Below are 61,770 nucleotides of genomic sequence, written 5' to 3' on the forward strand. Positions count from 1 at the left end.
CTGTATGCGGTAAACACACTCGGAAATTTGCTCAACAATTGCATAGGGTCCTGACCATCCAGAGGACAATTTTCTCTTTCTAGGAGGATAGAAATACCAACAATAGTCACCCACGGCAAAAGCCAGCGGTCTCACCGCACTATCAAAATCACGTTTCTGCCTCACTGCAGACTTGGATAGACGTTCCCGAGCAAAAGTAAAAGCATCTGAACAAGCATCACGAAACCAATTGACATAATCCACATAGCATTTAGCACTGTCATTACTGGGGGGCCGACCATACATGATATCAGTAGGAAGTGATATTTCACGACCCAGAAACAGGCGATTTGGGGTATAACCAGTCGAATGATGAACTGTTGAGCGATAAGCCATCAAAATATAGGGCAAATGGTCAGCCCAATCAGACCGAGAATCATCAACAAAACTAGTGAGCATTTGCTGCAGCGTTCTGTTCATACGCTCACAGAGTCCATCCGAACGGGGATGATAGGGGGTGGTACGAGTCTTCCTAATATCAAAGAGCAAACACATGTGCTGAAAAAGTTCCCCTTCGAATTGTCCCCCCTGGTCAGTATGAATTATTCGTGGGCACCCATATTTTGTGAAAAATTGGGACACCAGAATTTCTGCAGTATTTTGAGCAGATTTAACACGCATCGGATACACTTCAACCCATTTCGAAAAGTAATCAGTAAGCACCAACATGTGCAAATACCCCTCATCAGTCTCAGGCAATGGCCCAACAAAATCAAGCGACACTCTATCTAAAGGTTCAGCACAAAGCATCTTGCACAAAGCAGCTTGGTGAATACCATGAGGTGACTTTGTAGCCGTACAAGTCTTGCAAAATTTTACCCAGTGCTCAACCATGCGTTTCATACCGGGCCAGTAGCAGCGTTCTCTCATCTTCCAGTAAGTCTTGTCACGTCCAAGGTGACCTGCAGTCCGAAGAGTATGAAGGTGATTGAAGAGTTCCCTGCGCCATGATCTTGGCACTACCAGTTGACACGTTACGGGACATCCAGGCTTTGCCTTCGAATACTTTCTATACAGCACTCCATTACACAGCGACAAAACAGACCACTGCATACACAGCTGACGCACTACATGCGGCTGAAACAACAATTCTTCAGATGTGGGACGGTCCGTACGATTCTCTTTATACTGTATGACCACATTAAGTTCCGGGTCTTCTGCTTGCCCTTGACGGATGTCAGATAAGGTATAAGATCCCAACCAATTACTAGTCCTATCGTCAGAAATACCGGCAACAATCGCAGATACAATTTTACCACCTTCGGAAGGCAAATACGGGGCACATGAGCCACACTCTTCACGATTGCAACGTCGCCGAGGTCTGCGACTTAAGCCATCAGCATTACCATGAAGTTTCCCAGGCCTATGTTCGACCGTGAAATCATACGTATTCAAGTAAGATATCCAACGGGCTACCAGGCCTTCCGGTTCGCGAAAATTCATCAGCCATTTAAGTGCTGCATGATCAACCCTCAGAATGAATTTTCGACCCCAAAGATAAGTCTTGAAATGTTCAACTGCCCATCTACAAGCATACAGCTCTCGGAAAGTAGCGCACCAATTACATTGTTCCTTTGAAAGAGATTTACTTGCATATGCAATCACCTTTTCTTCGCCATCTTGAAGCTGTGACAACACTGCTCCTGCACCAAAACCAGAACAATCAGAATCCAATATAAAAGCACCGCCATTCTCCAAAGGAAACGCCAATATAGGAGCCGAGGTCAGTTTCGTTTTCAATTGATCAAATGCCATCTGACACTGTTCATCCCATTTGAAGTTGACACCTTTCTTAGTGAGCCGCAGCAAAGGTTTGGCCACCGATGCAAAGAATGGCACAAACTGTCGGTAATAATTTGCAGTGCCCAAGAATGCCTGCAAATCCTTCAATTTACAAGGCACAGGCCACTCCTTGATCGCATTCACTTTCTCTTCACAGCACAAAACACCGTTTGATGTGATAACATGACCCAAATACTCCACCGACTTTCTGAACAATTTGCACTTGGACGGTTTAAATTTCAGTCCTGCAGAACGAATCCTGAGGAAAACATCCCTCAAATTTGCAATTTCCTCTTCGAAACTCCCGGCATATACCATGACATCATCAATGAATACCAGAGCTTTCTTGTATAAAATACCAGCAAGAACTTTTTCCATCAATCTTTGAAACAGAGGTGGCGAGTTGGCCAATCCAAAAGCCATAACCTTGAACTGGTAATGGTCTCTCCCAGGAAGGCTGAAAGCAGTTTTGTGGCGATCCTTCTCATCAATCTCCACCTGCCAGAAACCACTGGCTAAATCAAAAACAGAAAACCAAGTGGAATTACCGAGCGAGTCTAAAATGTCATCAATCCTTGGCAGACTATAGGCGTCTTTCACTGTAACTTCGTTCAGTTTTCGAAAATCCAAAACAACACGAGATGACCCATCTTTCTTAGGCACCAACAACAATGGTGTATTATACGGGGAGTCCGATTGCTCAATAACATCTTGATCTAGCATCTTATCAATCTCAACGTCCAATATCTTTCGCTTGGCCCAGCCCAATCGTCGCGGAGGCACTTTGATTGGTTTAGACGAGGAAGTTACAATTTTGTGCTTGATCACAGAAGTACGACCCAAGCGACCATCTGGGCCACAGAAAACATCCTGAAATTCAATCAGGAGGTTCCGCAATGATTCGAGGTGGAAATCAGAGAGACCTTCCACACCGTCTACCAGACACTCCAGATGCTCAGGTAGAGATCCAGGATGATGAGGGACATCCTGAACAAGCGTGGGACAGCAAAATTCCACAGGCTGACACTCTTGCGGACACAATACTCCCAGTAACAAGGCAGCTGGCAAAATAATGTCCTCACCGCCAGAATTAACCAACAGCAAGGGTATCCTATCCAATTCTGGGTCTACCAATCCAGGGACAAAATACAGACCACTCGACTCATATTCACTCACGAAATTGCCTGAAGGTTCGAAAATAACCGCAATTCCATCCAACTGGGGCCAAGTCTCATTAAGTTTACCAAATATTATCGTCTCACTGTACCCAGATATAGCTACATCACTATCCAAAAAGATTCTACAGCAGGGCACTGATGGAGCGGACGGTTTAAGATTGACCCTCTGGCCCAACACTTCCATGCATTCGTCTTTTGCATACAACACACAATCATACTCTTTAAAATAATCATAACCCAAAATCCCAACAGCGGCGCCGAGCTCCGCAACAACCACTTCCTTGACAACACACACAGACTCAATGCACATTTGCACCTTACTCCTACCTAACACGTTCAGCCATCCACCATTGGCAACTTTATACGGCTTCTCATACGGAAACAGCTCACCTTTGTTAGGCATATCCTCCCACACAGAAATATCGATAACTGTAATCGCACTGCCCGTGTCAATAAGAAACTTGATCGAAAAACCATTCACACTCACCATCGCAAACCAATTAGTTGATAAAGCTAACGAAAAAACCAAAGAATCGTGTTGTAACCTCCTATCCAAAGATTTGTCCATAGCACTGGTCTTATTCGCGGTATCACTGGACCAATGATCCGCTACTAATGGTTTAAAGCTTGATGGGTCGGTTGAGCAGGCACATTTTGATTAAACACAGGGCCATACATCTGGTTCGGAGCAGGGTACTGGAATTGACATTGCTCGGCCACGTGACCAGCTCCACGGCACCTCGCGCAAACAGGAACCGGGCAATTACGTATCAAATGGGACGGATCACCGCACCGGTAGCATTTCGGCATTACACGACGTTCTGGTTTTGAATACCTAACAGGGGCAGATTCCATCGATTTCACCAGTTTCCTAACCTCCAAAGACAAAGTTTCCAAGTCTTTGCGAAGATCAGAAACACCAGAACACACTCCTCTACTAGACGTACAATTTCCATCAGAGTCATAACCATCACCAGTTTTAATCAAAGATTTGGCCACCTTACCCTGGTCTACTTTACTAGAAAAAGCGCCTTCATAAACCTCTGCGACTTTGATCAGGTCGTCCAAATTGCTTGAATCCTGCAAGCTAAGTAAAGCACACACATGGGGGTCTGAGAAACCATGGCAAAACTGCTGAATTACCATCTGCTCACAAACTTGGTCAGACATTTGAGGATATGCCTTATGGGCTAAACTTCGCAAGGCCGCAGCAAAAGCTGTGGGTGACTCCCCTGGCAAGTTCTTTCTAGTGGTGAAGGAATTACGATAAACCAGTGAGCCATGAGAACTAGTTTTACACCTTTTTCTCAAATGTTCAACGAGGCGCACATACTGCACACGAACCTCAGCTGACAACTCACACGCAACAGACAAAGCTCGGCCACGCAAACTAGCACCCAAATAGCAACCTTTACGTTCATTGTTCCACTCATTACACAAAGCAGTAAATTCAAAATGACAGAGGTATTCCTCCAGAGAAGGACCACTAGCACCATCAAATGTGTCGGGGGCCATTTTAACATAATCAGACGCACCATAATGGAACGGTCCCACATTCATCATTTTAGGACTACTTTGAGCACCATTACAAGGAGGGACAAATGCTGTCTCATCTCCACAAGAATCTATCACAAATCCAACCTTGGGCCTACTTACAGGATCACAACCTAATTCCCCATTGCTGTCGGCATCAACCTTAGGCGAGTTCACCACAGAAGCCAACATACCTTTTATGTCACCCATGCCACTGCTCATCAACTGGAACTTTTCTTCAAATCCGCTGTTCATAAGCTGCAACTTTTCTTCAAATCCCCGAACTTGCGAGTGGAGAGCAGCTACATCCCCATTGACCGAATTCATCAATTCCGCAGCCTGACGCTTCGCTTCGTATGCCATATTCCGCGGAATACCTTCCATAATTTTGTCCAATCTCGCCAAGCTTTCTTTGACTTTTGCATCCACACCGGTACTGGTATCAGCAGAGTCATCATCCGAATCCGAAATCGTGTCAAGCACTAGGAATCTGTTGCGTGCCTCCAGATAACTCTCCTTTGACGAGGAAATAGTATCGACTTTGTTTTTTGGCGTGCTCGCCATTGTGGAAGACCTCCTGATATAGTCGATGTAAAGAGATTCACAATAGTTTTTAGACAGCTTTATTTCCGCGTCCTCACGGCAGCCAGTTCAGACAAGAAGGGCATGCATTGTTATAGGTCCACCAAGTGTCCATTTAACGGAGTCGGAGCTAGACACTTGGCGGCCCTAGAAATAACAGTACCATCACAATAGTAACTAACAATCATCACATACACCCATAATGGGTGGGCTGTCACACTCTTACTGCAGTTAGGATTTTGCGGCATGCTGAAGATATGGAAATCGCCAACACATACTAAACTAAAAGACGCACACGATTTCGAATTGGTATTCTTTTACTGGGAAATAATTTTCCCTGCGGGATGGCATTTGTTCTGTGGGGCTCAGATCGTCAGGACAGGAACATTAGGCGCCAGCCAGACTTTTGGCGTCTATGGACAATTAACACGGACATGTAGGCTATATCGAGGTTTTCGGTCGGCACAAGGGCAGTCCTTTTCGACCAAGGTCTTCTCATCTCTGCTGATCGTTCTGGCACACTTCTCGGAGTCGCATGTTACATGGCCTATAACTTCGTATGTCGTGGCGCAGTAATGGCCGACGCCGGATTTCTATAAATCATGCGTATTTTTGTCGGGGGGAAGGGTACCCAATAATCATGATATTTGTGTCATTATTAAATCACGAAAAATTTTGAAAAAGTTGCATAAATTTCCAGAAAAGATCTCTATAATTTGTGTTATTTCACGAAGTAACTTTTGGCCCCCTTCGAGCTCCCCCTCCTCGATTGGGGGTTTGGGCTGCGGCCGTTACGGTCCTGCTGATAATTATATAATATTATCGATGCACCATCATTAAACCAAGGCTACAGCTGACACGAAGATCAAATGCTTGACTGTGGTCAATAGCAGTAATTGTGTTTTGAATGTTTGTGCCTACTCGTAGCCTACTTTACGAGATATAGAATCTGTCTGTCGACAAAGCAATAATTCGAAATTTACTTACGGTACTTACAGTGAATAGCATTATAACCGGTTTCTGCTGCTTAGTCTACAGCAGAATAAGCTGTGGAGAAGGCAGCATTTATTGCGTAGTGAAAAAGGGCGCAGTGCAATCGACACTTGGGGTAAATAGTAGTGAAGCTACAAATCATAGATAAATGTTTCTGAATTATATTGCGAATATAGTTTTCGCTACTAATGCGGCCCTATAATAATAAGCCCTTATTTCAACACCAATGGTACACTCTTATTAACTAATCTTATATTAACTATAATCTAATAAGGTAAACTGAGCAAGCGTAAAGAAGTTTTTCGTGGCAATTAAGAGAGAAGTCAAGGGTATCAAACGAAGCCTGAAGGGCGGGTGTTTCGCACATTGCAATATCTGCAATTGTGACATTAACCTGGAGGCCATAGGAAAGATCGCTATTTCAACCCACTATGATACCAAAAAACACAAGAAGAGCGTCATAACGATTAATTCGAGCCAGTCGATGAATAACTTACACAAGTCGATCAGCACCAACGACCATAGACTAGAAGGCAGCTGCTACAGAGGGTACCTTGTCATTCCATACTGTCAAACACCAGCAGTCATTCCTCACCAACGATTGCACATGCACATCGCAATTGCTCAAAGCAATATCCCTCGATTACAACATCGCAAAGAACTTTGCTTCGGTCACGACCAAGACTGCAAACAATGTTACTGGAGTTCTTGCTTCATACGCTCGAAAATGATTTTGTATGAACTTGGTGTACACTGCAGACATGGGTTATCGCGATTAGTAATCGTAATCGATTACGGCGATTACAGCATTTTCTAGTAATCGTAATTGCAATCGATTACATACGAAAAAATTCCGAAGTAATCGTAATCGACTACTTCTGATATCGAAGCGATTTCTTCGTGAAAGAACGATTACGTTTTATTTGTCCAATGACTATGATATTAACTGTAGGCTTACCATATTTTGGAAATCAAAAAAGAGGACACTTTTTCAGAAATTTGCAACTTGCAAAACCGGAGCGAAATTCTCAAAAACCGGTTAATTTTTCCCACTTTGTGATCGGTTGACTAAAAAAAAGGTCATCTTTTCCGCTCAGAGCTCATAATAACGTTTTTTACTCCACATTGCCAGGTGGATGACTAAAAGAAAAAAAAAGGTCATCTTTTCGGCTCAGAGCCAAAATCACCGTTTTTCACTCCGGAATACCCGTCGAAGCTTCACTTCTCTGCTAATATGCGCCATATCACTCGCAATTTGCTCTGTATCTGCCTAAATTTTCAAAAAAGAGGACAAAATCTCAAAAAAGAGGACAAAAGGGCGTCCTCCGAGGACACTTTCAAAAAAGTCAAAAAAGAGGACAAATCCTCTTAAAAGAGGACGTATGGTAAGCCTAATTAACTGGATATTCGTGAACGAGGAAGAGATGCTATACCAGTTACCCAGTTACGTGATAGCACGAACGTCTGATTTTCAAATGTCATTGCTCATTATTACGTCAGAAGTAGCCTTTTAGCTTTGCTAGTCATTGCGTAAGAAGTATCCACTCCACAGTAATCGATATTCGATGTACGTGCATTAGTGTGATTGTAAGAACACCCACCGTGCTGTTTATCAGCTTATCAACACGTTCAACACGCCATAGTAGGCTACCTCGCAGCAGGATAATTAATCACCACTTTGCCTAGTTTAAAATATAGTAACTTGTGTATTGATGTTTGGTTATGCTCAGTTAAACGCAGTTTGAACGTTGCTGATTGACGAGCAGTAGGCCTATATAGTACGTACCAGGGATGAGCGGATAGTGCTTTTCGAGACACCAAATCCCTCCGACAACTTCAGTGTCTGAGGAAAACTCCCTCCGACTCTGAAGAGTTCAATCCCAGACTCCGAGATACTACGATGAATCTCGTCAAGTATCCGAAACAGTGGCAAGCATGGTACACTTGGTAATGTGTTTTACTCAATTAATGTGATAATAGGGTTGGCCTCATAGTATTGTCTACTCTCCAGTCCCAAATTGCAGTGCAGATGGCTGATTTTTGTGCAATTGGCATTCATTTTTGCATGTTACCCGCCATATTACAACTTTACAAGGTGTCAACTGTCTGTGTTTGGGTTTGTCATCATAATCAATAGTGTATTCTGGTCAGAGCTATCCAAAGATATCGGAGATAAAAGTTACAATACTGGGAAAATTATCCGAAAATATATTAGTAGTAAACTCCGACTCCGCTCCGAGTGTCACAAAATCGGAAAAACTCCGCTCCGAATCCACTCCGACTCCCCTCCGATGCTCATCACTAGTACGTACATACACCGGACAAAGATTTGAAATTTTGTACTCATCAAATAAAATGAAGCATTAATCATCAACAGCTGCTGATATATATATCATAACCGAGCCGTTTTGCCGTTTCTCGTAACGGCAACTTGCAGTAGGCCTACATTATCTGTATTATATTGAAGGCAGACTTTTATGTTCTCTTCATCTTATTTTGATATGACTTTCCTTGAAACGGGCGCCAATCGTTATTGCAGTATTCTTTACTCAACATTGAGACCTGCCGCCACAGTCATGGGCTTATATGTTAGCGTGGGATATCGCTATAATCAGAACCAAAACAGCAATTCGTCCCCCAGTCCAAACGTTGGTCCTTGGCCTCCATAGGTGATATTTTCAAGTTGAACACTGAATATCGGCAATAACATTGGTAACTGCATTATATTACTATTAATTTTTAACCCTCTCTCTGCCCCCAATGGTCAGATTTACGTCTGGTATCTTGTTATAATTACTTTGTACGTTGTTAATTCATGGCCTCCGTTCTGTCATATAATCAAAATATATTGTTGTATCCCAAACGTAGCAGAAGAGCTTCTTGGAGGTACAGAAATTCAATATACAATTGAATAGTATATTCATATTGAAAAGAACCCGAATATTTTCGGCTGACACTCGTCAGGGGTAATCGTCAGCAACTAGTAGAGAATTGGAAAGAACATTGTATATCAACAATAGTATCACAAAATATGACGTCACCAGCATGAAAGAGAGAGCGTTCAATGTAGTATTTTTAGGTGGTACACGAAATCCTTTTGTTGACAGAGTTTTGGTTGGTGTAGTGTGATAAAAGTCGACTCCGAGGCACACAAATGGAATTGTGAAAGGCCCCGCCCAACGATTCGAAATCGGTCGTCTCGATAATTATTCGCACAAATAGGATTATCGAACAGATGTTTGCCGATGGCAGAATTAATGGCCTTTGATCGGTCCGCATCAATCTTAAGCGGATTAGTTAACGGTGAGCTTTTCACTGAGCGTGATGCACGTGTTCTGATAAATCTAGTGACATGTTGGTTTCGGCGTTCCTGCAGACGTTTTGACGTTCTTCCCACGTAGCCACAATCACTATGACACTTATATTCGTATACTACATTACTTTGTTGGAGTGCAGGGAGTACGTCTTTGCGTGTTGAAGGGATCAGTCGTGTTGTTATAAAAATCACACTGGTTTTGACTGTGTCGTAAAACTTACTGACCGCAGAGATCAATTGTTTTTCAAAGCGGGTGGAAATGGGGGTAATCCAAGGTAGATGGATATAAACATCTTTTATTGTTCGTTCGGTGGGCTCTGTTTGTTTTTCTGCGTTGAATTGTGGTAATTTCCTCTAAAGTAGCAGACTAAAAGAATAAACTTTCGGGAGAAGCACACACAAATTGTCATGTCTTTACTGCGCTGTGGGTGTCACGGAGTGGCATTTGTATTGTGGGCTCAGATTGGAAGGACCAGACGGCCACCCAGCGTGGCTACTGACAATGAGCACATACCCTAAGTTTCGGCCAAGGTCTTTCATTAGTAGCACACTTCGTGAAGTCGCGTATTGGTCGAAACTGCATATGTCTTCTTTGTGTGTCGTGGCACGGTATTGACTGGAACCTAAATGCCTATTACTATAAATTAGGGTTGCATTTAAAATAAATATCAATTTAAAGCAAACATGTTTATAAGAAGGCCCTTGTTAAAAACATGTTTTTACTCTTTTTTTTAAGCAATGACGTTACGAATGTGGATTGACATGGACAATGGAAAATATAGGGTAAATATAGCTCCTTTGAAGAAATATCTTTAATAACACTGTTGAACCGACTATTTTGAGGGGTTCCAACAATCCCACTATATACGAAATACGTTTGAGTCCCCTTAGAGCTCGCTCCCCACCCTACTGGGAAATTTGGGGTACGGCAGTCATGGATCTGGCACGTATGCAAATCGTTGGGTGCGATAAATCGTCCACAAAAAATATGTGCAATATGTACTTTATGACGTAACAAGCAAATGACGCATCTTTCTAAACGAAGTTTGTTATCTCATTGGGCCTTTTCAGCGCAATCCATATATTGTCTTCCAATATAACTTCTAAGATGCAAAATGAATGTAATCGTGACTAATCGTTATTACTTTTCCAATGTAATCGTAATCGACTACTTCCTGATGTTGCTGTAATCGTAATCGTAATCCCGTCATTCAGAAGTAATTGTAATCGCAATCGATTACATTCATGAAGTAATCACCCCATGTCTGGTACACTGCAGCCTTTTTCCATCTCAGTGGACGCCTCTAATCACAACGAGGTGAACGTATTTCGTCGAGTCATCAGATTCTTCGACCCAGAAGCCTCGTATAAATACGAAACACGTACGTAATGCTAGTCTAATTTGCGACTGTTCTTATTTTTGGGTTCATGTCCATGGCAACCCTATAGGTCTCCGTGCATGCCTTGCGTCCGAGGAAGGTACCCGCCCATAGAAAGTAAATATGTAGAACAATACGTATCAGTTTAATAATAAATACATCGTTTAAAATATCACAATACTGCGATACAATGAAAAGATAAAGAGGTCTTGAAGCGAATTGGAGTATTGCCGTTAAAATCATACACCAAGAGCATGCCTCGGCCAGTGCTTCGCAACCCTTTTCAGTGCGCGACTCAATTTAATGCAATGTTTCATTGTGCGACTCACCAATCACCATGAGATATGATTGAGAATGTAATTCGACGAACAATGAGTCGTGTGAGTAACGAGGTAAATTAGACGGCCCTTGGCCTTGATGTGATCACATGGAGAGTTGTTGAAACAGAGGATGTAGTAGGCCTACGTTCAAATGTAACATATGAAAACGCTAACTATTGTTTGCTCAAACAAGTACGGAACTATAATCCTCAATTACTTGGATTATCACATATAAACTGCGTTTGATGAAGCGGACAGGCCTATGCCTAATTGGTACCGCTACGGAAACGATATATTTGCTATTCCTCTAAAATTAATTGATCTTTCTTGATAGCAACTGTTGCGGGTATTGGCGCATCTCTCTTTATCTCTGCAGCCCGCCGCTTCCCTGGCCCGGATATAATAAGGTGCGTTTGATACATCATATAAATCTGTGGTTCTTAACCTTTTTTCCTCCATCGCCCCCTTTCAACAATTGCTTGGGTCTGGCGCCCCCTATTTTAAGGACTGTAGTATAACAAAAACAATGGGAAAGTGGTCGAAGTTCGGTAGGTCTTTTCGGGTTGGGACTTTACCATTGGAAATATATCTCGCTTGAATCGAGCCTGAGGACCACTCGAGTAATTAACGATATCATACTTGTATTATGTGCTATATTCGTGATCAAATCAAGATTGTTATTAATAAGGACCATCGGGTAAGTAGGCCTGTCGGCTCATACCATCTGGTTCTAGCCCGATCTACACATCCCGATTTCACCTCTGCGATTGGTGACATACGCGGGCAGGTTGATTGTATTGGCGTTTGTTTTATTGCTTCGTGTTCCTAGTAAATTAACTGAGAATGTGACAGAGAGCTTTTCTCACATTGAATTTAGTACTCCATTCAGCTCTTAGCTTTAAGATGAATTTCAAACAAAGTAAGCCGTATTATATAACGTTATTCATGCGCGTTGTGGGTGACAAGACGATAAATGATATGATACGGTGGAGAAATATTCTGGCGAATTGATTTTGTAGCTCTCAAATACAATTATATTTCGTTAATCATATTGGCCGGAAAGCTTCAAATCATTTTTAATGTTCCAAGGGCATCACTGTCAAAAGTGGTACAACAGTACCTCTTCGATTTCGACACGATATGCGCTGCAGTATACAATTAGTATAGTTGGAAACATTTTGTGGGAAATAACCCGAGCTAGCTTGACGGGAGTGTTTTGACGGGGAATTGACTATCCAAAAGTACGTGCAATTCGTATTACATGAATTATAGTAAACCACTGCATCCATGGAATCAGCGTACGTATGAATTTCGCGCCGAGCGCGACGAAAAATTTCGAAATTTGACTTGACTTTGATTTTGTCGAATGTTAATTTGTAATGAGAATTCAGGGATATATAGAACTATTGTTCTACTATATCAGTGGTCGGGAAGCTATGGCTCGCGAGCCATATATGGCTCTTTTGGGTATAAGATATGGCTCTTTGCCAAATATTTATTTTTGTGCTGAATTGATCAATATTGCAGCGACTTGTTGGTAAATTTTCATCACGGCCAGAATAATTATTCTGTGACAGTATAAACATGTCTTTGAAAGGTAAAGACAATGCCGTCTTCAGGTTTAGGGGCCCGAGCCCCTCTTTTCAAAATCATCAAATTTAAGTTACTGTCACGTCGGCGGCCAATATCACTCGCGGGTTCTATCAGGGATTTATAAAACTTTAGAAATCCCTGGGGTTATATGTACCCGACTCGAAATCTTGCATTGTGCGATACCCTGATTAGTCAAAGAGCATCGCAGACATGGCGACGCCCATTTCAAAACGCAGTTTTCAAATACACATTGTCTTCCTGATCTACGGCGTGAAATGAACTGTTGCGGATGTGACATTCAAAATTACAAAGTCGAATTACAAAAAACGTCACAGCTATCCACGTTCTTGATTGGTAAGAATAGCTCTGTGTAGTGCCGGCGGTAAAATGTATGCCTGTAGCGCGACGTTATGTTACCACCGAATACTTTGAGAATTGAGAAGTCGATCAGCATTTAGATTTTTGGAATCAGTGTGACAGTCACATTCGATTATTATCAGTTATAATAATTTCAAAGCTACTTACGATGGATTGCGTTATCAATGGTGAGGCTTGCATGGCCTGTCTGTGCCTTACCTCGCGTTTCGAACTTTATTTCCGAACAATAAATACCTGTTTTTACAGCGAAAATATGGCGCAGACGAGCAATCCCATGTAGTGAGTTTGAATTAGTGCTACCATGACGCCACGAATTTTCAATTTTGACGTAACAGTTGATTGGCATATATGGCTCTTTGGGAGTTGAGAGGGAAAAAAATACGGCAATTATGGCTCTTCGGACAAAAAGTTCCCGACCACTGTATTATATATAATCATATGTTTCTATTACACACTCTACTACGACGCCATTTTTCTTCAGCGCCTCCCTCTTCCATACCGCTTCCCTGAGCCCAGCACCCCCCTATATCGCCCCTAGGCGTTTCCATCCCCTTTAAAATCCAAAGTGTCCCTTGGGGGGCGCTGGAGACAAGGTTAAGAACCACTGATATAAATGAATAGAACCATACTGTATAAGCGACGTCAAATAGAATCGATTCAGCCAACATAAATTGGTAGCTCATGTATCATAACTAGAGCCCGACAGATATTGGAATTTTGGGCCGATACCGATAACCGATATCTAACACCTTCACCGATAACGCTGATATATTCAGCCGATATTAAAATAAGGTAGAATCTGCCTCAAAAGGCGCATCTTCAAAACTGCAGAGCATTTATATATCAACAGCTTTACAGCCATTGCCATACTCCAACGTGAAATAAACTTGAAAGGCTGCATCTGGACACTTTGAAACTGTAAGCTATATGAAATAAAGCAATATACCCAGTCTAGTAGTCACGGATTGTAGGTTTCTGACTTCCTACTACCATGTTGTAACGTCACGAAAATTGCAGATATTTTTCACCTCCAATTGCCGATACGGATAATTCTTTCAAAGTGTGATAGCGATTCGATATTATCGGCGAACCGATAATTGGTCAAGCTCTAATCATAACAAATATTACGCGATTGGAGCTTCTCTCTTTATCTTTGCCGCTTTCGTATCGTCAGGCGCTTGCCGGGCGGGCACTGATGTCTAATATTTAATTGCATACGTTGTAGGACTCTTATCAATTCATCCGCTCCGTTTCACAACCAGACTTGAATCCACAGGATGTCTATGTCTATTGTCTATTCATCAGAAAGCCAACTTTATCAAAGCCATGTATTTCTGTTATCTACGGGTAACGGAGTACTATACTATATAAATCACCTTATATATTACGCTACCTCGCATTAAATCTTGCCATTCTTACACTTCGTGGAGAGTGATAGGGTATCGGCAATTAAGGGTAGGCTATTACTCGCATTAGTTCTCGTAATTCTTGGTTATAGCCTACTTCGTAAAGAGAGAAAGGGTATTATATTAGGACTTACTAGATTTGAATGTAGATATACAGAATAAGTGAACACATGTATTTAAGGCGTACGAATCCAACATTCAGTTATCAACCTATTGAGAACCTTATTTAAACATTTATTGCAAGAACGCGGATTCAAAAAGTATTATTCTGTTCATTTCAGTTATATGAAATATATAATAGGCTATTATTCGCTCTGAAATAAAGAAAAGAATATGGACGCGCAGAAAGAAACTCAAGTCAGCCCGGCGATATTTTGGCAAAAGTAAGAATGTATTTTGATTTTCGTAAATTACCTAAAAGGTACTGTTCTTTATCATCATCATGTTCCAAGCATCATCAATAGAATATGAGGGTTTCGAATAGTGCAATTGTTTTATAAGTACTATTTTATTGCAGCGGGCCGATGCGGTTTGAGAACAGCGACTCGGAGCGAGCCCTGGCTGAGCTGCTGAACAATTGGAGTCCGTTCGAAAAGTCAGTAACTACGACGAAGACTAAAACATCACGTCCAAAAAGTCGTGACCCGTACCTTGTGGCAATGAGAAAAAGAATCCAACAGGTACATATTTTCGTGTTCGACGCGTTAACATTGCCTCTGCTATAATTTTATAGATCGATATGTAACTATATACATTCAGTGAAATTTTACAGTTATTCACTTCACTGATTTACTATACTTAGCGTACAGGACTGTTCCTTGTCATATTTTATGCTAACATATGTGGTTCACATTTGCTCATACTGACCCTTCCCGACGTACTTGTTCAATGTATCGGTCGATACGGCCTTGATATGGCACATGATTCAAATTTACACAACCAGTATGCTTTGCTACGTGACGCTAATTCCGATGCATTCTTTCCTTTTTAGCGAAAAGGGGCAAAGTACAGCAAAGATATTTACTCACCCGACCGACCGGACGAGGCAGTGATCAAGCGGTTGGGCCAACGAAATACCAAATCTCGTTTCGACGAAAAGCTAGGGGCGATACCGATTGACTTCAACGACGATGACTAGTCTTCTTGACATATGGAGATGATATATGATCCTTCAAAAGCCACTGGCATTACATTACACTTTTTTGTGATGAACACTGTTTCCAATTTCATATTTTAAAGTATTTTATTGAATAAAGTGATGACGATGACGCGACTGCTGTGTAATTTATGATATGCAAATTGCAAGAAATGCAAGACTGAAATAGGTAACTATATCAGGGCTGCTCAAACTATTTTTATTTGCAACCCCATTTCAGAAGATAACTTATTCCGTAGCTGACGTGAATTACAATAAACCAGTTCAGTCATAGAAACATCGTACGTGTATATTTCGCGCGGTTCGTGACGAAAAAAGTTGTGATTTGACATATTCTGTCGAATGTTAGTTTGCAATGAGAACTCATGGATATATAGAACTATATACTGAATAACCACGTGTCCTTACTACGCCAACTACTGCGAGGCCATTTTTCTTCAGCGCCACCATACCGCCCCCCATATCCCCCCTGAGCGTTTCCGCCCCCTTCAAAATCCAAATCGCCCCCAGGGAACGCTGGAGACAAGGTTATGAACCACTGATGTAGCATATCCTGATTATTGAAGAAAAAAATTGTCGACCTGTGTTATTAATCCTGCCCCTCTCACGTCTCTCGTGTTGAGAATTATTTTGACGACGACAAATCATCTATTTCAAGAGTGATGATAGAATTAGAATTCAATGACACGTCTTTGCTTCGCGGAATTTGCAAAGTCCTAAAGCTACGCCTATATATTGGTGAGTATAGAGCAGTGGTTCCCAAATCCCAACGTGGGCGATATCGCCCCCCAGTGGGCGATTTTGAGAAACAAGGGGGCTAAAATATCAAAAAGGGCGACTGGGGGCGAAAATGTTAAAGAGTCAAGTTAGATAAATTCAATTAACACTGCCAAAAAATGCACGTGAAGACGGCTTATTCTGCATACGATGCGAAAAAGGTAAACTCAACGGAAAGTATAAGCGGAAACCGGTTTTCCGAGCATCTACCACCTCGGAAAAATGGCTTTTTTTAGTAAATTCACGCGCGATGAGAGTTATGTGAATGGATTTCCCGATTATATGTCCTCTTTTTTGGATCCTTAAATATGGGAGCGGAAATTTGTGTCCAGATTGATAAGGGGACGACGAGTCGAAAAAATGTTGGGAACCACTGGTATGGAGTCATATTGGCCTATAGTATATTAACTAAAGCCCGCTTTGCCATTTGTAATCACACCAAACAATAACTTGATATTGCTAATAAAAACCGAAGTCACATGGCCAAAACCTAAGAAGGTTTTTTGCCGACGTATGTCCGCTGGTGACGGATTGTTCGTGTCTCTAGAGGGAGCAGTTGCGACGACTGCATATGTCCAATTGTCCATTCTTATAGGTTAACATTGTATACCTCAGGAAGACGTTCGATTTGAAAAGTTTCTGAGATGAAGTCGAAAGATTTTGCATGATTTGATAACTAGCGCTCTCAGGAATCATGACAACGAAAAGAAGTTTTCTGGTTTGTCATTGCCTATCGCAGTCGCGACATTTGAAAAGGCGCAACAGGATGCTAAATATATTTACCATTGTTAGAGAATGGTGCGAGTGCGAATGGAAAACGTTACACGCAGGGGGTACGATTCAGACATAAACAACCATAGCAACGATAATTTGGGGGTAGATATGATATATAGAAATTTTTCAGGGAGCAGGAGGTAGGTTCTGCTTTCGTGTACCACGGGTGTATATTCACACCCGTATATCATAGGTGGTACGCGGGTTTGAAAACACACCGTTGTTGCTAAGACCACAGTACCTTTCACGGAACCCATTATGGACGTGTGGCGGCCTGCGTTGAAAATAATTTTGTCACCGATATATTGTATTTTAGGACTACTTATTGGATTCGAATTCATCACCACGCCTTCGCTTCGCTAAATTTGGAAAGCGTCAGGTTTCCTAATGTGATTCGTAGGTAAAAATTAATTAGCAACAATATAAGTTATACAAGCCTATATAGGTGAGTATGGGGTAATAATGCCCAATAGTATTAGTAAGCAAAGTCTCCGCTGCCACTCATAATCACTTGTATATTGGCACAAGCATATGGCGTTGATACGGTAATAGCCCGTGACAAGGTAATTTAATCACGATAATGACTGTCCTCTAAAGTACAGAAAGAAACATTGCTACGGCATTAGTATTCTTAAAGCGAAAATGTGATATGTAGCCTATACCACTATAGCTTCTAAATATAGTTCTGATCGGCTCGTTTCGTACTGTTGATGGTAAATAGGCCTACTCAATGGCAGCGGAGGTGGATGCATCTCTAATGATCATGAAATGACACCATAGTGTGATACACGTTCAATTAACCGTGAGATTGAATGGTAACCAACATCAGAATGTCATAATATTCACGCGTGACGCGCCTATATGTATTGTATATATAAGGGGATCCAACAATTTTGATGTTTATAAGATGTTTTAAGACAAAGCTCTACGGAAGGTAGGTTAGGCCAGAACTAGTATTCTAGTGTAAGCGTTATCAAAATATGGCGAAATTAGCTATTTTCGGCTCATTCGGGGGAAATACACGATCACTAGATGGTGTACGAACCCAGAATTACAATATAATTTATTCATTTTCTATTTGGCACATCAAGACCACTTTTTGAAATTGAAAGTTTGTAGTTTGTCGACTGCAATGGTCATTTACACCAGGCCGATGTAACGGACAGTATCAATGTCACAATGGAAGCAATAACAAACTTGGAGATGTATGGTACTATAGTAACAGCACAATTTTAAAATAAACAATTACAAACTTGAATTTCATTTTCAAATTTTATTATCAAAATTTCAAGTTTGTTTTCAAATTGCGCTGTTACTATAGTACCGTACATTCAAAGTTTGTTATTGTTTTCATTGTTACATTGCGAACTTCGTGGTATGTAATTCTGATTGCTACGTCTTACTTTGCCTTTTTAGTTTTGCTATTCATTCTGTTCAAATCCCGTTAGTGTGCTTTTGAAAAGAGGCACCCGAAAAGTCTTCGAGATCAATAAATATTTTATTATGATGGATCATAAATGGATCAAAATCATCAAAACATGATTAGCACAAAAAATGTTAAGTTTCCAGTGAATAGTTCCTTGCAGCTCAGTGTGACTTGCGCTGTTCCCCGTCAGAGACCACTTTCAGGTTTCACCTTGGAATGTGCCTCGCAAAACCGTGATACGAATCTATTATTTGCAAACTGACCAAGAAATATCGACACCAGCATGTCTAAGTTCTAACCCCAAACTCTCTGCGTACTCCGCTGCACACGACGCAACACCACAACTGTCACTATTCGATATCTGATCGCGCCTAATTGCCGGCAGCCAATAATCGCCAAAGCGTCAGTGTGGTCAGTAGGTTATGTGTCTCGACCTCGGCAACCCTGAGACTGGGTCAGCGAACCCCTAGGGCTCATTTGGACAGCGGTTAATAGTTACTGCCTAAATGTATGTCGGCGAGGCCTCCGATATTCTTTGTAAACCCACAATTATGATAATACATATGCACTTCTCGAGCCCACCGTTTTATACGTTTGCATGTGTAGCGTCAACGAATACCTGACCACTCTCGAATCACCCAAAGTATTGATGAACATAATACGCCCTGTACGATTGATCCGAAGGTTATACAAGACAGTATTAAAGTCATAGTTTCTATTTCGTACTATGGTGGCAATATCCGCAACACTTGCAAATTGAGGACGCGACTTGTAGATCGAATATCCCATGAAAGTCGAAAATTTCGGCACTGTGACGTTCATCGCCCGGTAGGCCTGGCGTACCCGTACTCCTCTTCATGGGTGTGGTTCCCAACCAACGGTACATCATGTAATTTAGCGATCAGAGAAAGTCATAGTAGTCCACATTGCTACGCAAGGAAAAGTATAACTATCGCCATAAATTCCCATTCAATTACAAGTTCAAGTAGACATACTTCCTATATACGCCTAAACTGCTTCAACAGCGCAGGTGGACAATTGAAGGTCTGGCGGGTAGCATACTCAAGTGAATAATATCGAAGAAGTAGATTTGGTCGGGAATCGAATGCTTTTTCTGTAAATCGGTGACTACTTTCCAAATTCCAATATGTATATGCAAAACTACTCTCTACTATTGGGTATCCAAATTGTAGATGGAGCAACCCGAAATGGTTGCGACGTGAATCCGTATAGTCGTTGACAAGTATGATTGCGCCACAGGTATTATCACGCATGATATGGATGACGCCGCCTGTCCAAAGAGGCGGCCGACAGCGCTTTTTTGACCCTTCCTATTTCTACTCAGAAATGACCAAGAGTGCTCATTAACGAAGCACTAATTTCTAAATTAATCTAGCAGTATTCACCTATAATTGCAATATAAAGGATATGCTTTTCAGCAAAACTACTTACCTTTTCGTATTCAGCAAAGTAGAAAATCGTTTTGGGGTGGGTTTGCATCACTTTACCGGATGAAACAGTCATGGCAACCGAATGGAACAGCTTCTGCTGCATTGGAATTGATTAATTTGGTCGAAATGCGTACCTGTTTCTAATGTTCTAAAAACGTTTGCCTTAGGGGCGAAAATGCATCGTTTATTGTCGAAAGCAACCATCTTGGATCAGCTGCTAAAATTATGCGACGCCAGTATCAAATCCACTTTTTGAAGAAACTTACTTCTCACTTTGTTTCCACATCCACATTTATTACTACATCCATTTGCAATGTGCACGCATTCGGATAAGAAGTAACGGAGAAGGCAGTAAAGCACGAGTGATATTGTCATGCTAAGTTAGGCATGACATGACGTCATGCCTTACTACTTTAGAGAGGGAAACATTGCCATATATACAATATTCCACGCAACACACTTGAATGCTTTCGAGACCTATTACTCCCTATTTGTGTTTGAATTAATATAGGCATGTCATGAAAATCGACATTTCTACATGTAATTAAATAGAATGTACAATGTTACTTTCTCATCTACACGCGAGTGCTAACGATGGCTACCTTGATCACTTCTGCAATTGGCCTATTTACAGTCCGCTTGGAGTGTAGTAGCTATTGCCCCATCAATCACAGCGCAAAGCAATCGATCGTTGTTCGTTCGCTTTTTGTCTATTCCAAGTATCACGAGACTGTTGTAAAATAGTAATGCTGAATAGATTCAACCCTGAAATGTCTAGCTAGCAGTCTACGCAGAATTTAGTTAACCTTCGGTTGAAGTTGTAAAAAAGCTTCGTCTGGCGTTGAATTCATGGATACAATGCCGCTAGAGGCATAATTAAGTTGAGAATGGAAAGGCTTGAAACTGGATGAAGACGAGAACAATCTTCAAAACATTTTTGTTGTTATTTTAGAACGCATTCGAAGCTTCCAATTACCCTGGATGAAATACCGACTATACCGACGATAACCTTCATTTCCGTAATGTAAATATTTTAAACATTATCAGATTAATTAGAGCAAGTTGTACAATAAAGACGAAGTGTGCCTTGTCAAAATGAGCGTCAACGAAGAAAAGGAAAAACTATATTATATGGCTATCGCGATTCTTTCCGAAAGACGAAGCAAGGACCCCGTGAGACAGGTAAGCAGGCATGCAGAGAAACATTGCAAGTACCAGGGCAACGAATTAAAACGCTCGATTATATTATTAGTATCCCTATTCGCGACCCCCGTAATTCCCTTCATGTTTTTGCTGCCCACATTTGCTCCCTGTCTCGGACCACTCTAATTTAATGTGCAAATCGGCGGTTGCCAAACGGTTCACGCCGATTCTAGAAACACGTCCAGGGTGATTTTTCTGAACGACAAGCGGTCCTTCACCAATGAACACGAAATATCAAGTTTTTATGGTGTCAATGTAGCGGGTGTGAATTTTTTGCGGTTAACTCGGCTATGTTTGGTAGCGTTTTGTGACAACACAATCCTAATATCGCGAATAATATTCAACCAGTTCACATTCACATTCAACTCCCGAAAACGCTAGTCATAAAGTGAAATTACGGAAATATGTAAGGTGTTATCTTTCACTGGTATCTCAATCCCCTTCATTTGAATCCCGAGCCATAAAGGCATCAGCAGCAACGAGGCGTTGGCAAGCTAGCAAAGATTGCGGCATCCGAGTACATGCACAGCGGCGCAATTGGAATTACAGCTAGGGAATGCAAATTCCTCATTCAAGAGTATTGTGATTCCAAATGGAAATCAGAGTTTTTCAGCAATATGGTGACCTCCATTTATTCAAGTTTGTTCCGAACCACGTGCTTCCATGCCCCGGCACTATCATCACCAAGATATAAGCCTACGCTATACGTATTCGCTTGCAAACAGGACGTAGCGAAAGTTGTGGATACCAGAAACACTGGAACATTACGTCATTCCCTGCATCAAATATGAAGGCCCTCCACAATATATACCGGACCAAATGAGAGACGCCATTCCTTTCCGGTTGGAAACATTACTTCTCACATCTTCTCACTGTGGTTACGTCATAGAATATTTTCTACTCAGTGGTCGATATTTTTAATAATATTTTACTTTTCTATTATTACTCTTATCATTGATCTGGTGCAAAAGACCATTAGAAGTCGAGCACCAAGATAAACCCACACAACAACAACAACAACAACAACAACAACAACAACAACAACAACAACAACAACAGCAACAACAACAACAACAACAACCTAACCTATGGTCGATGAAGCCTTCGGATCACACTTACCTTTTCGGGTAATTTCTTCACTATCCTTCATGAATCCTATGCATAAACGGCGTTACGCGATTTACACGCAAGCCCAAATAGCTACGAAACAGTGTTTGGAAAAATCAGGGTGCAGTTATAGATCGAACTTTTCCTAGCGTTAGACATTCAATTTTCTTAATATTATCAGTGTGCATGAGTTTTTGATGCTCTTTCGGTGCACTCGATCGGATGAACAGGTGGAACTAATGTCCATCAAATTTCAGGGCAAATAATTATACATCCTAAATCAGAGGTCTCAAACACGCGGCCCGCCAGAGCCTTTTGTGCGGCCCGCGACGGCATTTTGAAATTTCAAGTTATCAACAATATATTTAAGTGCCATACATCTTTTTTAGATATAAGAACTTAAAGTTCACGCAAAAACTACTATAAAAATCACCGAAATCCCAACAAACATCACTATCACATCACTTTTAAAAGCTACCATGCGGTAGAAAATCAGCTATTACGTCACATTTCTAGTTCATGATGATAAAACATGACCCGTTGATGATTCGCGACTGAAAATTGTGATTTGGTTTGGTGCGACCTTCTCGTAAAATTTCTTGAATTCGGATCAGTCTGGTAAAACGCTGAAATCGGAGAAGGACTTGCGACTCGGAATGGTGACTTGGTAATCCTACGGACGCATCAATCTATGCAACTTTCATGGGGAATAATAATATATCAAAAGGTCGTAGCTCGCGTTGCGTAGGATATATAGATATTTAATCTGGTACCTATGGCAACCATGGGTATTCTCAAACCCCCGTGACGTATATAGTTGGTTAAATGATGCATGTTGTTTTTCTCTTCATCCATGTTATTATCGGTGACGAGTAAGGTGGTAGTACGCTCTACAGCGGTAACACCAACGAATTCTTCGTCGATTAAACATTTCTATTCGAGTGGTTCTTAACCAGGGTCCGTAGACCCCACCGGGGTACGAAGCACCACGTCAGGGAGTAGGAGATGCTTTGTAGAATTTGTATACCGATATGCCGTGGAATATTTTCTTGGCCAATTTATTCAACTAGAAAATAGTCTTCGCGCTGCGCGCGATTTTGTGAATGGGCTCTCTGATTTAGATAGGTACCATCCGAAATTGTGCATGAGCTACGAGAAATCTGATTGGAAGCACAAGGGGTACAATCACTAAAAAGTTGATGAATCATTGCTATTATTATGGCTTAATAATGAGTGTAGTAAGGTTGTTATTGATATATCGAAGGCAAAATCTTACGCTTATTCAATTTGTGTTTGGCAATGACAGTAACAATAGCCTATACTTACCATGACGATATCAAAACCATAGGATTAGGTTACACCGCTCAAAAGCTCTGATATCAGATCAATCATCAGTAGATTTTAAAATAGACTACATAAAGTTGTTGCTCGTCATAGGTCCACTAGTTGCAATATTGTAACCCGACAATTTTACGATGTCATGATGCATCCTCTCACATGATGTCTATACCTCGTTAATTAAAAAAAATCTGCCCGGCACAAAAACAATTTTATTCAAATATTTGAAAATGTGATTTTTTCCGTGTCAAGCGTTAATAGTACAACAGTAAATTACATTTCCACGATGTTTGTGGAAGGCCTGTCTGCAAGGTCCCGTCAAATAAGGCCATTAAATATCCCTATCATTGATGCTGCGGCCCGCGGCGTCATCAAAACTAGGAAATTGGCCCGCGAGCACATTTGAGTTTGAGACCTCTGCTCTAAAGGTTTCGTTTAGTTTTAGATTTGTAGGGTGTATGCTTTTTCCGCTTCTTTCCCTGCTATTCAATCGATCACGAACATGCATATATTTTTATGTTTTTTTTTATGTTTGCATCCTACGCTGTCAGTTCTGGCAGATCTGTCAAATTTGTTACTTTCGCGGTAGGCCTACCCGGACGATCAAACTAGCGATACCGCTGAAAATTACATTTTTCCGGTACACAGCAAGAAAATAATGTAATGCGTGAATAGTGTTCTCCAAAAAATCCAAACAACATAGCGATAATCCCTCCCTCCCCTCCCCTCCCTCCCCTAAAACAAGTCAGATAACACACCCCGAACGCACTAGGTCTGTAAATTTGATCCAAGTCATTTCAGAAAAACTCACTTTTGGCGACTTTACCAAAATCAATAGCCTGAAAAACGAGACCCAGTGTAAATATTACTATTGTCGGCGGTCTTGCATTGGCGTAAGTGAAATAGTAAAGTACATCAAATTTAAACGACAGAATTAATAAAGCGATATATTTACATATTGTTTGGGAACCGTCGTGCTTGGCTAGGGTCGTTGAACTTCTAGCGCGCGCGCAAGACCTTGTGGCATAGATAACACTAAGATACAGCTAATTTATGGTATAGTTCTTTGTTATGCAAATCAGATATAATAGAACAATACATAAAATAGTTTAAATGATGTCATTACCAAAGGGGTTCCCAAATTTTTGTGGTCACGATCCCTGATTTCGATTTGAAAATACTCCACGACCCCACCTCTAATTTGGCGTGCTGATTACTAAAAAAATGGTCGGCATCTGCTCCAAAACCTACTCACGGTCTATGGGGGAAGCTGTGGACGATGTTAGTCGTAAGAGCAATTATTCAATTATGAACTCGTCTACCTCCGTCTTTTTTGTTGATTATTTATTGATTGGTGATTATAACGCAAGTGGTTTATTTGTTCGTCATAGCCAAAAATCCATTTAACATCTAGGGTGTGCAGGTGTGTATGTATTATATTGTTAACACATGGAACCACCAGTCATTTGTAGTTTTCCTAGAATGAAATATGAACGTCCTATCGATTTCTATGCTCTCGACACTTTAATCTTCATAGTGATGGCCAGACACAAACCATACTTTATAGTAGTTGCAAAAGTTGCAAAAACTTACCCTACTTATGTTACTCACCTCCTCTTTTACACGTCCTCTATCTAAAAGTTGGCTGCCCTGAATAATATCAAATTTTACCAAAATGCCCAAAGAGCATCAGTAAACCTCCCTAATGACCTTTGAGTCAACGCCGTGAAATACCTAAATTGACCGTAAATTAAAAAAAAAACATTGACATCGCTGGTCGGTTAATTTCTCACGTGGAAAATGTCAGATACCTCAGGGTTGTACTGGAATCCAACATGTTCAGAACGAACAGGGACGGGCATTTTCTCCAGTTGGCGGGCCGGATATGGGAAAATGATGTACTTAGCGGTTCGGATTGCAATGACCACGTATTTATCAACTTATACAAGGAATAAATTGTATTTAATGTAAACTTCAAGCGTAAAGTATAGAGACCAAAACAGTAGTCAATGAATTTATAGACGTAATTTACTTCAATAGCTGTTGAATTCAATGAGACATATGTGGTCGATCAAAGTACTTTGAACTCCGGCTGCGTGTTGGGCGTACAAACTAGGGATGGTGCGGGCGTGAGATGCACGTTCGCGTTCGCCTGAACCTCGGACATTTGGAGGTTCACGTTCGCTCACAAACCTTGGTAGGTTCTGCACTGTAAACTTTTTTCATCTGTTACAATTTTTCCCGTAATTATAACATTCTTGGTTACCAGTTTTACTGTGAATAAAGAATATACCAATAAATACCTCAAAAGGGAATGTGAGAAAATGTGGCGATGTCAAATAAACATGGGACAATCTCATGGGACATCAAAAAAATGCCAGGAAACGTTCGATATGATCCAGAAGATCACTTTATTGAGCACTTGGCATATTCTTCGGAAGACCTTGAATGCACCACTGGACTAATTTACACCTGTACTCGAGAATGACAGCCTAATTTTTGTAATGTCGATTCTTCATTTTCAGGTATCTTTACCTCTGCAGCCTGCAGCCATTGAAAATTTTTCATTCATCGCAATTCTGCAATTTGACATCTTCATGTATTGTACAGGAATAACAATTCGACTTGATTACTAAAATTTTAAAATTTTACTTCAATCTCACCATTTTCCGTAGATGCCGCCCGAACTATATGTGTATTCACAAGTTTTAATGTGAATAAAGAATATGATAATAATAATAACTCTTCTACCCATGCTAATTCTTCATCTACCACAATTCTGTAATCTGACTTCTTCATGTATTGCATAGGAATAACAATTCGACTTGATCACTGAAATCCTAAAAGTTTACTTCAATCTCCCATTTTGCTCAGGAAACCAATTGCTTCCCCGATTATTTTTGTATTTTACAAGTTTTACTGTGAATAAATACTATAATACATATAAATCTCGGAATCAAAAGCGCCTAAATACAATACACGAGTGTCCTCAATCCTCATATGGTCGACTTGCAAGATGATTGTTCTATCAAGTATACCAGAACTGCGAACGATATGTCGACGACAATCCGACAGTTGACGAGCATATGTCTGCTGAATAAATATTAATCAGAGCTTGAGATGATGTGACCACGATTTGATATATCGACCTCGTCATCCATCACATGCCACCTCATTCTGTCGTTTGTGCCATAATGCTATCTTCTATTACTTTTCATCCAGTGTGCATACTTCCTTTTTACTACACTAAGAACGAGGTGGGTGTCTGATTTCAAAGACTACTCCAAGTCGTTTCTCATTTGAAGGGTCTTCTATTTATGAATGCAAAGAAACGACTGAATGAAAAAACGACGTGTCTGTTGTGACAGAACAACCAGTAGAATAACGGTCGTTGTTACTTTTTCCACTCTTGCCCTGCAAGGAGATGCTACTGATTAGTGGGCATTGTCTATGGTAAGGCTGTGTCAATAGGCGCCTTTACGCAGACTTGTCATGTCTTTAGATTCTCAATAATTCGTTCGATAAGTTTCATATAATTTATGGGCTCCGACTTCAGGTTGGGGCGTGCATTGTTAATGAAAAGGAAAGAAGAATAATTGGCGTCGGCTACAACGGGATGCCGATAGGATGCCGTGATAACTTGATGCAATGGAGTGACAGAAGTGAAACAAATGAGAAAATGAAGCATTTGTATGGTAAGGAAAATGTTAGAAAGGTTTCATTACTGGTCCCAATCGAACACCAGCAACATGTCGCATGTGTAGCACGTCAGCGGATCCGGTCATTATAATGAACATTATTCGCTTAGCTCAGTGTTTCTTAAACTTTTTCGCATCGCGGACCACCAATTTGTTTTGACTACACGGCGTACCACCTGAACTACTCATGTTAATGGAATCTACCGGTGTTTCTTAGTTATTCCTGTTAGTACTATACCGCTGCACCAATGGATAGCAAGAAAACACCATTTAATGAGATGTTTGCGACTGTCTCTTATGCAGAAGGTCCTCGCCAATCAGAGGTGTGACATTACTCATGGAACTCTTCACGTATCACCTAAAAAGCTCTCGCGTGTCTCTAGTGGTACACGTACCACAGCTTGAGAACCACTGGCCTAGCTCAAATAGAGAGAACATAAAATCGCACAATCGCGGACTCCTCGCATCATTTCGCTCTTGCATCATTCGTGATGACATGTGATTCAGAATTTTTCCCATTAACTTGGACCATCCAAAATGCCAGTGTAATATGGTCCTCGTGGATCCTAGGGAATTTACGCTGTCTCAGCCCCCAGCAGCTTGTCCATGTTTCACTGCGTGCATAATGCCGACTCAAATTATATTTCTTATCCTTGAATACAATCTGCTGACTGCTGTACAGTCGAACAATTAGGGATAAAGCCTTGGATTACCTAGTTCGCATTGCCATCCATATCTAAACATCATCAACACGAGAAAAAACATCTCTTATCCGTTCATTATCATGAGCGGAGCCGCAGAGAATCCACAAAGGAATGAACTACCGGGAGCATAATATTTACTTTGTTGAATACCAAGTAAATATCTGCATTGTTGATGCTAAATCTGATCGACTTTTTTTCATCTCCCATCAGATATGGATACGCTGAATATACTAGACCACTAGTTAGGAAAACTATTATTCGAATCACATTTCAAAGACATGCAGATATTGCTTGATACATGTACTTACGTGATACTTACTTGACCCTTTCATATCATTTCATATCAATATAAATCAGTGGTTCTTCGACTTTTTACACTGCGACCCAAATGCGAGTTTATTCCGTGCCCCAAACCTCACGCATCGACATAAATGCGATTTTAATGTCCCTATGCTACGTATTTACGGCGTTAAGCGGTACTAGAGATCTACTCTTTTTCAATTGCGAATAAAGTTGATTCATTTCTATAAATTATACGTATTCAAAACCAATATCGGATGCGGTCGTTACGTCCACGCTCTATACCTCCATTTACCCTGCCCGAGTAGGCCTATTACCCGCGCAAGTTAGACCTTTCCTGGGAAACCAATGTCAGACAATTCTTATCATGACATCAATTCAATTTGTGTAATACAAACGTCGACAAATTCCATGACCACTTCACTGTAGTAGTGACTTTTCTGCGTGTATCGTGTGTTGGCTATAGTACTCAACACAGTGACCTTACATATGTACCATTCAAGCACAGGATATCGCGCGAAGAGCGAAGAAATTTTGTTGTTGCAAGAAATGTAGCAATCGCTTTGGGCGGTCGCGACCCACATTTATACCCTTCGCGGCCTATCTTTGGTTTTCGCCCCATACGTTAGGAACTTATGATTTAATTGATAGGACAGCAATAAAATGTTTGAATTGGGCACATGCTATTTTTAGATGATGAGTGACATCACAGATTGTGCACGAAACAATTTCATAATACCACTCTTTTATGCGTTCTGTACGGCTAAATCCATCACGTATATTACCCCTAGTTACACATGCTGAGATGAACGCAGTTGTGAATATGACTCCAAAATCTGTTGAGGGATGTTCCGTCTATGTCACGTTGCACCCGTGCTATGAATGCGCAAAGATATTGCATCAGAGTGGTACGTATACTTCAACTATTCATTGATTTATTGATTCTTGAGACGGATAAGGTTATGCGGGGGTTGTGAGTGTATAGGCTACTTGACGATAAAAAATTATCTTTTCTTTCAAATGGGTCTCTTTCGTTGGCGTCAAGGATATGTAGGGCAAATATAGTTTTGCTTTCTACATTTCATAGTCAATGAATATCCTTTTGATGTTACTGGTATTGGCCATTTCATTACGAACCTGTAACCCAGGTGCGTCAAACTGAACTTGGTCCACCGGCCGGAGCAGCCAAATATTGACCAATCTTACCTCTAAATAGGCCTACATACCTTCATTTTTTAAAGGAATAGAAATTCTTTACTATCAAGCATATAATAGCAGGCTATGCATTATATTACAGACCATATGGTAAGCCTTTATTTTCTCCATGTTTTTCCGTAGCTGCTGACTCGTAGCACGGCCTAGTTCTAGACTTTTATAAGACACCGCCTACACAGATGAGATGGTGAGGAGGAGCCTATAGATAAACCTCAAACACTTGGATAGGAATTTTGGAGTCGACCTCGGTCTGACTCGGACCCTCAACCCATTGGTGTCGCAGCGGTGGATTATACTCCAGCGCCACGCACACATGATAGGTATATTGACCAAAGTTATGCATGTTGTTTGTGATGTTTTTTATGTAGCTGGACAAATCAAATAGGACGGCAGTTAAGAACATGCCGAAACTTTGAATCTGTAGGAATTAACCACGTCGAGAACGTAAAGGAAAATTGAATCAAATAAATGAATTAGGAATTGACATGGGTGGCAATCGTTCAATACGTTGGAAAGGTTTGGAATGCATCGTGGAGTTTTTGATGACTTAAAAATTGACTTGATTCATGAGTCAACCCCATAACTTACTGATCAAGATGCTGCTGGGCGCGCCCCCATTACGTTATCTTGTCTTGTCTTATCTTGTCTATTTTAATAATTCGCCTCTCTGTTTTCGTTTTCTTAACATCATGTTATGTAATCACAGCCTATCATTATGACGATTTTGTTTTACCTAAAAACGGCAGATTTTAACCACATTAGATGTTTTCACACATAATGTTAAAATTGTACTACTCATCTTCATTTCTGGTTGGACCTGTCTGTCCTTATGAAGTAATTTGGCCTGAAAAAACGTTTTTTACTTGAAAACGGACAAATGTTTACATGAAACAACTTGTATTTCAACGGAATCTGGACCTATGAAGAATTCCAGTAGTTACATCATGCATTATGGTAGAAATAATTAGTATTTGTTGTGGTACAACAAAAGATGCATTCTCGGCTGGAAGTGTCTATTCTTTTCAAGTAGCTTGCCAAGCACGTAGAAAGAACGTTCAACAGCAAGAGGTATTGACTGGCAACACTGAAGTTTTGCGTACACTTCTGGTGACACACCGTATCGCTTCTTTCTGACAATGCTGTCTAAATCATAATTTTCATCCTGCGCTTCTTGATATAAGAATCAATTCCGAGGCAGTCTTGCCGCAGTTGGGATCTTACGGTACGTTGAGCATAACACCATGTCAACCTACATGTTTACTTGCTACCGATATTACACCATTATCAAGTTATACAGCAGTAGCCAACATCCTAATCGCACGGATTTAGTTTTTACGATACAATAAACATATGAAATCAAGATTGACCCCGTGCGCGTGCTAGATTTTTTTACATCAGACAACGATATCAATTTCTTTGATTGGTTGAATAAGCATCATTCGATGACTAAACCTACATGTAATATATTTCCCTTTGATGTTGTGTGATTGCGGTTCAAGCTCACAGCAGAGAGTCACTAAATATTCGCAAACGGAAAGCTTGGATATTTCGAGTAAAACTTATGTAAGAAAGCAAGTAAAATTTTTGAGATTGGCATGGTGCATGCCCTTTTGCTATTCATTTTTTTAATGCTACCAGCGCTATGAAGAGAGTGGTGCGAAGTTCTAATGTAAAGAATCTCATCCACAGATGTTAAAATGACGTGAAGATGGTAATCTATGAAAAAGGTTCACAGTGCAGAATCTTACAAGGTTCGTTTGTGAACGTGAACCTCTAAATTTATGAGGTCCACACACACAACGCGAACGACGAACGTGAACCTAACGTTCACACCATCCCTGGTAGGCTATTTACCAAATTGCGCTGGTCGGAGCACCTATCTATAGTTTTGTAAACAGTGAACCTGGAATGTAGTGAGTGTATAAGGACGATGAACCCAAGGTTCGCGTCGCCGTCTCTTCACAGCAGTCACGAACAATAATGCTTGGTTACTATTGACTTATGTAATCAGTAAGAAAATAAGTCGCCATATTTACGTTCAGAACTGGCAGTGAACCAGTATGCATGATATTTATTGTATCGGAGATATTTTGTTTATCGGCACATGGTAATTACTTAATTAAGTTTCAATACCTTCCTCTATAACTTAGCAGTATCATATTCAACCTGAAGTGATCGCTAGCAAACACTCATACATACCCTACATCCGATACGAAATCTAAAACATGCATTATACACAGGTATAAGAAAAGTATTATACCTTTCGTACGATACGTGCTACCGGAGGAAAAAGGAGTTCCTTCACTCCAGGGAATTATTGAGCGAATTGAAAGATGATGGGCAGATCGGATACGACCAACTATCTTGCAGTGGACCAGCGGTATCGCCCAATTGCACGTGTCAGATATGTGTTTTTGAAGTACTAAAATTTATCAATAATTTCAGCCTACTAAGTGCAAAATGCTGAAGCTTGTCTTTGATGGATCATTGGGGGATGCACATGAACACGCAAAATGGTTGCCGAACAGCAGGGAATATCAGTTAGGGTAGGTAGGAGATAAGATTGATAATATGAACTGTAAAGCTTACTTAAGATTTCACTGGCTGGATACATTATATCAGTGGTTCCCAATCTTTTTGGATGTCGGAGCCGCATTTCAGACTTCATAGCACGTATGCAGCCGCATGAAAACACTTTAATAGGCTATATTTATAACTAAAATTGAAATGTAGCTAGCCCCTATCTGGATCTCACCTGCCAGCTAATTCTGAAGCATGCACATATACTTCTATAGATTCTATGTCGGTTATTTTAGCACTGATAGACGCATATTGGCGAGTTCTACGCATTAAAATAAACTGAAAATGCATAGCATTACTACAACATACTATTATGCCTTTATGTGATAGCTCTTCATACATTCCAGCTCTTAATGCACAAATTTACGGTAGACTATATGAGCCGTTATTTTGATGTTAGTAAAATTGTGTCGAAATTTGCTCTTCACAGATACAATATATAAAGGTCCTTGACCAGCAGAACTCTAGATATATCCTTGACTGACGAGTATTCAGTATTCAACCAAACGCTTGACGCTAGTCTGACAGAATTCTCTTTCTCGGTTTTCAGAAGCGGTCTTGGACGGCTCTAGACATAAATAATATCCCACATTTTAGCATTCATATACATAAATTGACTATAACTATTAGGGATGGTGTGAACCTCTGAAAGGTTCAGGTTCGTGTGAACGCGAACCTTTTTGAAAGGTTCTGTGTGAACGCGAACGTAAACCTCATGACGTCATGTGGCGCCAGATTGCTAATTTCAACCCTATATTTCAATGAAGTGATAGCCTATATTAATGTACACGATACCTAGCGACGACTCGGGCCACATAATGCCACAATGCTGAAGTACATATTGACGTTTTAAAAGTCGCTAAATGTATCAACTGTGGCAATCAAATGATATATTAATCCCATAAAATCAATATCTTCCGTCGCATTGCCAACAATTTCGACGAGGACTTGACAGCGAATATAAGCTTATTAACGGTCTAGGCCAGACCGGACAATGTATTCGGCGTCTGAGTGTTGCTATACATGGATAATGAGCAGAGTGTACAACGGGTTTCTATACTTGCTACCGATATTACCCCATTAATAAGTTATACAGCAGTAGCAAACACCCCAATAGATCGGATTTTGTTTTTATGATACATTAAGATTGACCCTGTACGCCTGCTAGATTTTTACATCAGAAAACGTTATAAATCTCACTGATTGGTTGAATAAGCATCATTCGCTGACTACATGTAGTGTATTTCGCTCTTGATGTTGTGTGATTGCGGGTCAAGCTCACAGCAGAGAGTCATTAAATATTCCGAAACGGAAAGCTGGATATTTCGAGCAAACTTTTCTAACAAATCAAGTAACATTTTTGAGATTGTCAAGGTGCATGCTCGTTTAGTGTTGATTGTTTATGCTGCCAGCGCCATGCCGCAGTTGAAATGCAATAAATTTGAACCGAAGATGTTATAATGAAGTGGAAATTGTAATGTAAGAAAAAGGTTCACACTGCAGAACCTACCTAGATTCTGTTGTGAACGCGAACCTCAAAATTTCCGAGGTTCACACACAGAACGCGAACGTGAACCGCACGTTCACACCATCCCTGAACTATTCATAGATATAAACAACAACTGTCGTCTATTATATTTTCGTGGCATATTTAGAGGTTAATCAGAGCCGCAAGGCTACCCTGGAGACGCATGAGGCTGCGAGAGCAGCAGTTGGGAATCACTGTCATACGTACATATACTGATTCATTATCATTGTCACTGACGTTTTTTGTTATGACTACCGCATAGTTGCCGCTACAGCTGATATCCCCTCGCACAGTGGTTCTCAATCGAAGATCCTAGGCACCTAGGCACTCCGAGGGTTTGTCGAGCCTGTCTCAACGGCTTCGATGGTGATAAAAACACACACTCATATCAAGGCCTACATGTGATTTATGATGACACGCCCATCTTTCACGGCTTAGATACCAATGACCAAGAAGATGTCAATTAAGCGGATGCTATTGGCGACTCATTTCTGAATGTTTTAGTTTATTTTTCAAAAGGAAGGAAAAACTAAGGCGAACCAGCAAACACTAAAACGAAAGGTTCGTGACTGGTCATTAGTGTGAAGATCAAAGTGTCGGGAGTATAGAACCCAATAGCACGGTTATATTCCCTTCTGGGAAAATTACAAGTGAACGGTAGTGCTATGTGTTAATAATATATTCCATACACAGGACACACGTAATAATTACGTAAATAAACACGTCGTAATCAGTAAACCAAATTGAGAGATGGGGTTGCGACCATAAACAGTTTGGGAACCCCTGGCTTGCAGCATACATTGTCGTAAAACTATTAAAAATAATCTATCAGCAATGTCACAGAGTTCAGTTCTCATAAAACCGACCCTATTGTGTGATTTAAATCAAACGAATATCGCTTATATAACTCGTCAATGATTGGAGAAGGCTCATATTGTATCTTATGGATATATAGCAGACTAGTGTATTGCAACATATCATTATATTATACTTTCTGAGGATTCTTATTCTATTCGCTACTTTGGCTGATGATTATGTGTCTATACAGTTATCTACATAGTTTAGCAGTTCAATGTATGCGTTTGCGATACAACGCCTTTTTGCGTGTTTATCAAACTTTATATTCGTTCTTTGGGTCATACTTAATGGGTATTCAAACTTCATTTGAAACAGCTAACAACATGCAATGATATTTAATCACGGCTCGTACTTCGTAAATTCAACACAGCTTGACTAGTGACTTGATTCGTGACTTGACGTGACTTGTATCGAGTCATCTCCAGAAATCGAGTGACTTGACTTGACTCGAGTCAAAATGTACAATGACTCGAGATGACTCGAACGTAGTGACATGATTCCAATACTGAGTCGAGCATCCTTCAATATTACGCTATGACAGTATAAATCAGGGATTCCTCAAGTATGGGTCGCGATCCAAACATGGGTCGCAAAGGGTATAATTGTGGGTCGCGACGGCGTCATAACGATCTACGTTATTGTTTGACATTTGTATTACGCAAACTGAATTGAATTCTTGATAATATTTGCCCGACATTGGTCTCTTTGAAAAACACCGTCGGAGACCGTTGGGATGCTTTAGTGTGGCAGTGTGCAGCGAGTGGGTACGGAAATATGATGAAAAAGTGTTTCGAAGCCAACCCCCTTCATGACATTAAAAAGCGTTCGACTGTCTCGATGACGCCGCATTCGTCGCACATCGGAGAGTCCGAGCAGCCAATTCTGAATAAATGAGACGCTACTGCAGCATAGTGTCCTGACCGTAGTCGAAATATAAGGCGTTCGATATGGCGACTGCAGTTTGTATCTGGTGGTGTAGTAATTGCGCTGTGGAATAGCTTGTAGCGTGATCCCCGTGTATCGGCAAAATACTCGCAGGCAGGATGTCTTGGGTAACCTTCTTCATTGCGACTGTGGCGTCCGGTACGGTAATGATTGGAGTTTGGCTCGATTGATCTTGCGTCGACGAGCTTGCTCGTGCTAATTCGTCAGCCTTTTCGTTACCTGAAATTCCTGCGTGTCTTGGAACCCAGGAAAAACCAACAATGATGCCCGCGTGGTGGATCTGTTTAAATATTTCCATTATGAAAACAATGAAGTTGTTTGATGGTCGGCTCACACGCGTAGAACTCTCACAGTGGGTAATAGAGACTATGATTCGCGTTGATGAATTAACTATTACTTAGAAGCTAAGTGTGTATAATTTTGGTACCCGAAAGAGTCATCTCTCCCTATACTGAACTTGAATGATTACACCATGTAACAAAATTTTGCAAAAGTTTTAGTTGACTGAAATTTTTTGTGTATTGTGTTTTAGTATTCCAAACTACTTACCAAAATACCAAAATTTTCCTGTATTGTCCCAAATTTTGAAGAAATGTCAATTTCTCTAATTTTTGATTTTACGTATAATTGCTCCGTATTAATCACAATAATTCTTTACTGGACGTATGAAAACGCTTGTGAAAAGGATAATATGAACAAATATAGCTTACTCCTGCATCATCAAGTAACAACGCGAACACTTTAGAAATCGTCAGAAGTGGTTTTGTTTGCGTGACTTGCGTCTGTGAAATGAGAAATCTTCGCTGACTATGGACCAAAAATAACACGTTGTAAAAAAATTTTGCGAAATTTTAATTGAGTAAAATTTTTTATGTGTTGTGTTTTGCTATTCCAAACCAATCATTAAAAGACAAAAATTTATTCTGAATTGTCCCTAGTCTATAAGAAATTTTACTTTTTCTGATTTCTCGTTTTACTCAAAATTACCATGCAATAATCCGCATAATTCCTTATTTGACGTACAAACACCAGTGTGGGGATGACTCGAGTCATGACCTTTTTTGTGTGATTTGACTTGACTCGAGGCACTTTGCTAAAATGACTTGACCTGACTTGACTCGGCGTATCAGAAATGTTGATTGACTCGTGGCTCGGAGCAAAATTCACGAGTCAATTTCAAGTCATCAAGTAATCGGCGTCGATAAAAATCCCTGCATCTTGCATATGTTCGGATTGTTCGCGAAACGATGGTGTCACCCGTGAGAGCGACCAATCGTGCGTTTTACAGAGCCTCCATTGTTCTCTCACAAATAAATTGATTGCAAAACGAAGTGATCGAAGCTTACAAGCTTACGTTGTCGCAAACTAGTAAAGTCAAGTAATTTCTGTTCTCTGTTTCACCTTAACCAAACCTCTTGTTTATTGAAATTGAATTCGAATATAGTTTGTTTAGTCCTCAACCTTTGGCGCAGGCTCGAATTGTATCATATCGATTTGTAAATTAGTAATGTATTGCATCCTATCAATTCGTATCTATTCTCTATTTTGGCCGGTAATTAAACTCAGGTTTAGCAGTTCTACGTATAGGTGAGCGATACAGCGGTTCAAAATCAATGACCAATCAATCTGTATCTCAGACAGCTAGCAAAATGCAATGATGCTATCATGCCTCATACTTCGAAAAGGCAACTTGACTTGAATTATGACTTGACTCGTGACTTGACTTGACTTGACTCGACTTGACTCGAGTCACCTCTAAAAATCGAGTGACTTGACTTGACTCGAGTCACCTTTGAATATCGATTGACTTGACTTGACTCTAGTCAAAATGTTCAATGACTCGAAATGACTCGTGACTCGAAGGTATAGTGACTTGATCCCAACACTGACAAACACACTAACAAAAAGAAGGAATGTGCACAAATGTTGGCTACCATAGATTATAAAAAGATGGAAACAATTCCAAAAATTTCTGCTGGTATTATGAACCGCAAATAACCGCCCATAATGCTACTTCAGCACCCTTAGTATCTTCTTTCCAAATCATACATATCCTGCTGAAGCACGTCACTATATGTTCCTCGCTTACATCATCCATACTTGACCTAACAAAATCAAGTTGACAGTTCAGATAATGCCCCGTCCACTTTATTTTTTCGTATGTCTCGATCATATTGTTCCAAGAAAATTTTCAACTACATCTAGAAATGCCTTGAATGCTTTTGCTTCTCTCCCAGTCATTTTATTGTCAAGTGCTTTAAAAAAGATTGCCAACATTCCCGCATAAGCAAGGAGAACCTGCCACAGTTATTCTGAACCTTGGAATGTCATCCATACAGATATAAAAGTCATCTATAGAGTTTCGAGTAGCAAATTACATTGAATGCCGATCTCCCCTTAGCCATCCATCCATATTTCATCGGCATGTTTCGAAGATTACATGAAATGCCCAGTTTTTATCTTTATCTCCAATTTTCATGCCAAAGTAAAGTTAATAAGTATGAAAAACCTTACTTCTAGATATATTTGTACTTTAACTTGATTCAACCTGATATGGAGATCACAGATATATAGCACAAACAGCTAGCAGGCAGATAACATTTGTGATGTTGATATTAATGATGAGATTATATTCACTAGATCCACAATCAGTGCATTAACAGAACAAAACGAAAATGAAAATGAATATGAGATTGCTTGCTGTAGCCAATACTGACTAACCGAGACTGAGAAGATGATTGCTACTAACAACCAAATATTATGAGTTGAATGATGGAACAATTTGACGTCACACTTAATAGAAAATTCAATAAAGGAGCTTGAAAATCATGGTACGGGAAGTTTAAGAAGCGTAAAATGACAATTTTAAAGGACACTAATGGAAAAAATGCCGGAAGTAAGTTTTATCAATGGATATTATGTAAGAAATATCCAAAAATCAGCTCAATAAATTTTTGTTACATGGTGTTATATGGGATTCAGATTCAAGAATTCCACTCATCGTGCCCATCCCTATTGAGCTGATATCAAATGATGTCACGAAATTATCGGGAAATTGAAATAATCGTAATTATCGTCAGATTATGCATTTTTATCCGATCAAGACACAGACGGTGTACAATGCGATACATATGACGATGATGCGATGTGATGAGCAGATATTTGAATGACGAAATGGCCAGCAATGGTCTCTTAATATGGCATCCACCGCGGTGTACGACCAGATGTAAATTGTTTGATGTTATTCTCTAGCCAGAAATTTGATGCGAAGGAGATGGAAGTATTGGAAAGTAAGAAAGAACTCACGGACCAGGAATACTCTCGCCGCGAGAGAGTACAAGCTAGGTTGGAAAAATCGAAGAAGTTATTCACACCTATTTCTTGGGAACAATATTTCATGGGCATGGCGATTGTTTCTGGACACCTGATGGCTGACAATCCCCCATCGACCGTGAAGGTTAATATTTTAGGCGAGAGTATCAAATAATCTGGTTCATCGCTGTTTCTGTTTCAGGAGGGGGCTTGCATTGCTAACGAAGACAACAGAATTGTGGGATTAGGATATTTCCGTTTCGAGCAAGTCGAACGCGGAAATAAAAAAACTCGGATAGGTATCCAGCTGTAGCAATTGGCAATTATAAGCTGAAATAAACCCGGAAAACGGGAGTCCGAACCCGACGATAAGTCTGGAACTCGATTTGAGACCGATTCGCACCAGAAATTAGTATTAAATACCAGACATAACGAAATTTGAAAAACCTGTTCAATGTATTACCAGAAACTTTTCGAGCTAGCACTCGTCGGGCGTTACCGTCTGCTCTAATTGGGGCTGGGCATATATTGATTCGAGTACTCGAATCTGAATCGAGTAATGATTTTAATGACTCGAGTCGAGTAGTACAAGACGATTTTTTCGAGTACTGAAATTATACGCTCCTCGCCACTGAAAGTTATTTACCGATGAGAATTATAGTTTCTGTGCCAGTTTCCACTGTGCAAGCCTTGAAACCTTAATGGCCAGAGCGCAGCATACGAAACATATAGCACAAAGCTACGAATTTAACTGGAAATAACACATTTCCGAAGTCCTGTACATCCCACAACATTTTCATAAAGTGTAATGAAATCGACATGGTCGAAAAAATACCAAAGTATCTTTAATGTGACGGATAACAGGCATTGTATTCTTTCGGGTGGCAAGAAAGGTACGTAATAGAACTTTGACATCTTCCATTCTGTTTTGACGTCATAACGAGTGATACTCGAATACAGGACTCGACCCGAAGCATAACACATGATTCAGAATCGAATCACTCGGTTTTGCCCAGCCCGAGTTCTATTGCGACCATTCAAAACTTTGCTTACAGGGGCACTGCACTATAAAAATGATGTGGTCCCAAATTGAAGGGCAAAACGAAATAAAAATTTTGGCCACAGCCGTTTCTTCAGAACGCCGCCGTAACATAATGGAGCTGCAATGGATTGAAATTTCCACATTAGCTTCACGCTCCAGCAGTCACGCAGAGGTCAAACTTTATATAGTTGTCAGCAGAGATGGCCACAGTCCGGTTCAGGAGCCGGAGCCGGAGCAGGATTTTGATGAATTTTACTGTGGCCGGATCGGAGCCGGATTCTGAAACTGTCATATGAGCCGGATTTAAACAGGATTTGATATTCATAACAAATATTGGGTGATAAAGGTTCAAGATATCTTATATTCAGTGAAAAACGCTGCTTCGATATTATTTCCGTAGTTAAATGCATTCATTGCTATGGATCAAGCCCAGGCTGGTTCCGACAATAAATGACAACGTTGAGACCGCTGATACCGGTCACGTCGTTGAAATGCGTAAGCAACATAAGTAAAGTTTCTGCAATGATGAGATGACTGCTGGTTGAGCTTGAGATGAGGACGAAGGCAGGCTCCAGCAAGCGAGCTGCAGAACAGTTTGTTCCTCAGATATTGATTCTTATACTTCCTGTTCATCAGCCATTAGGGTACTTGATATCAGTTGTCAGGATGACAGAGAAGCGAGGTATCGGTATTGTTGCAGAATGCAGAGGTAACTGGTGGTTCTGATTTCTGATGTCATTTGGAATGATTGTGTGATGGTATGGTAATGTATGAATATATGCTGGCATGGTCAATTGGTCATGTTTATGATTTTAGGAACACACTAGAACTGAAGTACCACCGGTATACTCTATGATTGATGGTGCACATCATCATTCATCATGCTGATTATATAATATTATATATATTTCCTATTCATTGCTGCTCTATAAAGTGATCATTTTGATTGATTCATCCATTTTGTTTGATACATGTCTGTTCTGTGAAAATATAGTTCCAATCTTCAGTAGTACTATAGGCCTAGTTGTCTTGGCCAAGTCACAATGCACAATATCTGATTTTGTTGCTGGCATCATGGCATGCCTGAGTTACTATGTTTACCCTCTCCGTAAAGCAACTAATATTGCTTTCTCTGTTCTCACAGTCTTTTAAGCTCATTTCCCCTGCCTAGTTCCTACTACTCGCATTTATATTAAAGATACATACCAAACCTAACATTATTGATTCGAAATGTGATATAAATAAACCCTTGTAACGCATTACTTGATACTAATTTGTTGATTATAATGTTCATATCTGTTTTGCAGGCTATATTTAATGTGAAATAGCACTAAAGCAATAGCAGGATTTTTTCGGATCCTAATTTTGATGCTCAACTGTCGGACTCCGAAATCCTATTTGACTGTCGGATCAGGACGGATACGGATTCCCAAAATCTGGAATCCGCCCATCTCTGGTTGTCAGCCGATGTTATGAAGGAAATATCTCGTACACGCCAATGTGCTTTAGATACCGCGTTCAACGTAAGATGTCCACTCAGGAGATTTATGTCAAAATCAGGCCCAGTGTATTCTATTTCCTTCATAACATCGGCTGACAACTACATAAAGTTAGATCTCTGCGTGACTGCTGGAGCGTGAAGCCGCTGTGGAAATTTCAATACATTGCAGCTCCTTACGGTGGCGTTCTGAAGAAACGGCTGCGGCCATCATTTTTTATTTCGTTTTGCCCTTCAATTTGAGACCACATCATTTTTAGAGTGCATTGCCCCTTTAACAACAATCTGAATAGTTTAATACGGCGGCACACAGAGCAAATTGCAGAATTCAAAATACGAGAGTGACATGGTGCAGGCACGAACAGAAAAAAGGTAATGTGCGATTCTCAAATGATACACAATTTCTTTCTGTTAGTATAGAAGGAAATGTCATGAATCCGTACCTATCGATAGAACCGCCACATAACTGAAAACCCGATGTTTCAGCGGTGATGTGCGATTTCGTCATTGTTTCTAACATTAAAGAAATAGACAAGGTCCACACCTGAAGATTGTGCAGTTTGTATAGAAATATTAAATTAGTTCAATAGCCTAGTCGGTTACCCGAAACGCGGTTTATTAGTCTTTGCAGAATCTTAATGCGCAATCATTTTCGCAAAATGCTACTTGCGCCACCTATGTATGCACACTGAAGTAAAATCCTAGTATAGGCTACTATATTGACTGATAGCCCGTGGATATCGATCAGGCCACTAAATTGTAATTGCCAAGACCATTGCCCACGACATAAAAAGCGATTGTAACGTGTGCAGGTGTATTATAACTGTCACAAATTATAAGTCAAATAATCAACAGAGATAACATAATGGTCGGTGGCGTGCGATTAATCTTCGTTTCGATTTCCACTCTCGAGCAAGAACACGTTCTGAAACTGAAAATACCGGCTCGAACATGTTGGGATCGTTATATGGGATATTTCCTAAATTTGTCAAGTATCGTGAATGTTTCTAACATCCAGACAAACAATGCACTATCAACCCATGATATATGATATATATATTTCCAGATCAGCATGCACCAGTCGCCGCAATTGTAAACACGAATCCCGTTTCTGTACGGGATTGCACTCTGTACGTCAGTTGTTTCCCATGCAATGAATGCGCCAAAGTTATTGTGCAGTCAGGTGAGATCGATGGTACTGAATCACAGATATCGAAAGGTGTCAGAGCTTCTTATAATAAATTCGTTCGAGGAAACCATGCTTAACTAATTTGCTCACTTCATTCGGAACAGCTGTTCTCCTGGGAAATGCGAATGACGTGGTAAGGTAGGCACAGGTGATGGATTACATTTCAATTGAATCGCTACCTTTGTATTGGTTCATCAACCTGAGAAATTGAAGAAAAGCGGAGGGAAATATAGAGTGAAAATATATCAATTTGTAGTTAAAATCGCAAATTTCGATAATGCTATGGTTGCGATTCGACCATCGGCGACAAAATTGCATCCTAGCAGGATTGTCGTCCTTGTGGTCATGGGAAAAGTATAGATTTATTCAAAATCAAAACCAAGACCCTTTGAATTCACTGCACACACATTTTGGGTTCGATTTAACCTACCTTGGGAACCACTAGTGCGTCTTAACAGAAACCGTTCATTTAGCTGTCAATCAATCGCTCAAATTAAATTTTCAAGTGCATGTAATAAATTTCCGATACATGATATGGTGTCCTACAAACTAGTTTGCATCGGTAAATGGATAAAATATTTTCATCAATATATAAATATTCATTCTCTTCCGTGTATTGTCCTGTTTACTATTTTCTCCAGGAATAAAGGCTGTTGTGTACATGGAAAAACAAGATCAGGCACATGCGAATCAAAAAGGATGCAGCAGGCACCAGGATGAAGTCAATGTTCAGAGACAAGAGCAAGCAAGTCAAAACGGATGCGCCAGGCAACATGATGATGTGAATCGTCGTTATTTTGATCGGGGCATTAGTAGGCCAGATCCTACCAAAAAAATGTTCAATTTGGCGAAAGTGAGAGTCGTGTCGTACAGAGACTGCTATGAAACCAGTCCAGTATTTCTGGATTTCTCGGAGTCTCCTCTGTGAGATAGCAATAATGTCGTGTTATTGCTGTTGAGTGTCAACTATCTGAACGCATATGCATTTGTGATAATTAGCTAGAAAGACATTATTGTAATCGAACACTCTCATATCTGTACTTGAAATTTATTATACATTTTAGAATACGGTATTATATGCAAAGCCCCTAATAATTGATTATATCAATATAGCATTCATATATACATATACATAACATATATACATGTACAGTATACACATATAGGCCTAGATAAATTGCAAATGTCTAACTAGCGATTTTTCACTTATTAACAAGGATAACTATTGACCAATGGTGTAGAGATTAGCGTTGGTTCGTCGTAAGTTGATTAATTGATTTATCTATACATCGATTGCCTTCATCAAACTGGAGAATCGCTTAAACGCAAATATATATCTTCTCAACAAACGAGCTACGTGTATATACCTGATATATCTTTTACAAACACGTTCTTTCGTCACACGTATGTAATCGATGTAGGGTAAATTGCTACTCAAAGGTACAAACCATGCAACTTGACATCACTGCATTTTGAATTCACATTCAAAATTGTGATTTTGGTATTTTCAAATTACTTTGGTGACATTAATTTATTGAGACTCAAGCACTCATGTTACAATGTCTAGTAAATAGAAGTAGCACATGGGTTTTGACGTAAATTTGTATTAGACAGCTTTTGGAGCAACTGTGCGACAAAATATATTACCTCTCGATAGCATTCTATGCAGGTAGGTTGACTTTTGGCGTTTTTCAAATTTTATTTTTAGAAACTTTGGCATCGTCATTATTTCAAAATTGCAAAGTCAAGTTGATTATTTAAAACAGCGAGAATAAGAACCTACAACGATGTGACAGAGCGAATTTACACGACTGCTTCAGCAATATCTAGTTCCAATAGTCATTCGCTATGCGTGCAAAATTACCAGCAGTAACACAGAACACAATATACCACTTAACATGACAATTCCAAAGGATTGCTGACACGTTTGGATCGCAGCGTTCACCACCTTATCAATGTTTAGAAATTGTGAGCCGATTCAAATTTTCAATAAAATATGAAGAAATATCCACCCGGAAAAATAATTATCTGGGAAAGGACTGACTATACGTACGTGTCTGCGTGTCTGTATGGTACGTATAGAGGGTATCTTCTTGGAGACTAACGCCTTGAAAACGATATGTGTTCACGTTTACTGATGAAACTATGTTCCTATATTGGAGTAAATGATACAGTCTATCAGAGATTGAACCATGAACACATTTTTCGATAGCAAGTTAACAGTGAATGGAATTCAGTGAATATATTTCGCATGTCGCTAAATGCAACCTGGGCGGCGCGTAGCGACTATGATAACCGGTGTGCCAATTGAACTGCTCAGGGGTGCCGCGAGGGAATGTGAAAAAAAAGTCGACGTGTAGCAAGAAATATGGAATCCAAATTTTGAGTATGGCATATATAGCCTATATTCGGCTGTTCTATTATTTTTATCAGCTCATGGCACACAATGTACAATGATATGTAATGAACAGATAGGAGAATATCGAAACGACAAAGTACGGTCTCTCCATCTAGCATCCTTCACCCATCTCAGCCTGTTGTGATCGATATGACGGTATTCGATATTGATCTTTCTTGTTTAAGGCTTACCCGTTCTTTTCATTCTATTTCTTGAATTCACGGAGGAACTGAGATAAACCTTGATAAACTGGAACACACGGGTTCTGGAGTCGACATCAGTTGGCCTCGTACTCGCTTGTGTTGCAGCGGAGCAACGTACCACTACGCTCTCTCGCCAGTCAGGGTACTAGGAGTGATAGGATGACTCGAATTATCTTCCCTGTCATAGGATTCCGTGACGTCAAAAAGGCTGGCCTAGTCATTGCGCCCAATCAAAATGTTTGAGCTCTCATTCACCGAGGATCTCGACGGGTTCCTGAAGCCTAATTTTAGATTTCTGGTTCAAAAACTTCTTTTGTCAGTTCATACGGACTGCTTTCAAATATTTTAGGCATTGTAATTGCAAGATTTCGTAAAAATCTATATGTACAAAAAGCCTTATTTTAACATATTCAATTTTTTTTAAATCAAATCTGGCATGTGGTTCCCGAAATGCCAACGATAGACATGCCTGATTGTATGGGAATGGTAAATTCAGCGTGATTGCGGATATCTATTTTGCATGTATTACCTAGATACATTGTCAAGAACGAATTGGCTAGCCTATGAATGAGGTGATAAGGGTTGGTAGGATAGCAGCTGTGCAGCACCCACCGAAATAGCGCACAGGCTACAGACGTGGTCCTATTCTCATCCCCCTCTATTTTTCTGATTTGATCATGATGAAGTACCGTAAATTGAAAGTGTCCTCGGAGCACGCCTAAATTTCGTATGTTTTAGGAATCTGTCCTCTTTGTCTCCGACAACGCAGCGAACGTCAGAGTTCCGTAAGAAACGGATAAATCGGGCGTGGTGCAAAAGTGATGACCTTTTTTTAGTCGACACAGTACTATATTCATCGAAAAATTTCCAGTTTTGCTGTCCGGTGCTGGAGCTTTAAAAATTTACGAAAAGTGTCCTCTTTTTAGGATATCAAAATATGACAATCCTACGTAAACTCATTAAGCCTACTTCACAATGTTATATTAACGTCACGTTCGTGATAAGGAAATCCTGCCCCACAAATATTATATACTGCCACTTCCAAATTTTCATCCTGGCTATTGGTATATGCAACGACCATTCATATATCATTTAGTTAGAATGGTTAAAACAGTGATTCTTAACTGGTTTTCCACGGAACACCAGAGCTTCCGTGAGCCAGTCTCAGAGGTTCCACAGAAGGTCAATACACAACGAAGACATATATATGATTGGTGATGACACGCCGTTAATGGTTGCAGGCAATTTGGCGCAACCAGTGGGCAAATTGTGGATGCCATGGTTTCAGAACGTGTGCAGAGCCGTACGCATGAGGGTTCTGGTTTAACATCGAAACTTCGTCATTTTGAAATGTCGATTCTATCTCTAATATTTATAGTAGTGGTTCTATCCATGGACCACTAGGGGTTACTCGCAGTTAGAGATGAGCGGATTAGGAATTTCTATGTCCTGATCCAATCTAAATCCGAAGCTTCAAATCCTAATCCTGGTCTTATTCCAAAAATTTTGTATATTCCAATCTTAATCCTAATCCTAATCCAATATCAAGTTAGAATTCCTCTTGGAAAGCTTACATCTGATGCCTATAATTCTTTTAAAAGAAATAAAACGCATAATTAGTGCCAAAGAACTTGATGTAACTTTGCCACATCACATTACTCTCCCCGAAAATCGGTAAATCCGATCCTAATCCGATTCCATTAAATAGATATTCTGAAATCCTAATCAAATCCTAATTCGACAAAGTCTCACAAATCCGGTTTTTCTAAATCCTAATCCTAATCCATGCTCATCTCTGCTCCAAGCCAGCCTCGGCGATTCCCTGCAGGTCAAAACGTACACTCAACTCATACGTATTGTATTGTACAAATTGGCACAACACAGTGGAGCTTATTGCCTTTTTAAGCCTTGTGCTCCACGACATAAAGTTCATGGGCAATGTTCCCCCTAAGCTGCTCACGTGCGCAATTGCGCAGTGCTGACACGGTCTATGCGCACAGAAAACCTAAGCTGCGCACAAAAAAACCGAAATGATGACCTTTTTTTAGTCGTTACGCACTGTTGTCCAAGGGACGACGCAGTGAGTTGGTGGGTTGAATTTAAGCTTGAATTAGGGTAAGGCTTGGGGTTAGGATATATAGAGGGTAATTTCAGGGTTATGTTTCGGGTTAGGTATAGTTTTGGGGTTATAAAGTTACATGCTGAAGTGAAGCATGCTAAAGTGTCCCATGCTCAACTGTCGTTTTCCATTGTGTTGCATGCTCATGTCGGGCCACCCTCGATAATGCCTAGTTTCTGAAACCACCTATAGTTGAGTACTACTCAAACCTACATTTCTACTCCCCTAGAAGTATCCTAAACACGCCTTGCTGAGCTGATGATCATGATGATATGAACGGGATTTGGAAATCATAAATCAGGTCATCATTCCTGTCGCAAATTTTAACAATTCCCTAAACCCCTGAAAATGCTTTACGGATCCCCAGTTTGGAACCGCTGGCTAGAACACGCCAAATTAAGCTACATTTGAAACCTATCTTGCGGCCATATACCATTCGAATTTGCCATCTCTTTGGAAAACCGATTGACCATCGTCTCTGCTCTGTGTATGGAAGTGGTTCTTAACCTTTTCATCTTCTCGGATTTCTTTGGACCATCATGGACCCACGCGGACCCTCACAATTTTAGTTCAAATTTAGCTCCATTATGGTGCAGCCGTCATCAGTCTTGTGCGAAATTTAACTGTATACTGGTGATAAACAGCAACAAAAGGACTTTCCTTGAAAATGACGACGGACTCTTACTAATTTGAATCGTACTCTGCAGCCGCATGTCTTGAAATACGTGACTGTCTGGATCTTGCCGCACCCCTCCATGCTGTCGCGTAAATACTAAGCGCCAAGAAGGATACCAGCGTTACTAACCAGGTCTTTGGTCAGACCCGGCCGGGGATTGAACCCACGACCTACCGATCAAGAAGCAGGGCGCTTCACCATTGGGATTACTCGCATTGGTTTTTGTCATTCCAAGTTATATACTTCGTTGAGAGGGTACTAGGAACTGCTAGACTTGCATGTAGATATACAGAGTAGGCCTAAGTGAACACATTTTATTCAGGCGTACGAATCCTACATTCAGATATCAATTTATTGAAAACCCAACTCAATCATTTATTGCAAGATCGCGGATTCAATGAGCATAGTTCTGTTCATTTCAGTTATATGGAATATATAATATTAGTCTCTCGGAAATAAAGAAAAGATTATGTACGCGCAGAAAGAAAGTTCGCCCGGCGATATTTTGGCAAAAGTAAGAATGTGTTTTGATTTTCGTAAACTACCTCAAATGTACTTATCTTCATCATCATCATGTTCCAAGCACTATCAATTGAATATGCGGGTTTCAAATAGTGCAAATGTTTTATAAGTACTATTTTATTGCAGCGAGCCCATGCGGTTTGAGAACAGCGACTCGGAGCGAGCCCTGGCTGAGTTGTTGAGCAATTGGAGTCCGTTCGAAAAGAACGTAACTACAACGAAGACTAAAACATCACGTCCAAAGTGTCGTGACCCGTATCTTAGGGCAATGAGAAAAAGAATCCAACAGGTACATATTTTCGTGTTCGACGCGTAAACATTGACTCTGCTATAATTTTATACATACAGATGTAACTATTTACGCCAGTGAAATTTTACAGTTAATCACTTCACTGATTTACTCTACTTAGCATACAGGACTGGACTGTTCCTTTGTCCTATTTTATGCTAACGTATGTGGTTCACATTTGCTCATACTGTGACTTCACGATGTACTTGTTCAATGTATCAGTTGATGCGGCCCTGACATGGCATTTGATTCAAATTTACACAACCAGTATGCTTTGCTACGTGACGCTAATTCCGATGCATTCTTTCCTTTTTAGCGAAAAGGGGCAAAGTACAGCAAAGATATTTACTCACCCGACCGGACGAGGCAGTGATCAAGCAGTTCGGCCAACGAAATAGCAAATCTCGTTTCGACGAAAAATTAGGGGCGATACCGATTGACTTCAACGATAATGACGAGTCTTCTTGAAATATGGAGATGATATATGATCCTTCAAAAGCCACTGGCATTACATCACCTTTTTCGTGCTGAACACTGTTTCCAATTTCATATTTCCAAGTATTTTATTGAATAAAGCGATGAAGATAACTCGATTGCTATGTAGGCTAATTTATAATATAAAATTGCAATAGGCATTGTGTCATGAAATGCAAGACTGTCATAGGTAACTATATCGGCGCTGCTCAAATTATTTTCCTTTGCGACCTCATTTTAGAAGATAAATTATTCCGTAGCTGCCGACTTGCAGCACGGCCCAGGTATAGGCTTTTATATGACACCACCTACATGGATGATTTGACGAGGAGGAGCACAGATAAACCCCCAACACTTAGGTAGGAATTCTGGATATGATTTCGGTCGGACTCGAGCCCGCAATCCATTGGTGTTGCAGCTGTGGATTATACCACTACGCTATCTCGCCACTCAAATCTTAATCGAATTTTATTCTAATGTTTCAATACGAGAAGCGAGGGAAATACAATTAAATAGGAATTCTGCAGAAACGTCGGATTCTAGATTGATTGCAGTGCAAAGCTATTTGATAATATTGGTGGTTGAGTTTTAAACGGCCAGTAACGCCATTTCACCAGTGTGGGAGAAATAAGGAAAAAGTAGAACATACGAAACTTATACTTGGATATCAAACATGGCCTCGTCGAGAACAAATAGCCTACATTTCTGCGCATTTTCCTCGCGGAACAAATCAAAAAGCAATAGATAGAGAATCCGATAAACTTCGAATATCCAAGAATGGAATCCCGGAACAAAATATTAAAGCCAAAATTTTTTCCTGCTGTATCAGGGGCGGCCAACATACGGCCCGCGGGCCGGAGCCGGCCCGCGACGGGATTCTGTGCGGCCCGCCGACAGTTTTCGGTCTTACATTATGATGAGGCCCGCGTCGCCGTCTACAGGCATTTACGCGCAAACAATTTCGAGCATGAACATTAGCAAGACAAAGCGACGTTCTAATACAACTGATGCTCACCGCATTGACGTAGCCAGGGGCGAATGGGACCATACCATACTCAAATTTGTATATTCGTACTATTTATAAATAGTGGAATATTTTCGGGCAGATGGATTCAAATTGAAAAATTTTAGCGCGCTTCGCGCGATTTAGTGTCTCTACGTTCATGTCTTGGTTAGGAGAATACAGTGTCATAGATACACTAGAATAGCCCAAGGCCGTGAGGTTGCAGGCGTTTTCAACAAGGTAATTGTTAACAATGAACCCGCCCGAAGTGAATAATCTGCGATAAGCTCATTAATGTATATTCTTATTCCATGATCAATGTTAAAATTCGTAATTATACCTGCTGTAAATTTTCCAAGAAACCACTTGCTCATACACTCACCAATATCATTGATCAAATTCATTCAATTAAGCAAAAAATATTTCGCGCTTGACGCGACTAGAAGCCAAATATACTCTGATTTTTGATCACATTCATATCACCGATTTGGGGTCACCCGTGAATCGGTCGCCCAATCCAGACATAGTTTGCAACTGCATGAATGTGTGCGTCTCTGAATTGTATGTAAAAGGGTAGTGCAGGGTAGGATGGACGGATTTGTGGCGCGTTCCCCGGGAGAGATTCCCTAAACTCATTAAAAAAAAATCAGGAATCCGGTCCACCTCATGTTCATGTTCCTCTATCCGGCCCGCCGGTTGGAGAAGTTGCCCGCCCCTGTTCTACATGGTGGCTTGGGAAAAAAGCTTTAAAGCTAGTATGCAGTGCAGAGTGTATGCCTGCCACTACACCCGCTTTGGAACCTGATTTTACCACGTAATAATAATCCTGGGCGAAAATATTCTTTCACTCCGGTTGATGTGAGACAAAATCACTGTAATAGCTACGATTAACAATGCGTCGAAAGTTCAAAAAGCTTTTACATATTCGTCGCAGTGACAGAAGTTAGGAAGCTACTATGCCTAATATGCTATTAATAAGTGCATTTGAATTATCCCATTCCTGGAACAGTAAGAAATATGCACACTTTTCAACCGCACTCAGTCGCACCACGTTGGTCATCCGCACTGTAATCTCTTTTATCCGTACATGTGCGTATACCATCCAACGCGTTGAAAGACACTGGTTTGGTCTATCGCAGTGGTTCCCAACGTGGGCGATATCGCCCCCCAGGGGGCGATTTGTCGGTCCAGGGGGGCGAAAATAGCCAAGGGGGCGATAGGGGGGCGAAAATGGACGAAGGGGGCGATAGGGGGGCGATTGCGCGTTGAAATGGCTATATTGGCGATCATGACCATAACTGCCACACCCAAACCCTCAATTGGGATGGGGGGCCCACAGTTTTTTCGCGAATTAACATTAATTAAATAATAAAGTATTATTCTGGAAATTAAGGCAACTTTTTCCAAATAATTTCGCGCTACGCGCCATTTCATGGTCACATATTTATTGCTTATTGGTTACCCTTCCTCCAAGAAATAATACGCATGAGTTATAGAAATGGGCATCTCGGCGTCAGCCATTATCGCACCAATACATATAAAGTTTCAGGCCATGTAACATGCGACTCTGAGAAGTGTGCCAGAATGAGAAAACCTTGGCGGAAAAGGACTGCCTTTATGCTGACCAACTTTGATATATATACTATATACATATACAGATTTAATTGTCCATGGGCGCCAAATGTTTCTGTCCTGGCAATCAAAACCCCACAAAAAATGCCATCTCGCAGAGAAAAATTAATTGCCAGTGCAGAAATACCAATTTGAAATCGTGAGCGTTTTTTAGTTTAGTACGTATGGGCGATTTTAATATCTTTTGACACAGCAGACAGGCCACGAAATGTCATTACGTAACGAAGTAATTATACCCACTGGCCCTACATTTTCCAAGACACCTCACTCAGCTTTACCGGTAAATCTGAATACATGAGCCAAGAGAGGATAAAAAATTGACAGCAATATATATGCAATTCCCGATCATATTGACCGATTCAATCATGAATGATAGAAATTTTTCGCGCTTCGCGCGAATTAAGCTGACCAACTAAAGACAACAAAAATTTGTGCTGAGAAGTAGCGGTGAAGAGGTATCGGGGGAGTTGGGTCTGAGGGGTGCAGAAGTTTGCTTTATCGCCCTATGGAGGAGGTTCAAGACCAACGTATTGGGGTGGGGGATGACGAAGTGCCGTTGCGGTCCTATTGGAATCAAGTCGGAGAAATTACCTTTTCTGTTAGTCAACTCACCAAAATTTAGCTGGAAAAATGTAATTTCGAGGTCGAGCCGAAAAGTTGACCCTTTTTCTTAGTCAACTCGCCGGTTATTTCAGTCTGTATGCCCATTTTTCGGTTCCCAATATTTGGGGGGCGATGATCGGTCTGGATTTTGAAAAGGGGGCGATGAGTCGAAAAAGGTTGGGAACCACTGGTCTATCGTATACCACTTTGAACAGAATTTGAAGAATTGCGATGAGGGATACCATTCTGGTCAAGTCTTGGTAATTACTTTCCTACAATGCGCAATGTTGACACGGGGCCTGCGATGTATCGATTCTGTAATCCCGCCCGTCAACCACTTCATTCTCCCATATTCGAACCACCGACGGGAAAAGTTGCACGCCCCTGAGTTAGAGAGATGTAGCCTACTGGTCAAGGTTTTTCCAGATCCGTATTCAATCCTGTCTGATAAAACGGAATACTGATAATATGCTGACATTTTTCTAATTATAGGCCTTCTTCGGCAATGCATTGATGTTTGCTATTAGGGATTCAGTGCTGAAATAAGCCGAGTCCAAGTTTATAGAAACAACAAACAGCAAGCCACGTTCATGCACGGTTTTTCTACTTTTGTACTGCGCATAAATAGATAATTGACTATGATAAACACTCATGTCGTTCTCAGTTATTCGATCAATATCAACATGACCTGCTGCGAGAACTTTGTTTGTTAAAAAAGAAGTTTGTCAAGCCTAAAAATTGTACTTTTGCACAATGGAAATATAATTTCTCTTGTACCAATTGGTCATTCTACCAAGATGAACGAGGAGTATAAAGCTATCAAGTTTGTCCCTGGAAAGCTCAACTAAAATACACATATGCGTCTCATCTCATTTCACTTGTAAATGGAGAATTTCCGAAAAGCCAACAAAATGGGTATACTTATTATCCATATTGTTATGTTCGTGTATATACGTTGGTATCGTTTCACTCTATTTTGTATAGGACTAGTAATTAGCGCCAATCATTATTTCCTCGTGTGCCTTGCGTTGTATTTATACCCTGTGTTCTGTTGTCTCGTGGTCTTTCGTTTAACTGAACTCTGGATCGTGTCGCTTGTCTTGAATTCATACTGCTGTAAAATATACTGATTCCGTATTGCAACCTCGTCGTATTGAGTTATTGTTCAAACAAGATCAAGAACATAACACATATCAAACGCGAAACTTAAATCTGAAATCTTTGATGAATCTCAGATTCGAATACGGATTACAATTTCATATTAAGAAAGGTGCTCCCTACATGGAATCCTTTCTAGGATGTAGTAAATAAAACTTTTTGGAAGATCACAAAGCACCAAACTATAAACAATTGGTCCGAGAATTGGTATCTGCAGATGGAAACCTTGGAGCAAACATGAGCATTAGATGTCACTTCCTGTTCAGTTATCTTGACATATTTTCTGATAATATTGTTGATTAGAGGGAATTGAAAGGGGAAAGGTTCCACCGATAGATCAAAACAACAAAAGAAAGACATCAGTGCAGATGCGACGAACCTATTATGGCAGACTGTTGCTCGAACCTTTCGAAAAACTGTACTAAATTGCGTATAACTGAAAATAGTACAATAAGCAATTTTGCTTTAAGATAAGTTAATAATATTATATTCCAACTGATTATTTTGAATTTAAAATAGGTGGTTGACATAAAACTTATACAATTATCGCAACGTTATTTGGGTATTTAGGTAAATAGGCCTACTTATATACATGATTGAAGTTTATTTATGCAGGCTACGTGATATCCATGAAAGTCTCCAATTATCATAAATCTAATACCACGAAATATAATTCTGTTGATGTATTTTTATTTAAAACAGTCTTCAGCGTGTCAAAATAACAAATATATTGAATTTCTGAACTTCATAGTACGACTGAGCCAATTTTTATCTAGCGCGGCGAAAATATGAGATTTTAGTCAAACTAGCCCCATGGAGAATGTCCCAAAATAGATCCAATTTGAAAAATAACTAAGGTAATATTCGAAATCAGTGCCCTTTAAAACCCCCAAAACCACTTACTTTGTCTGCCTAAAAATATGTGTTGACCAGTGTTATTATCCGTCTAGACTTGCTCATTCAGCACAAGAACAAACCCCATACGTTAATTGCCTTGCTGAAACTCATTTCTACCACTGGCAGGCGAGTGAACATCCTGGCCTGAGACCGTTTTCAAGTCCTAAAAGGGAACCGATGACAGAAGCGAATATAATAACTTGCCCAAATTGCATGGACCAATTCATGAATAATTGCATATTCTGTGTAGCCCTGGGATATACATTGAGTTCCCTGGTGGTTTCAAGGATGTAAAAAATGTCTAGCGGTACAATATTTGAATTGAAAATGGTGTGACATCATAACGCTAAACTCTAATTTTGCATTGACATTCTTGCTTGCCAGAAGTGATTTGGCTTCGATGTTTTTATGTTCTTTTTTAAAATGTCCTTGTGTCGTGTGTATCGCTTACTCTGATCTGACTGTGGAAAAGCTGGAAACCACTCATTGGTATGTGAGTGTATGACGCTCCAACAATTTTTTTATCCCTAAATCGGAGTGTATTGAATGTAATGGACATATCTGTGCATATTCCCGAGAATCTGTTTTGGTTTAGAGCCGAAAAATATTTGAATTTGCTACAGCGGGAAATAAATGACTTTCAATTTTGTCTGATGTGAAAAAGATTGCAGAAAACGTGATGAATTTGTCATTTTGTCTTCTTGTAACTACTTTGGAGTTAATCATTGCACCCCATCATATATTATGATTTATACAATATATTTGCACGAAATTTAAAATAGTGTATTTTTAGCGATCTAGTGTTTTAGTTGCAAATCTCGTATTTTTCACGAACCTCGAGTAGCAACACTGTTGTGACTATCAGAGTGTGGTTATAACACAAAATTCTATCACACAAATCGAAGGGTATCTACTAAATAAGACATGTGGCAACATAAACGGTAGTATTATCATATTAATGAAGCAACGGCGTATCCGGTTGGCGTATCCAAATTTTGACACTCGCATATGATGGAACGTAGATGGAGCTCTGTCCACACCAATTCCATGCAGATCCGTCGCGGAAATGTGTCCAAAATAGACAACTATGATTTGGCGCATGTAAATTACGAACATACATCACCGGTTAACGATGCCACCACGTCTATTCTAGACAAGACCTGTACTTCTGAACTAGTTCACGAGTCGAACCATGATATGAACCACACTCGAACAGAATATGAGCGAATTTCCATGTCCTGCTCAGCTCGAAGTTTGGGTTTACTTTCCGTAGATATTACGCAATTATCATATGGCCAATGTATTTCTAGAAATTACGAACATACATCACCGGTAACGATGCCACCGCGTCTATTCTAGACAAGACCTGTACTTCTAGACTAGACGTGTACCAGTGGCGGCTCGTCCTATAGGGCAACTGGGGCATTGCCCCACCTAAAATTCTGTTCAATAACAATTATTTACCATTTATAGACGCACAGCAATCAATATATACCGAAATCACAGCGAAACCCGCATTATTCTTGTGCTTTCGCTTGTAAATGCCCATACCCAGCGAAGTCTCTGCGAAAATCGAATTCTCTTCTGTGTTTTCGCTTTGTGAATGCCTAGCCGGGGCTTGCCCCTGTAGCGCTCATAACAAGCTTTCACTGTCGGTTCTCTCAAAGCCGCGCACAATAAAGAAACGGGGATTTACTCTCTCCTATTCATAAAATTACCGAGCAATTGCGGCAACCTTGCCTGGCTGCCCTTAAGGTGTGATGTAACAATTGTATCTATATCTGAACTTGGTTACCGTCATATGCGTTGAGTCGAGCTTTGCTGGTATAGGTCGATTTTGACGATGTTTCGCTCCACGATAATTCTTGAAACTTGGTATGTTATGTCGTGAAGGTCGTATTTAACACTGCTCCAAGTTTCAGGGTCGCTACTTAAAGTGTAGGGTAGTAATTTCGTTTCCAAAGTTGACTGTGTGCTGATCCGTCAAGTATCGCAAACAGATTTTACTCAAAAGCCGGTATTGGTCTCCATTTATTTTGACGATGTTCCATACCGAGATCGGTCATGACATTTGGCATAGTTGGTCTTAGTGTTAGTATCTATCGCCGTACCAAGTTTAAAGTGTATCACTGAACTATGTGGGTGGTAATTTCGTTTCCTAAGTCGAGTGAGAGCTGACTCGCCATTTATCACTAACAGATCTTACGCAATGCCGGTATTGGTCTCTATCGATTTTAACGATGCTCCATACCTATATCCGTCTTGAGCTTTTGGACGGTATATCTTGATTTCAGTATCGAACGCTGTGCCAAGTCCCGAGGTTGACACTCAATGATTAGGGCAGTAATTTCATTATCGAGGTCGAGTATGGTAGGCCTAACGCTGACTACCGCATTGCGGATTTCGCGCAGAAGCCGGCGTTGGTCTGTGCTAATTTTAACTGTGTTTCATACTGAGATAGGTGATGAGATGATGATCTCATGAAACAGTTTACTAAGATTCTCGGTTTGCATTCAAATATTTACTTTATTTTATATTCTCCAATGTCATTTTCACCGAGAAATTGTGGCCTTCAAGCTATTTGCCGACAACCCGATGTCAAGCGCGTTAGCTAGCTCGTTTTCGATCGACGGCTAACAGCTGATCAAATGATCAGCCTATTCCTCGATATATTTTACGCAAAATTCAGTGTTTTTAGGCAAGACTCGGCCCTTATCAGCCTGGAAATTGTCCATTGATCTAATCGTACACGGGAGGAAAGCGCACTCTTACCTTTTCCCAACGTATTGCGATAAAAAATGAAAGGCTGCCGTATAAGCGAGGATAATGACGCCTTGTTATACACTTTTACACTGCTGGTGCCAGTGGACAGTGTCTCTTGTTCGACCGAAATTGGGTATCGTGATCTGAAGCATGTTGCCTACTGCAAACGGCGTCTCGATATTACCCGATAGTCGACATTGCTCGGCTCGAGTTGACTTGTTTATATTCTAATACATCTTTTTCCGAAGTAGTAACCATTAGTGAACCTTTAAAATTCCTATAGTTGAAAAATCGCTTTCTATCAACTTTGCTGCATTAATTAGGCTCGATGCGTTAGATGTGCTCCCGATTCTCAACGCTCTCATTCTGGGTATTCCAGATTTCAATGAACTCGTCATTGAACATTTTGCAACTATGAAATCACGCCGCGCGCAATAGGCCTGCTGATACAAACGTTAAAATATGCAGGTATGAACAACTGTACTTGATAATTTCTTTCGAATAATTTGAAATACGTAAGTCTTGTTTACCATGCTTAATGTATATACCCCATACAAACTGTGTGTGACCACCACGAAGTCACATTTTCACGTCGGAATACACCATTATGACGTCATTTAGACAATTAAAATCACGTACACCCCTTGCCCCACCACCCGATATTATCATGAGCCGCCACTGACTTGTACTGTCTAAGTGCCGCGGTGAATAATGTCGCTGTTGCATTACGAATGCTGTCATTAAACCAAACAACGCTACCAAGCTACCAGCACTGGTAAATGGAATATTTTTTTTGGTAAATCGATTCACTGGATATTGAAGACGAGGTATGCAGGCACGTCCGGGGCATAACTGGAAGTATCGGAAATCGGCGAGTGAGATGCACCGTGGAGACCAAAGTTTAAACCCGGTTAAAATGAAAGATCGCCATGGTCGCCAGGACCCATTCTTATCCAGAGAAATCGGTTGCCAGAAGCAGTTTTTTAGTATCCAGCTCCATAATCCATTCGTAATCGCGTCATCTCGTTCTTGCTTGTAATCGCCTTGTTTCTGGCAAGCTTTCTTGCTTCTCCATGTTTCGACTGTCTTGAAGCTACGATCCGTAGTTGCTCTGAAAAATAAATTGAGCGTGGCAGCACAATTTGTATGTGAAAGGTTATTGATAATAAGAAACGTATGTGCTTTATTATCGCAGGTGCTTAAAAGTTGTCTTGCTTTTCCATATGTACATGGTCTTGAAGCTACGATTAGTAGTTGGTCTGAAAAATAAATTGAGCAAGGCAGCACAATTTGTATGTGAAAGGTTATTGATAATAAGAAACGTACGTGTTGGTAACGCAGGTTCTTAAAAGTTGTCTTGCTTTTTCATATGTAGCCTACATGGTCTTGAAGCTACGATTAGTAGTTGCTCTGAAAAATAAATTGAGCGAGGCAGCACAATATGTATGTGAAAGGTTATTGATAATAAGAAACGTACGTGCTTTGGTATCCAGGTGCTCAAAAGTGTCTTGCTTTTCCATATGTCCACCGTCTTGAAGCTACGAATAGTAGTTGGTCTGAAAAATAAATTGAGCGAGTCAGCATGTGTGTGAAAGGTTATTGATAATAACACTCTTACGTAGCGTTGTGATTACGGTCTACCGAAAAAGGTTATTATGTCGATCTATTAGCTGGTACCACAATTTTAGAATGGATCAGTACATCAATGACCAGAGATAAATTAGATGAAGTTAGACGAATCAAAACTAATCAGCTTCAGAAATGAAACGGGTGGAATTAGACCAAATTGATCAATGCATAAATTCTCAATACTAGTGATATGTATAAAATATATAATATACAAATGTAATCTTATATTTATAATAAATACATTAATAGATTTTAGATATAAATGTCGTAAATATGTAGAATGGAAGAAAATATAGTATATAAAGTAGGCCATAGTCAATGAATGAATTTAAATAGCAAATTGGAGATGGTCGCAACTCAAGCACTGGGGTTGGGTTTTGACATTCAGAACAAAACCATAGAAAAGACGGATCACTCCAAACACCATCCGAAATTGGGACAGGATAGCAATAAGCATGCTACCATTTGTCACATTGATCACATTTCACCATTCAAGGTTGAGAATCACAATAAGGCAACTAGCACTAACAAAATAGTGACAGGTTTAACGTTGAGAAAGGGACTGGTTTTGGATCCACGACAGAGAATTCCACTAAATCGACATTTTCTACTGCAATCAGGGCGAGGCACATTTGTCGAAGTTGTTGCCTATAAACCACTGTTTCTGGATTTAACCCAAAACACAGGGTTATCGCATTGGTTATGGCGAAGACGCCGCAATCACTACCGTTACCTTGCTGTTGGTCGAACACGGCCTACTCAGCATTCCGATTGAACATAAGGTTTCATCGTTATATACCGAAGAATTGTAGGCTTGAATTGTTGACTTAAGAGTAGCGCCTGTTCCCGGCACATCTATTTCAAATGCGGGATTTTGTGATTATCCGCAGGTCCACCTCTCCTTCTATTGTGGGACGGGAACAGCATGTTCTGGGTGCCTCTGTTTACGTACCATTGACCGATTTTGTCATGGTCCACCTCACTGAGCATGGTTGGTTTTGTGGTTAAGAATTTTCTTTCGGTCCGTCCTTTATTATTGTAGTTTGGCAGGATGTTACAGGATTTTGCAGCAATTCGGATATATACGATACATGCCGGATATTTACCAAGTCCGAAATTTGAGAAATGTAAGGCAATCAGGCATCATTGGATAGTAGCCTCCTTTCAGAGTATGGTTTAGTAAGAATACATCTGCAGATGAAAAGGTGCCTTTGTACGTTATCTAATCTATAGCCGTTCTTCTGATACTCTTTAAATCCTCAATGCAATCGAATTACAATATGGCATCCTCTGTCGGGGGGCTGCCAATAAAACTGCACTCGAGCCACTGCAAAAACTACAAAATAAGGTACTCCGTATCAGAGTTGGATCGATTACAATATTTCAGTTAAATTACAATTACAATTACAATTACTTCCTTGCATGTTTGAATTACATTACAATTATAGTTACTCAATGCTAAAAATATCAAATTACAATTACAATCACTGTTAAACATGTAATTAATTTCAACTACAAATACAATACTGTTAAACATGTAATTGACTCGGTAGAGAGGTGTTCTCTGACGACCGTAGCGACGTAATTAGCAACAATCTCAAGCTATTCATGTTTCATTCGTGATACGTAGAATACCCTTTAATTAAAAAAAAACTCGACCGTATTCGAACTATTCCTAATCATGAGTACTGAAAACTACAAACACAGAAAAATGTTTTATCCGACTGTTAACAACCTAAAGTTTGAGCAACTAACAGCGAATAGGCTACAGGAGTTTACTTGCTGGTCATCCATTTTTGAAATATTAAGATTTAGTTTAGCCCACTGGTTCTTTAACTTTTTTAGACACGCCCCTCTTTATGACAGTGAATTATTTCGTGCCCCCCCCCCCCTTATCGTCATATCACGCAATGAAACCAGAGCAATCCCTACATATAGTTTGATAGTATGGAAGGTTAAGACTGTTGGTGAGAGAATTCTCCAATATGACATTCGGACTATACACAGAGCAATAACTATGAAATGAAGGTGAATCGCGCCAAGCGCGGAAAAAAATTCAGTTTACCGGAGCTTCTCGCCCCCCTTCAGATGCTTTCACGCCGCCCAAGGGGGGCACGTCCCCCAGTTTGAGAACCATTGGTTTAGCCTATATCAGTGGTTCCCAACCTTTTTCGGTGGCAGGGCCAAATTAAGAATTTCAGAGTACGGTCGGGGCCGCACAAATACCAGGGCAATGAAAGGAACCCATAATAGTCACCAAAATATGGAAATTCCATTGTTCCGATCATTCGCTTGACGACATCGGCCATTGTGTTGTCGCGCTCCCGTTGTTCAAAACAATCAATCTTTGCTGGCTATTTCGGAGTAGTTTTATTGCCCTGGCCAGATTTCAATTCGTATTTTTAGAATCAGTGCGACACCTGCTTCGATAAACACCGACATATCAAATTATTCGGACGCTTGGGTCGCGAACTATAGGACTACCAATTATGCTGCTCTTTGCCGGCTAGGCAGTACGCATCTCGGCGTATTCAATCGTGGGTCAGTTGTTGCACATCTATCCGCAAAAAAAAATCCGTAAAGTTATCAATACCCAGGGCCGTAACAGCACTTCGTCACCCCCTCCCCCCAAACGTTGCTCTTGGGACCCCATTGGGTGATAAACCGAACTTCGAAGCCCCCAGACCCCCACCAGGCTAGATAGCTGTTTGCCGCTATTTATCATCTAAATCGGGTGTCCGTTTTAGGCAGCCTCTGTCGACTAATCGCGCGAGGCGCGAACAATTTCTATAATTCCTGCTTGA

The 61,770-nt window shown here is 40.4% G+C and overlaps 2 protein-coding genes across 2 annotated transcripts; both read left to right on the forward strand.

Moving 5' to 3' along the window:
• Positions 1 to 14,832: 14,832 nt before the first annotated feature.
• LOC145438726 (uncharacterized) lies at positions 14,833 to 15,979 on the forward strand. Its single transcript, XM_080316079.1, has 3 exons — positions 14,833 to 14,882; positions 15,017 to 15,179; positions 15,491 to 15,979. Exons 1-3 carry the CDS (start codon positions 14,833 to 14,835, stop codon positions 15,635 to 15,637), a joined length of 360 nt encoding a protein of 119 aa, XP_080172205.1. The 3' UTR covers positions 15,638 to 15,979.
• Positions 15,980 to 21,105: 5,126 nt separating this feature from the next.
• On the forward strand, positions 21,106 to 43,952 carry LOC145442061 (uncharacterized). Its single transcript, XM_080320058.1, has 9 exons — positions 21,106 to 21,265; positions 27,288 to 27,426; positions 29,225 to 29,341; positions 31,889 to 32,028; positions 32,094 to 32,194; positions 38,812 to 39,016; positions 39,074 to 39,170; positions 42,478 to 42,594; positions 43,242 to 43,952. Exons 1-9 carry the CDS (start codon positions 21,179 to 21,181, stop codon positions 43,526 to 43,528), a joined length of 1,290 nt encoding a protein of 429 aa, XP_080176184.1. The 5' UTR covers positions 21,106 to 21,178; the 3' UTR covers positions 43,529 to 43,952.
• Positions 43,953 to 61,770: the final 17,818 nt, after the last annotated feature.

The sequence above is a fragment of the Botryllus schlosseri genome, chromosome 1 (assembly GCF_051294905.1).
Source record: "Botryllus schlosseri isolate E-star chromosome 1, Bs_hap1, whole genome shotgun sequence".
Taxonomy (NCBI): Eukaryota; Metazoa; Chordata; class Ascidiacea; order Stolidobranchia; family Styelidae; genus Botryllus; species Botryllus schlosseri.

Coding starts and splice junctions, on each gene's coding strand:
- LOC145442061 (XM_080320058.1), top strand. CDS start 21,179: ATGAGCGTCAACGAAGAAAAGGAAAAACTATATTATATGGCTATCGCG. Junction 32,029..32,093: donor TATCTTGCAGTGGACCAGCG/GTATCGCCCAAT, acceptor CAATAATTTCAG/CCTACTAAGTGCAAAATGCT. Junction 39,171..42,477: donor AAATAAAAAAACTCGGATAG/GTATCCAGCTGT, acceptor ATATATTTCCAG/ATCAGCATGCACCAGTCGCC.
- LOC145438726 (XM_080316079.1), top strand. CDS start 14,833: ATGGACGCGCAGAAAGAAACTCAAGTCAGCCCGGCGATATTTTGGCAA. Junction 14,883..15,016: donor CCGGCGATATTTTGGCAAAA/GTAAGAATGTAT, acceptor ATTTTATTGCAG/CGGGCCGATGCGGTTTGAGA. Junction 15,180..15,490: donor TGAGAAAAAGAATCCAACAG/GTACATATTTTC, acceptor TTTCCTTTTTAG/CGAAAAGGGGCAAAGTACAG.